Source organism: Passer domesticus, chromosome 1 (genome assembly GCF_036417665.1).
Source record: "Passer domesticus isolate bPasDom1 chromosome 1, bPasDom1.hap1, whole genome shotgun sequence".
Taxonomy (NCBI): domain Eukaryota; kingdom Metazoa; phylum Chordata; class Aves; order Passeriformes; family Passeridae; genus Passer; species Passer domesticus.
Window position 1 is genome coordinate 92,579,755 of NC_087474.1, and position 72,089 is coordinate 92,651,843.

Sequence of the window (72,089 nt, forward strand, 5' to 3'; positions counted from 1 at the left end):
TTGGATTTGTGTTTTCTCTATTGCCTCCTTCTTTATAACTCCAGCCACATGTTTTGTCCTCCTTCAGTCTGTCTTGGTATACCTACCAATTCCCTTGCCATACATTCTGCCATTATTATTATTATTTCTCCTCCTTCTCACCAAATTGCCTTCCCTGTCCAGCTGTAACACTGGCTGAAGGTCTTGTGTCTGAATCAGTGCTGCAGGGAGCGTTGCTATGTGATGCTTCTGCCTGCCCTGCCTGCACTGAGATGGGGAATCACAGAGCTCACATCTTCCATGGCCTTCTCTTTTCCTTAGAGCGTTAATTCAGTTCTCTCCCTTCTCTCCGTTTCTCATCCCCTGAGATTTCTGCCTCAGTCACATTTATTACAATTGGTCAAGGGAGTAAAAACTATTTGGAGAAAGCTGGCATACAGATAAATAGTGGTATTATATAAGGTTCCTCTTTCATTAGAGAATCAACCTAAAAATGCAACGAAAAAAAGGGTCTTAGAGAAATGTATTTCTTCATTTGTATGTAGCAAGAAATCAAATTAACATGTTTTGAAGATATAAGTGAATACAGTGGAGTAGATTATCATATCCCCTTTTAAAAGGGATGCTGCCTGTTTACATGTTCTTCTGCCGGTTCACAGTAAGCCCTTTGACTTCAGACATCTTGATTTTATTATACCATGGCAGATACACAGAATTTTCTAGAAGACACCTTAGTTTCCCATGACACCTGTGGGAAAAAGACATATGATAACCTGGAAAATATGTACACTAACTCAGGACAGAAATTGATCTGTTTTGTCCTAATTCCAAAGAAAATGCTGCTTAGTTTTTGAGGTTAGCTGTCCTCTGCATGATCTTAATCTGAGAAGAGGTTGCTCTCCCTTTCTGGTGAATAACTTTTGTGCATCAGATTCCCTGTCTTCAGCAAGTTTGATCTATTTAACAGGTCTAAGTCTAGATAGCGCAACCAGTGTCTGCCCTAGTGTCCCCAAGGCTTGCTGCTCTTTGGCATGTGACTGTGGCTTCTTGCCATGCAACCAGAGCAAATGTGGTCCAGAACCAGCAGGAGTTATGTGCTGGGATGAGTTTTTGTTGGGACTGAGCAGAGTTGCAGCTACCTCAGCAACCTTGCTGCAGTTTATTTCAGGCAGTGAAATAAACCAGATGCCTAATAATAAGGAATGCTTCTTGTTGGAAGTGTAGCTAATCAAAGATACTTCCATTAACAACCAGCAGTTCTAAGAGAGGTGGAGTAAACTGAATAACATTGGATGGACCACTTCTGTACCAGCTTCTTTTCACTCCTCAGTGACAAATGTTCTGTCATGATTTGACTCTGACACAGTGCCAGTGCCTCCATGAATATACACTTTCTTTGGTGGCTTCTGTGAGATGTGATCAGGAACAGAGCAAAGCAGGCTCCAATTTAGGAATAAAGGAAACAAATTTTATTAATTACAACATCTAAAAAGGAACAAACACAAAACTAAGAATGAAAACCCTCCAAATACCTTCCTTCCTGACCAGGAAACTGTACCAGAGTCAAACCATAGGGTATGTTCATAGGGTAAATGTGAAAGGAAGCACCTTTCCCTCTCTCTGAGGGAAGAACCTCTGAGCTATAAACTTGTTTGTCTTCTTAGGATCAAGAAAAGAACTAACATATTTTTACAAGCTTCTCAGGAATTAAGGATTCTTTCAAAACTACTAGTGAAGCTAACCACTTTTCCAGATGTACTTAAAAATGGCAAAAAATATTAAAAACTGAGATTATGCTAGATTTCCAAATTACTTTATTGATCTTTTTATTTGTAAATATTTTGTCAGGATAGACTGAGTTAGGTTAATGGTCATTATTTTTCCTCTAATATTTTGCCCATGTTTTGATATTGCGATAGTTAATTTTCTGCGGTAAAAATCTGTCTTTGCAATGCTTATGTAAAATTTACTCTTTTACTACTTTGGATATTGCATAATTGAGTATGATATTAAAGAACAAGACTTTCAATCAGCTTTCAATAAGCTATTTTTTCTTTGACAAAAACCAATATGGCCTTATATTTACTTGGCACCTCTGAAAGTACTGAGAGTCATTCACACTGCTCTCGCATGATTTATTAAAAGGCCAGACACAGAATTCTGGCCTGCCGTTCTATACACAAAAGCTATTAAATATTCTCCCACTGAGAAAATCACACCTCAGGTTTTTGTCTGCTGAAAATTATTTATTTTTTCTTGAAATGGAAGCAAATTAGATAAGCATTTGCACAACAAGAAGAATTAACAGAAGACATATAGCAGGGGCTACTAATCATAGAGCAAATGAATTTGTTATGTCACCTATTTCTTCTGGCATGAGGGATGATTGTTATGCTGTGTGTCCTTTAGTTAGGATAAAATTTCTTTAGCAGCTTCATTCTCTCATTTCTAAAAGGTGTATATTTTTTAATCTTACTCTGAACAGATTATTTAACAGGCAGTATTTCTTCATTATTTTATGTGGCATTCAGAATATTGGATGAGTGCTTTATAAATAAAGGATAGAACTTTTGCTTGAAGAGAATAAAAGTAATTATTTCTTTCTTACACTATCATGTGTCTGTTCTGTCAATGAGCATAGTAGTAATAGTACCACTATCCATTAAATTATCACTTTTCCTTTTCCTGTCTAGTTTCATACAGTTTCCTGTTGCCATACTGTCAGAACAAGTTCTGTGTAAAGCCAGCTGTTTAAAGTGGAATACCTTGCAGGTCTTCAGCTGCAAGAGAGAGGTTAAAGTATGGTTGTGGAAGAAATTAATTGGGCACTGCTCTTGATAAGAAGAGGAACCTCATTGTTCTTTGTGAAGGTACAGATGGCAGATCCAGGCCACATTTGACCTTTCTCTATGACCTCTCCAGCCTCTACAGGAGTGCTGAGTCAGTGTTTATAGCAACCTACAGGTATCACAGACCCAAATGTCTTAAAAGCCCTCTAGAAAATGGGAGCCTGGTTTAATTCTCTACATAGGACACCTATGTTTCAGTTCAGGAGCACAACTGCAGGTTCAGTGGCCCCCGGCAGAAAAGAAAGCATCTAGAGAGGATGAACGGTTTCTGTGGATGACTGTTCTGGCTCTGACATGACTGTGCGTCTAAGATGCTGAAAGCTGAGCTGGTTGCCCCAGATCCAGATCAGCAGCAGGTGCTTGCAGACAATGTATTTGACTACTCCAAAGGTAGTTCTATCTAAAGGTCTTTCCACTTATTCTCAAAGGAGAAGAGACTAGCTCAGACTTGGTAAATACTGAGAGATTGAACTGAGGACAAATGAATCTCATCCCTGGCACTGCATGCTCTTGTCCTTCACACTTGGGATTCAGCTACTTGCAAGATTTGAACATGGTGTATTGGTCTTGGGTCATTCTAGTGGCCATTATACTGGCCAATATTCCTCTATAGAAATATATGGAGAATGCCAGTAGTGGGAAGAAAAAGAACAGAGTTATACTTTAATTATTGCAAAGGTGATTCAATAAAAATATTTTCCACTCAGAATCACAGAATCAAAAAATCATTTAGGTTGGAAAACACCTCCAAGATCACTGAATCCAACCTCTAAATTATCACTACCTTGTCAACTAGATCATGGAACTAAGTGTCACATCCAGTCATTTCTTGAACACCTCCAGGAATGGAGTATGCTAATTGCCTGAGAGAAGAGGCCAATACTCACCTGGTTACAGCCTGCTTTCAGGTAGAGATCTGATGAGTTGGCGTCAGCCCATGGATCCAGCCTGTCCAGATCCCTCTGCAGAGCCTTCCTACCCTACAGCACAAAAACAGTGCCACACAACTTGGTGCTGTCTGTGAACTTGTTGCAGGTGCTCACAATCATCTAATCCAGATCATCAGTAAAGACTGGATCCCATACTGAGCCTTGGAGAAACCCAGTAGTGATTGTCTGCCAACTAAACGGGGCACCATTCACCACCAAAGTTGTGCTAACGCTCACAGTTTCATAGGATACACACATACACACACACACAGATGCGTGTGTGTGGGTGTGTGTATACATATATATATATATCATATTCCTCCATGTTAAAACTTATTAACATCATATAATAAATTAGAAGTATGGAATTTATGCAGGGTAGGGAAAGAAAGATAGTAGAATTATTTTTCTTTTTTTCTCTGTTTTTCACTGAGAACGAAGAACAATCCACAAGAAAGAAAGGAAACAAAGTCTGTCACATCACAGGTAGAGTTTTACCCTTGAATTTAGGGCATTATCTCTCCAGTAGTGGTGAGGACTGCCAGTAGCTCAAATCTGCCAGCTGCTCTAGTCAGGGAAATTTAGCATCTGGTTTGGATTTACCAACCATTTCAAACTGACCTTTTTCACTTTAAATTAAGAGGGACAAAAGGGAGGGGGGAAAAAAAGGAAAAATGCTGGCAGTCTAACCTTGTGCCTTCTGTACTATTTCAGATGGCTAGTCCTGATATATCTGTGGAAAATGCCTTTCTTTGCTCCCTTGTGGCAGGCCTCCAAGCCTTAGAACAATCTTTTTTTCGTTGTTGTTATATAATCACCTAGATAACTTCAGATACATTAATAGCAAAAACAGCCTTGAGGGGGAAAAACAGTGTGTGTATCAGTGGCAGCTGCAACCTGTCCTTCAAAAAACCCCCAATCTTTTTATGCAATGGCTTTAATAAGATGGATAGGAAAAGACATCTTTGGTTTCCGTGTAATTCTACAGGTTTTGGGTGCCTAGAGCTTCTGAATGACTTTCTAGAAGAGTCAGGAATGATTTAGATTCCTTACAAAAGTCAAGGCTAGATTTATACCTGTGCAGTAATTTTTATGTGTTTTTTCTAATCCACTAGATTTACGCAAACGTGTCATAACAAAGCGATAATGATGGCAATTTGTCATGCTGTTTGATCCTCAGCAGAAGTTCTGAAACGTTAAAGTCAAAGTTAGCTGTAACTGCAGGCTGCGGTCACAGGGAATATGTTCTCCGGCCAACTCACTCCCCAAGACCGATGGGCAGCCACAGCAGAGGCCACCCCTGGATCTCTAAGGAGACCTTCCCGGGTGTTGGTGTGTACAGGGGCTCACAGCTCCCTGCAGCAGGCGGCTGTGGCATGGGTGACGCAGCAGCAACCCAATACAAGAGACCAAGGTGAAGGAATAGGGAGGGACCCGTTGTTTGAGTTCCAAGGAAGGTTTATTTCCCCGGAGGAGTCAGGGACATGTGACAATAACTGAGGGCAAAAAACTGCTTTCAAGGAGTGGAGGGAATAAGGAATGGACACAACCTTTTACCAACAGGAAGGCATTAGGGAAGGAGTACAGGGTAAGGGCTATCCAATGGAAGCCAACAATGGGAAAGGGCAAACCTTGCAATCTAGTGTTGCTTAGAGGAAGGGATGAAGGACAGGGAACATTCCAGAACAAAAAGGGTGTGCTATCTTGATAGACAGGGGGACAGACGTACACTTGGCAGGAAAATCTTGGGGTAAACAACTCAGGACTGAACCATCAGGGAAACCAAATGGGATACATGGAATGAACCATTACAAACTTATGACAAGCAATATTTAAAACCTACTACAAGATTTTAATGATCAAACTGTAAAATAACAGACTACCACAGTTAGCTGGGCTTTGTAGAAGCCTGCATAAAACTTAGAACCCCCATATGGTCTTAGTGGTTAAAAACCTCTATATGTATAGCAAGTGTCTTGAGAATTCTTATTTCACCTGCATGTGAAGAAATAATTAGGAATGAAGTGTGGATGTGCTGTTTAGTATAAGATCCAGACAGATTATTTTGAAAGACTTGATGGTGCTGAACATTCAAACTGCAGACAGGCCTGGAGATCCCAAGCACTGCTTATAACCTTTTAGAGGATACTTGCAAATGTTTATCACAAAATCATAGAATATCCTGAGTTGGAAGGCACCCAAAATGATCACTGAAGTTCATCTCCTTGCCCTGCACAGCACAATCCGCAGAGTCATGCCATATGCCTGTCAGCATTGTTCAAATTCTTCTTGAACTCTGCCAGGCTGGTGCTATGGCCACTTTCCTGGTGAGCCTGTTCCAGTGCCCAACCACCCTCTGGGTGAAAAAACCTGTCTCTAATATCCAGCATAAAGCTCCCCTGACAGAGATTCAGCCCATTTGCTTGGATCCTGTCACTGATCACGAGACAGAAGAGGCCAGAGCCTAAACCTCCACTTCCCCTCAAAAAGAATTTATAGACCACAATTAGGTCTCCCCTCAGTCTCTTCTCCAGGCTGAACAGGCCAAGTAGCCTCAGCTTTCACTTTATTTTGCAGCTATTTGTGGATATTACAAGTATTTTCTCCATGGTTTCTAAACCCTTGGATTCCAGTTAAGAAATATTAAATATGTGTCTTCTAGAGTTAGCTTAGGTTTTTCATCCCCTTCAATCATTTAATTGGTTTAATACTTTTTATTATCACTTTACTTTCTTCAGCATTCAGCAAAGTCTAATCTCAGACTGAAAGAGAGGAATAACTAAGTTTGGATATTAAATATACGGCCTGTTTTTTATCTTTAAGAAGATAATAATGTTTCCTAAAGAGATTTTATTTATATATTATATTTTATATATATATATATATATTTATATATATAAAAGAGCTTCAGCTTCCTTGAGATTTAACAGGAAATAGTAGTTATTAAGGCTTTATCTTGGAATATCACCCACTGGGAATTATCTGGGAATAATACACCCTGTATTCCTATTTTGTAACATCTTGGTGTTTGTGGGTGTGAAGACTGTGAAGTGTTCTATTGAACTCTTTCAAGGTAAAAGTTTAGAAGATCAAAGATAATGACTTGCGGCTGCATCTCAGCACAGCTCTTTCTTTCACAGAGCCCCTTCGCCAGCTTCACATTTGTTACTGTCAGAGAAGGACAAGTACTGCTGGTAAGGGGAAATATGTGCAAAAAAAAGGGGTGCAAAAATCGAACCTTTTGCCAATGGTGCACTGAATAGGCAGCAGTAGAATCACTCCAGTTTCCAGGCAGGAATCAGGGAGGAGAATAGAAACCATCAAGTGCACAGCAAATAGTCTAGGTCTAGGCAAAGAGGACAGCACAGTGATCTCCACAACAGCAGCATCATGAATGCTCTGAAATTATTGTAAAACCTGTGCCTAATCATGCTAATAATTGCTCATTAGTATGTACCCCATGCTCTCTGTCTAGCACAAGTGATAGGAATGACTTGCGCAGCTTTTTTCCCTGACCAGGGTTACATCCATTTTGGAAGTGGGATATATTTAAACTTAAAGTTATAGCTCAAAAGCAATTTAGACTTATTGAGCACCAAAAAGACATATACAACAATTTGCTAATGAAAAATTGTGCCAGGAAATCGAAGGCTGCTCTAAGACTTGGTTGAATTTGACTTTCCATGACACTGCTGCACAAGAAGGTTATTTATTTCTCAGTTGCGGTAGCTGGTGAGAAGTTGTATGTTGTAACTGCATAGTATTGTACAGGAAAGCACTTGAGAGCAGAGACAGAGTTTGCACATTTGAGAAAATGAGGTCCTAATATTCTATTAACAGCAGATGATTATGAATTAGTGTATTCCCTAAGGCCTCAAGGAAATGAAAATGAGCAGTAATTCTCCGGTTTGTTATATTTGCTTTAAATGGGATTTCAAGAGGAATCCCTCACTATTTCTTCAGCAATGACTAAAGATATGGTTTTGTCATGAATGGAATTTTTTGCAAGAGGCAGAGATCTGTCATAATCTAATGGGCTAAAGTCATGTAAGTAAATATATACTTCTACACAAAACAAAGAGGTAAGAGCATCATCAAATACAAATACTCTGCTACAGTAACTGCTGGATAATGACTTAAAGTACCTTTTTATTTTACATGGTATTCTGGATTTGGCTTGGCAAAATTGTAACTGAGTACTTCAAAATTGACTAAAGGACATTGGGTACAAAACAGCCATAGGTATTTTTGAAAATCCTAGTGAGAAAAATCCTGTCACCAATACTGCAACACTCTTCCTATAAAGAATTAATGAAAAAATTAGAGAGGTTGAAAATAAGAGGGAAAATTACTTTTCTGAAGAAAAATGTTTTCAGTGTTTAAATGAAATAATGCACTATCTTTTTATATCTTATTAATTAGGGTAGCTTTTTATTGTGAAACTCATTAGGCTACCTGCCTCTCAGCAAGGCTGTCATGCAACATTACTAGACCCGATCAAGATACATGCTGTGATTGAGCCACGCCAGTGTGTAGAGGTGGTCTGAATTCCCCTTAGGACCCTTGGCTTAGAGAGCTGGGTCCTCTGTTGTAGGAGGAGCTGAGTATCTTTGGGGTGAGGGTCACAAGGGCCAGGTGAGATGAGAACCTACACAGCACTGTGTGGGTGAAATGATGGGGTTTCCCTGCATAAGGCTTGGTTCTCCTCTCCCACTCTTGAAGTCTAACATTAAATGAAGCAATCCTCCTTTCATTAAATTACATCCCGATTAATGTGATGGACAGTTTTCCTAAATGGAATGTGTTCAATGTGTGTTCATTGGTTTAATTATTGTAGTCTATCATAAAATAACATGTAAAATTGTATATGGGGAGTATCAGTGATAAAATATTGGAATATGAGCTAGTAAGTGGGTAAAATTTCTGCAATTATAGACAATTTCTTTATTAGTGTTTCCCCAAAATAATAATTATCTTTCATTTTACCTATGTACTCTTTCTCTTTCAAATTTGTTTTTATTTTCTTTCTGTATCCATGCAGAGATAAATGAAATATATTTTATGCCTTTGCTATAGCACATGAATTTGCCATAGTGTATGTCTATATTGCTTCATGATTAACTTGTTAAGGCTCTGGAAACGTAGGAAACTTAAACTCTTAACATTTCCTTATTGATGGCAAGAAAGTAAAAACTGCTACAGTTGTCTCATATATGACACCATAACCAGGGAATATCACTCTGGACCCCTGTTTTCTAACAACTTGGCATTTGTTGCTGTGATGACTAAGAATGGTTCTATTGCTCTCCTATAACATACAAGTTCATTGGATAGCAGAAAAACACAAGCCATTGGTTGTTACTCTTCTGTGATTAGAGAATATTCCCTGTTTGTGGTCAGCTACTTGTACTGCAATATGGAGTTTTCTGGAAGAAATCTGTTGGTAGTTGTTAAGAAAGGAGAAGTGCAGGCCATGCAGGAGATACTTGCATCTCAGCAAGTGGGCAATTTGTACATTTGACTATGTCATTTATAATCCCTATCCCAAACCTGGTGGTGGGGCTGTTCTTACTAAGTCTTTCAAAGAGCCTTAACATTATGGTTATGGTGTGGAAAGAATTCTGAAAGCTGATGGAAACAGTTCTCCCTCTGTACTACAAAATGTGTGAGACAAGCTGTGGCTTCATCACCAGATTTCAGCATCTGATCTCCATGGGCAGTATGATTTAATCCATGTGTCAGAAGGATCCCAGCATAACTGTCCCTCTGCTCACAGAGATTTCCCTTGTCTGAAGGGCTCAATCTTGTTTTTTATGTTGTATGTTGTCTGAAATGACCATGACATAGTATCTGCTTTTTCTTCCATCTGACAGTTTCACTAATATGGAACTATGGGAACTCTGGAATAAAAGACAATATTATGATAGTCTTTCTTTCTGAAAGACATATGTTGGGGTTTTTTGTGGGTTTTTTTTTGTTTGTTTGTTTGTTTGGTTTTTTTTGTTTGTTTTTTTTTTAGGGAGGGGTTGAGTTTTTATTGTTTGTGTTTCTTGTTGTTTTTCTTTTATATTTGGCTTATTTTTTGCTATGTTTTGGGGGTTTTTTTGTTTAATTTTTATTTTTAATTTTATTTTTAAGAAGTGTATCTACACTCTCTGGAACATTTCATATGTGTTATCATTTCCAAGGAAGCTGCCATTTCCAAAGTCATTGAAATATATTCCCAGACAACACTTTGTTAGATGCTTCCTCAAAATAGCAGAGCTAGCTTTGCAGTTAGACTCAACGATCTTAAAGGTCTTTGCTAATCTAAAATGTTATACAAGTCTAAAATACAGAAATTTTAAAACAAAACTAAAGGTCCTGGGACATATTTTATAGAACACATTTTATGTTAATTGATTTGATATTGTATGTGCAAAGAAATAGGATAGAGCTGACAAGAACTTGAATGAAGACTTGATCACAATCTCAACTGTAGCAAATTGCTATAGGAAATAAGGACTAAGCTTCCCCAAATGGAAGCCAAAGCATGACACAAGCAAACCCCTTGCTTTATGTTGACACCTGATTTGAATTCAATATCCTGCATGAACATTGCCCATTTTCTTAAATAAATGTAGTCATAATGAATTCGCTGCAATTAGGAGCTGTAGGTAATGCCTACAGAATTTTTCATAGTTTCCATGTAGCTCTGAGAATAATTATTAGCTTTTCTGTGGTGAAAATGTGCCAGATTTTATAAGTCTCAACCTTAGTGATATCTTTGATTACAGTACCTTATGTTTCACAGCACAATTCTATTCAGAATAAAATGAGTACCTTAATGGTATCTTTGACTTCGGTCTGTCTTATGTGTCCCTCCACGTAGTTGTGTGTGAAGCAAGTTTTCCTGTAAGTAGGAAGTATCCTCATAATGCCTTTAGTAATAAAATACTTAGATTGTTAGTTTTGTTGTGTACAGCAAAATGAGTTAAAAGTCAGTGTGACAAACTGACTCCGAAAATTATAGAAGCTTCTGTGATTGGGGTTGGTTTGAATAATGAAGGAAACTTCGGTTTAAGGCCATGGGAATACCCTGTCTTTTTAGGGTGAGCCAAAGCTCCCACCCATGATCCTCTTGATTAAGTATTCAAATTATTACTAGAAAGTTCTGAGTTCTCTGTGTTACCATTGGACAATTTTTGCTGCATTAATTGTAATATTCCAAATCACTCTTTCCTGTTGGATCCTTTCCTCAGACCCCGCCTTAACCCCCCCCCCCCCTTTCAGAAATGTATAAGTATCCTTGAAGACCCTTGACCTCGGCTTTTTCTTGTTCATTCCTCGTACTGTGCACACTGTTTAGTTTGTTGTTTTGCTTTTCCAAACAACTGGATCAAGCAGACTCTCTCACCAAAGTCACCAGGGCCAGTTCTTGGGGAAGCCACTGGCCAGCAGTCTGGGCTAGGACCAGAGGGTTTCACTTCTGTTTGCTCTTCTTCACACATACCTTTGGTAAAGCAATGTGGCCTCTTTAATTTGTTACTGCACTCAGATACAGGATATTCCTTCCTGTACCCAATTCTATGCGTGGAGCAACTTTAGAAAGTTACTTTTCCTTTTCTGAGCAACTTTGTTTATCTGAAAAGCAAAAGTAATTATGCTGACTTTGCACAATGCTTTGGGACTCACTTGTGGAAGGGACCATGCAAGAGTGAGGTATACTAATTATCACTGTTCTTCAAAACTGGGTTTTTTTTTAGTTAATCAAAGCAGTTTTGGTAACTTCTAGTTTTATTATTTTATCTTTTATATTCTACTATACCACTAATATACTACTTTATTTAGCGAATTAAATATTTTGAAATTACTTTCTAGTGTAGAATTCTGGCTAATATATTTAGTGTCTTAATAAAACAGCTTTGGTTCTATTGGAAGATTAAGATGCAGATGAGATGAACTGCCTGAAGAAAGAATACTTGCTTAATAAACTAGATTATTGCTATAATACTTTGGTTTGGAAACAATTTTTCAAAGCCTATTAGAATACATAAAAACATTATTATCTCTGTATTTTTTTTAAATCATTCTGAAACCTGTTTTGCAGATGAATTGGAGTTTGAAAGGTGAGGTGACCTGGGTGAAAATTGCTGGATTTTACGATTATGATTATATATTGCTGCCTTCATGTTTATTTTAATTACACTTCTGGATATATTAATTATTGATATACATAGCTAATACTTTAAGAATTTTTATATAAAGTATCCTAATACTTTAAGGATTTATGTGCTGTGGTAGTTCAAAAAGTTCATAAGCAAAATGTAGAAAATATTTCCTCTGTGTATGTAATTTTTGAGTTTATTGATCATTTATTCATTATTTTTGAAGGGAGAGACTATACATACAGCTCCAAATTTACTTTTTCTGTCACAAAACTAATTTAACGTAAAGCAAAATGCATGCTTTCCCCACGATGGTCCTGACATAGCTCTAAACTAAGGGTGATACAGTTTCACTGAGTTGTATATGCTGCCATTCTCTAGAGAACTCTATGCATCAATGAGGATATGAGGTTATTAAAGAATAAGTTATATATGTATGTTTTTATATATATAATCCATATGCAATGTTTTTGCTGCAGGGGAAGGAAAGGCAGGCACCATCTGAAAGCAGGTGACACATATCTAGTGTAAGTACCACAGCAGCGAGGTGCCACACCTTCCCATGGGCTCAGATGGAATAAAACACAAAGGCAAGCCATAGATACAAGGCCCTCTATATGCTGCTCTGTGTCAACAGCCCACTCTGTTACCTCATTGATAATTTTTCCTGTTGTACCTCTTATGCAAAGTTTTCCAGTTCCAGGTTTTATACAGAACATTCATAACAAAACTTTTTGTGTTCAATAAAATTCTGTAAAGAGGAGAAAAATAGTTGTGGGTGACATCACGAGGCCTTTCTGTTAGTCATTAATTTCTCTTATCGTATTAAAAGGAGAATTCTTCTTTAAGAAGTTGTCTGCAGGACTCTGATCCCTAACCAGGAGGTCAGCCATAGGTCCTGGGTGCCCTGGGCAGGAGAGATCTGAGAGGAGCAGACTGAGGGGAGCTCCCCCTTTCTCCGGTGCTGCTGCGGGCTCAGCGCTCGATCTCAGCCTGCACCACTCACCCGGCTGGGTGTCACAGGGCAGCAGTGCAGGGGTCAGTGCCTGCCCGCTGGCCTTGTGTCCCCTGTGGCCTCTGCTAGCCTGACTAAGGGCCAGCCCCTCTCCTATGCCTCCTGGTGACTTCTAAACAAGTGTTTTCTTGATGACTGCAGATGCAGCTGGCTAGATGTTCTCCCCTGGTAGATACTTAGGTCTTGATTAGATTGCCCAATTCTACAGCATTTGATAAAGCTAGGAGTTTCAAAAGCTGGCCAAAGAAATAGTGACTTCCTTGTGTTCTGGTATCTGTTAGAAAGCAAATTTCCTTTATTCCTCTCTTCTTTTTTCCTTTTTCCTTTCCCTTCTTCCTGTCCCCTTTTTTCTTTTTTTTTTTTTTTAATTTTTTTAAGGGCAATTGGAACAGAAGCTCTCAAATTTCAGAAAAGAATAATTAACACAGTTATTTCAGCCCTTTCCTGTGCATGTTAGGCAATGTTACGGCACTTTGACACATGACAATAAGATAAGATGGATTATCCTTAAATAGATGGAAAGATCATGGGTGATTTCCTTTTGTAACTGAGACTGGTGTGAAGACCAGTCATAATTGAGGTAAAGCCAATCTACAATTATATTAATTAGAATAAACTAATAACTTCATATTTATTATTTGTTTTTATTTCATGCTGTTCACATATATTTAGATCAACTTAGGAGCATAGTTGTGAATTGAGCCTGACAATTACAATTTAATCACTATAAAATATCTCTTTTGATACATACAGGAGTAAAATGGTCAAAAGGCCATTACACTTATTTAAGAAAAGCGCATATAAATGACACAATGAAAAATGCTTTCTGTCAAGGCCTTTAGAAGACTGTCAAAAGATGTCAGGTTATACACTCAGGTGCACATTTATGTGCCATTAGTTGAACATACATTTATAAAAGGCAGTGTATAAACTTCGGGGACCATTTCACTTGCACATTTTTTCCCTTGTATTCACAGAATACAAGTAGACAGCATAAAGTTGGGTGGGGCTGCCAAGGAGATCAATTTTTTATGAACAAAATTTTATTAGAAGTCTAATACCTCTATACTCTAGTCTGCAAGTATATTAAATATTTCAAGATAAAGGGTTTTTTTTGTTCTTTACTGAGTAATCATCTGGGCAATCTCTCTCTTTTCCTTTGTCAAATTTAGTAACAGTTAATGCTGTACATTTTGCAAGTTGTGGTGGTAAAGAAAAACAGTACTTGATAAAGTAACAGAGACATAGCATGGTGTCATGGTTTGACCCTAGCACAATGCCAGGGCCTCCATGAAGAGTATATTTCTAAAAGGGTTGCTGTGAGATGTTACCCGGGAACAGAACAAAACAGGCTCCCATTCGGGGATGGAGGGAAAAACACAACATTTTATTAATAACAATATCCATAAAGGAACACACACACAGAGCAAAGAATAAAAACTTTCCAAATACATTCCTCCTCCCCCCTCCCTTTTCTCCACAGAATGAGATAACACCATAGATTCCCACCTTTCAGGTAATCAGCTTTCAGTCCATCATCATCTTTTCAAATAATCCACCCTCAAATCCATCGGGGAGAGAGAAGTCCTCCCTTGCACCATAGGCTTCCCCCCCATGTCCAGTGCTCTCACCACTGGACACAGGCCAGGACTGCTTTTAGGGTATCTTGTTTAAGGATGCTCTACCCAGTTCCAAAAGCAGCAGTCTCTCAACTTTGGGACACCAGTCCCCCCCCAAATTTACCCCCTGGGGCCGAGGGGCTCGTGAACAGAGATCTTCCCCTCCACGGAGACAGAGGGCATCCCACACCCTCCTCAGCCGTCTCTGTTCACTCCACTGCTTCACTCTTGGCTCCAAAGTATTGTCTCCCCCTAAATACAGTCTCCAGGTATGGGTCTGTCCATGGCCATACAAGAAAGAGTCCCGCTCAAGGCCACTCCATCATCTCTTCTCACCTAGGATTCTTCTCATCTCTTCCAGTTTTCCTCACACGCAGTCCATCATCTCTCTCTCCTCATTCTGATTCAGGAGGAGCAGTATTTGCAAGGTTTCTATTACTCTACCAAGGGGTTAAAAACTTCGCCTCTGCCTGTCCAGGACTCCCACAGCTGCCGGGCACCTTCTCTCGCCACCTCCCCCGCTTCTGGCCGGCTGAGCCGCCAGCACAATCTCTGTCCCTCTCTCCGGGGGGGGGGGGGGGGGGGGGCTGCCCAGACATCTCAAGTCTCATCAACCCCTGCATGTTCTCCTCCACCTCTGCAGCTTTTGGGGCTCCCGGCCTCCTCTCTGTCATGGCCTCCCCCTCCCCCACCCAGACACAGCTGGGCAGGGGAGAGGTCGGACCTTACTCACCCACGCCGGATTCCCAAAGAGGAAGTTCTCTGGGAATCTCCTGCTTTTAACCCCCTTGTGTTCTCAGAGGCGTATCCAGACCCTTAGTGGCCACATCAAATGCCAATTTTGAATTTGGCCACTGATTGGCCGGACTTAGACTTTTCTAGAAACACATTTCCGGCCAAACCACGACACATGGTTAAGGTAAAAATAGCTTTTATACCTTTGGTATTGGGTGTAACAGGTGTGAAACAAGGGTTTGCAAACATGGTCCTTCAGAGAGGTCCAGGCTGTCCATGACTGCAGATGAAACTGGTTCCTTTCCATTATAGTAAGCAGGCAATAAAAATACCATGCAGGGAAGCAGGCAGCATACACAGCAATTTTCATTTCAAATGTCTTAAGCCAAAGAAGTGATTCATTCTCAGGAACTGATTTTAATCACAGTCAAAGAGAGCTATCCTACTGCTCATATATATCCTCCTCTAAGCAACACTGTCTCCACACAGGACAATGCAACATGTATTAAACAGTCCCTTATGTCAAAGGAATATTTGACTGACTGCTAAAAAATTTAAATTCTTTGAATGTGATATGTAGCAGCATGTTGCACCACGCTATGCAATTCAAATTGTCTATACTTGTTGAAAAACTGAGACTAAACAGAATGAAATAAAGTATGAGCAACATAGCACATTATTTTATGTATGCCGGGAGGGGTAACTGGGATTTACCTCACAAAGGCTGAAATATGTCCCAATAGCATTGCCTAAACTCAAGAATAAATAGATTACTATTGAGGACTGACTTAGTCCAAGTAGCTTAAACCATTTATTTTACCCACAGATTAGTGAACATGCACAAGCTATAATTCACACAACACTTCAGTTTTTACTTTTTAGTCCCTTTTCTTCCACCAAGGAAACTTTAGCATTTACTACTAAATTGATGAAGAGCTGCATGTAAAGTTTAAAAAACCTTGTAATTTTTTCCCCAAATATGTACAGAAATACTAAACCAACCTAACCCAGTAACCTTTTTTTAACTGGTTCTTGATTTTGTATTATCAGAGTATTCCAATGTTTCTAATTTTCAGAAGTTGTATTTAGTTCTTACTCTATGTTGAATTAAGATGCAAATGGAAATTAAATCAAATAAAAAATGTCAGTATATTTGAATAAAACTTAATGAAGTATGAATATGCAGCAGTTATTAAAAAGTGTTTATCACTGAAAAGACAGTGATAAGCTGTGCCTACTCTGCAATTCAAGATTTTTAAACTAGTAGAATTAAGCTTGTCATATTTTCATCATTAGTACATTTTTAGTGGAAAAATCCTAAGTTCTCTGTTTTGGGTGTTTTTTTTTCACTTTTTTAAAATCTATTGGGAATACGCTGCCTAATCCACAATTTAAAAAAATTCCTAATTTTCAGAAGTGGCTATGCCTCCCTTTCAACAAATTCTGCCACTTTATAAAATCTATCCCTCATTTTGCCAGTCTTTTATTAAATTATGGGTAATATAGGTAGTAAGTAGGCAGTCCTTAAGTCTTATTTTATGCTATCTTCATGGTTTATACTGATATGAGACTTGGAAAAAGTTATGATGTCAACTAATAATATGATTCTAGTAAGAACCACGGTAATAAAACAGTAAAACATAAAAATATACAAGGTAAAATAATGAGCACTTGGACTTATGTGTGTGTGTGCATTTAGCAAAGACTGGAGATCTGGAGCATGTCTTCATTTTATTCTTGTTTCTTTCCATGTGTGTAATCTGTTATTGTAATGGAAAATATTTCAAATCAGAACTATTGTGTTGCAAAAATAACTAACAGCATTGCAGCTACTAGGTTCTCTTTATGTGCCATGGTGTGTCACTGATCTAAAGAAAGACATGCCAGTAAACCTTCCTTCACAGTCTGTACAACCAGACACAAAATATTTCTGATGTTTGCATGTAGATAACCTCCAAAGTACTGTCAGTTATGCAAAACATGCTTGTTTCTATCACTTACATAAACAATGCAATCCTCAATTTTTGTATAAGGATGTGTTTTTATCCTGTGAATTTCTTTATCAGTCTCTCTATGCTGAAACATAAGAACTTTTTAAAGATGTTTGTGGTTTTTGTAGTACATGATCTTTGACCCTTATGTTTTGGTGAGTGTATAAATTGCAAAATACCCTTAGCCATGGTCATTGTCTTGAAGACCAGTAACAGATTACACACAAATTTAATGGAGACAGTTATGCTCAGAAGAAAAAAATATAGAAAGAGTTTTTACTACAGCCAAAATATACAGTTTTTAAATCTTCAACTGAATAAGACAAAATATTATGAATATTTTTTATTTCAACTGAAAAATGCACAAGCATTGATTTATCTCCATTTCCAAGTCATTGTCTTTGCATATAAAATCCCCTCATTTTTTCAGTGTTTGAAATTTGTTTGAAATTTTGTATATTCAGTATTTGCCCTCCAAACATTTTAAAATCCATTTTTTTATGTATGGTCCTTATTTTGTGATTTGTACAAAGAAATTTTGAGACCATTTTCACAGTTCTTTGATGTAGATATCTGCAAAAAGGTGACAAAATGCTGGCATGACAGTGTCATCTTTTTTTTTTTTTTTTTGGTGTTTGTGTCTGTTTATCTAGTATGTATTAAAAAGACTGTGGTACATCAGCTCAGAATGATTTATCCTAGAGTTGTTGTTTCCAGATTGTCATTTGAACTATGTAATTTGTCAAGGTTAAGCTCTGTTATGTTGAAAGCTTTTTTCTCCTAACCCCAGCAAGAGAATCACTACAATTATGACTTTCACGGGCTTTTCTTTTTTTTCAGTAGAGAGCACTCCTACGTCTCGTGATTGCAAATGAATGCAATTATGAGAACTTATGTTATTTCTTCATATACCACTCTCTTTAGTCTTTGTTTTCTCTCTAATTTATGCTTTCTTATTTTGCCTCCCACTTTTAGGAACAATATTGTTCTCTAGAGTAAGGGCAATCGTAAGTAACTAAAAAGGACCTGCTTTCGTCACTATAGTAGTTTATCATTGCTCTATGGGGACTGCAGAGAAAACATGAGCCTGAAAAATGTTCCATAGGTTCACATTTTATCTATAGTTTATTCCTATACCAAACTTCTAAATGAAAAAATGTGTAAATAATGGAAGGTGTTGAAATGTTCTTAAAGACTCAACAGAGGATTATAACTACTGTGAGAAAATGTTATTTTGGTGCTTAGGTGAGCAAGTCGCCTAGTAACAACTATTCCAAACTCCATTTTCTATTTTTATTACCTATTCTGCCTTAATTTTCTACTCAAGCTTTTGTGTGTTGGACAAATGGTTGGAATTTCCTTATATCGAGCCAGGACAGAAAACACCATCTCTACTCATGCTCAGCAACGCAGATCCAATCACAGGGAAGGTCCTGTACAGGCTTTTTACACATTCATGTTCATCACACAGCTACTGCTTCATCTGAGTTGGGTTGGGGAGCAGTGACTTACCATACTTCTCTCTTACCTTCCTAAATGATGGCAATAAGGGATTTGATGGTCTTTGGACTATAGGCAGACTCACCACCACCACCAGTGGCCCAGGTGATGCCCCAGCAGGGAGGGCATGGCCGGCTCTTGAGCCACTCACAGCTCCCAGCTCAGCCCCCACTGCCAAGGAGCCTGCTCACTCTGCTTCCTGGCACACTTAAACAAAACCTAAGTGTGATAATTCGCTTGTGGGGAATTTTAGAAGGAATTCGAGATGGGACTTCTGAATTGTTTTTTATGATGTGGTTTGGTTTATTTTTCTTATTTTCTATATGGGCAGGAAGGGTGAAATCTGCTCACATCATTACAGTATGTTTCAAAAGGTCACAAGACCCTTAGTTGCAAGACCTTTTAAGGGTTTATGGACCAATAAAACACTGTCAACAAGGACATTTATGTTTTTCACCCAGTCCTTAAATATTTCATCTTATGGACCAATGCTACAGGGTAAGCTTTCTTAGCCTATCATGTTATGATGCACAAACCTATGGTACTGGATTCTAAACTCCTTGTTTATCTCTGTAATTACTTTTATTTTTTCTATATCTTAAACTCTGAAACTCTAAACTTTCAGTTACTTAGTTTAACATGTCTCTGGTTTAAACTATAAATCCACATTCTTGCTTCTAACACCTTGGAAGCCTTTTCCAAGGTCTCAGATAAAATCCTGTGTTTAATTCTAAATTTTGCTTACAGGCCTAAAGTTCTGAGAATTCTTTGCATTTCAGATTCCAACACCTAGAAAAATAAATGTTTAGCCTTACCAAAGGTGGGAACTGCAGCCTTTAATTGACTGCAGAATCTTTAATCTGAGAAACAAAACCCAAGTTTTCCAGTGCTACCAGGTACAATTGTCCAGAGGACAATGCATGTGCTTTTCCTTGAATTAATTTGGAAGCTCATTCCTTTGGGCTTTAAAATCTCAGTTATACTGCAAGAACTTACAGCCTGTAAATATTTCCATAAAGTCAGAAACTATCCCACTATCTAAATAAAAGGGTGTGTCATCTAAAATGTGAGTAGAGGAGAAAATGCCAGATGGTCATTTCTCTCTTTCTCCATTGTCTGATTAAAAATTTGTCTAGCAAGAAAATCAGATCCAAAATCAATTTATTTTGTTGCAGAATCTTACTCCTCATCTGTATTTCATACAGAAATATAGAATACTTTGGAGGTAATTTCAATTTCACCAGTGGAAATTACTATAATTTTCTTTGGTTTCATTTAATCACGTAATTAAATGCAGAGATATGGAGAAAAAACTTCACTGTTCTTGATCATAAGGGCTAGAGAAAGAGATTTGCACCCAGCTGGTAACCAGCTTTTTATCTACATTGGGAAATACTAAAAAAGACGGTGGAAAGTGCCTGCCTTGGTCAGGAAAGGAAAGGGTGCTAGATGGTCTCCAGGGAAGAATCTTTTCCCCCCAGCCTTTCAGAGTATGTGCTAAAAGAAGGGCATGTATCCTTTTGTTTTGAGAAATGGCAGCAAGTTCTCATGTGCTGCATCCAGTATTGAACTGATATTTTACTCTTAGTCTGAAAATCCTTACCAGGGCTTCTATGCATATTAGCATTTTGGTTAAAAGCAAATCCAAAATCCTCACTGTATTATTTTATAACTCAGGCAAGCTTGGATGCAAGAAAGCAACATGGACAATTCTACCCCAAGATGCATAGCTGTAAGTAAAGAAAATTTAGGGGTCCAGGAACAATAAAATTAAAAAGTAAAAAGATTCAAATTCTGCTAGATTGTCTTAATATTTGTTTTTCAATGAAATTGCCTTATTTTAGGTTTGAAGAGGGAATGAAATATTCTGTTTCATAGGGTGGATTTGAGAATAAATACAGTTAGTCCAGGATTTGATTGACAACAAAAATTCCCAATTGAAATGTAGTGGATCACTGATAAATGCCAGCTTCAGCCTTCCCCAGAACCTTGGGGAAATGAAACTGGTCTCTCTGGAGCTCAGTAAGGTTGTTGCTTTTTTTTAACTTGAGATGTGAATCGATTGATTTGATGAAAAGTACTTTGCCAAGGGGTAAAAGCAACAGGATAATTTACAGTGCAATGAGATGATCTGCCATCCCTAAAATTGCTTTTCTGAAATCTAAAACTGTGTACAGCCCTTTCCTTGGCAAGGCTGTTAGTGGGGCTGCTCTTTGCTTCCCACTGCTTTGGCCACAATCTTCTTTCAATTTGTGATTTTCAGGTCCCTGGCTGCTCATCCCAAGACAGATGCTGGCAGCCACTGTCTGCATTTCAGGTCTCCTGGCTACTGCTAGCACAGGCAGTCTGACTCTGCTTCATCCTGCACTTGGCATGCTTGTGCTGCTTCACCTCACTGTCCCAGCTCTTGGCTGCCCTGGAGAAACCTTGCTCTTGCCTCTTCAATGTCTATTTCTGCTGAGTGGAAATCTCTGGGTAGTTCCTTGCTAACAAGGCACTCCCAAAGTAGTCTTTCCTAGTCCTTTTTCCTTCGTTCCTATTCTTTTACTTTGAGCAGTTGCCAGAGCCACACCTCTTCACTTCTAATCAGCTCAGGCTTATAAAAAATCTTCAAAATTGTGAAATATCCTCTGTTTCATATCAGCACATATTTATTAACAAAAATGCTTTTGTTGACACAGCATTTTGAAATGGTTTAGATCTGCCAATGTGTACCATTTTAAAATCTATTTCTGCATCACATGTCAGGTGGACACCATTTCTTTGTCTGGAAGAGCTTGTTTTTGTGAAGTTCGAGCACTGAACTTGCATTGGAGGAGGAAATGATGTTATTATAAATTAATGCCTAGGTTTGACATTTGAACTGTTCACAGAAAGCATCTTTCTTTTTCGAAAATACACAAGGTTTCCAGCCTTTTGTTGTGGTTGAATTATCTTAAATCTGTTGCTTTTGTAGTTTCTTTTTATTATATTAATCAAAAATTAATGTTCTTGAACCCATTAATTAAACATTTCTGTAAGGGTTTGCTTATTTTGAGCCTAAGAATTAAAGAAGATTCTGCAACTATTTCTGAACCAGATCTTCCATACAGAGTGGGAAAAAACACCTCAAACATTTCTGTTGCAAAACCCCCGATGTATACCTTAGGCAAACAGTTCAGCTCTTGGAATTGTACTGGTAACAGAAAATATGCCACTGAGCTGCCAAGGGCATTAAACAATTTTAGTGCTTTATTGTGTTGCATACAAAAAGTAGTGTTCCCTTTCCAGTCTAGGTGAAAATATAACTGTTTTCAGAGCTTTTCTGTGGTCAGAGATAATGTTTTTTTTCTCTCATATCTTCTCTTATTTCTCTTCCCATGTTTCTTCTCCCTCACCACTACTCTCAAGAGATACCTTAAATTAATTATAGCCTTTGTAAGACAAATAAGTTGGGAAAAAAAAAAACAGCACAGTTTGCCTTAATGCAGATGAGCTGAGAATTTCCTTGGAAATTGTAATCTGAGTGTTGAGTAAAGCAAAAATTAAAGTTTTTAAATATGAGTGAACAAACAGCATATTCCATAATTGAAACATTGTAGAGCAATACACATTTTTTTTTAAACAGGAATGGTTGCATTCCTTTTCTTTTTCGTAGCAAGTAAGCTACACTGCATTGTAACAAAAAATTACATCTAGATTTCTTTTCCAGTGACAGAGAATAGTCAGACTCTCAGATCTGGTCCTTACTCTATAATATTTACTTACACCATCAAGAACAGGAAGAGAAGAGGTAAATAAGGTTACTTTTTTTTCCTTTCTTTGTATCAGTAATTTTCTTGCAAGGACTGCTTCTTTAAAGTAGTAAAATTAACTGCTTAGGTTTGAGTATCATTCTTCCACTCTTTTTGTCTACAGTAGTCCCACAATATCAGACTCTGAAAATCCTGGCTGTTTTAGAGAAGAAAGTTAACACATTGCCCATGTGTATTTTTAAACCACACACACACACAAAAAAAAAAAAAAGAAATAAAAAAGTATCTTCTATTCATAATTTAGTATGCAGAATCTAACATGAAAGACCCAGAAGACCTCACTTAGAGTGAGGCCTCCTTGGGACACTGGTAGGTACATGGAAAATCTGTTCTCAGAGGAGCTTCCAGAACGGTAAATCAAGAGAGCAAACAAAAGAAAAGAGAGATTTGATATGACTTGCCCTAGTTTGCAGGGAAAATGACTGAAAGAACTGAGAATAAAACACAACTGTTCTGACTCGTGGGTTGCTTCTCTTATAACTGGAATTCAGTTTTTGTAGGCACCTCAAAATGTCATTTTCTTTGTTAGTGGAACAGTCAAGAATAAACATCCGTAAGTAAGAAAAGGCAGATTATCATACAAAAGGCAGATTATCATACAAATGCCAAAAAAGGTTTAACTAGATTTACAAAGGATTTGCTGTGCAATGTAGCTGCATTCTTTGAAGGAAATTGTGTGAATAAGAATAAACTTTAAGATATTTGTATAAGTATGATGTGCTTTGATTCATACATGAGGATAATTGCAATCTATCAATGGAAATATATCTTGAAATATCTGGCAAATAAAAACAGCTTTCAGGTTTTAATAATGTTAATTAATACCTCTTGTTTGTGAAAAACCAGGACTTCACATTGCTGAAATTAATATCTGATCTGCTTCAGAACCCTGGAGATTCTGGTTCAAAAGAAGTTCAAAAATATTGTGTACATTGAAGAAAAGATTACTATGAAGGGGAAGGATTGGAAAGAACCCATATTTTTTGTTTTTGTTTACTTCTGAACATGAAAAAGATTAATTTTACCTTGAGAATTACAATCATTCCTGGTTAGTTGCCGTGCAAGGTCTTGTAGTCCCTTCATCTCGCTAATTTTTATTTATAATTTTTAATATAAACTTACGGAAAGGTACTAGGATATAATAAACTGAAATCTCCAGGTTACTTAAATGCTGCTTCTATATATCTTGCCTTCACACTTCTAGTCATGCTGTCAACTCTGTGAACTGGTACTGAAGTGAACAGGATTTCAGATAGTCTTCAGGAAACCACACTTTTAGAGTGCAATAGACATAAGTGATAAAATATTACTCTAGGAGAGGAAATCTAGAGAGAATTGTGGAGCAATTCCACTATCTGGGTAAAGTACTTCTTAATATTTAGCACAAAAGTTCTCTTAGGTGCTGATATTAATTGGCATATTGATAGATATACTGTAATTTGTGTTTTACAGAAACATGCTCATATTAATGGGTTAATTCAGTGAAGATTGGAAAGAATGCTTCCCCCAACTCCCAATAGATTTCAGTTAAGGCTAAGACCAGACCTTCAAAAATTATCAGCACCTTAACAGTTTGGTTGTTAAAAATTGTTGAGTTTTCTGATGTTGGCTGTGGGATTACTCCCACAGACAACACACATAAGGAGCACTCATTGAAACTGCTGACTCACTTCAGAGTGGATAATAATTTAAGTGAATTACCTTGAATTAACTGAAACAGATGTGTTCCTGGTCTTGGCAAAATTAACCTGTAAAAAATTAAAATGAGTAAATTACTAGTCAGCTAACTTGATCTATAAATTTCTCTCTGGAGTGATCTAATGGAAGTTCTGGGTGCAGGTTTGGGCTGTATGTTTAGCAGCTAATTTGCATTTTAGCTTGTATTTGCCTTGCTACAATAGAAGAATAATTAGAATAACGTGCACTGTATTAAATATGTTGACTGAACCTGAAATTGGAAGAGATTGTATTTGGTATATAAATCTGGAGAGCATGGCCAGGTTTGGTCATAAATATGTAACTTTCTGAATTCTATCACAGATAGTAAGAAACGTCAATGACTGACAAAGTGTAGATTTCCAATTATTAAAAAAAATATAAACTGAGTTTTTGGCATGTATTCCTTGCAAATGTTTCATAATTTCTACTTGAAAAAATAGAATGCAGGGTGCATAACCAGAGGTGATTCCTGGGTGAATAACAAACTAATGTTTTCAAAATTCCAGTGGGAAAAGTAAGACTTATGTTTGTATTTTGCAGTAGGAATTAGTTCACTCTGTTGTTTTGAAAGGAAGAAATATGTTTCTCAATACTCTGGTGGAAGGAATTTATTAACTTGGTCTGTGATACCAAATAAAACTTTTGGAATTATCATTATAGTATGTTTTAAAACTCTATCAAATGACTGATGATATGTAGAGATTTTTTGTTTTTCAAGGAGGATGAAAGAGGGATAGCAATTTTTTATCAAAGCCAGATAATGACAGCTTTGTCATCAGCCCACCTACTTCAACTTCCAGGTGGTCTCAGGGAAATTGTAAAGTTTTGATGTTGCAGAAAACACAGCCATATCTTAGAGGGAAAACGAGATTTATATTAATGAAGGCAAGCTGTGTGAACACAAGATTATGTTTAGCTGCATTGCCGTGTCTCATAAAAAAGCAATCTGACTTATTACTGAGAATTAAGGCTGGTGCAGTAAAGGTGCAAGAGCTGCCGGCTGGGAGATGTGCTGTGTGCTTGGGATGCTCTTCTCAAGGTCAGGCCATTCCCTTCATACTGCAGCTCTGAAGTTCTGGACTAATTAAGTGTCCCAAATAAGCTTGCCTGATTCATAGGTTCAATGCAGGCTGGAAGCATGAGGTTTTGTTGAGTTTGCTTTTACAAAGGGAAGAACACAAGAGCTCTCTGTACTGTTTTCATTCAGGTACTTCCAGAAGGTGGGGATAACCCAGGCTGGCACAGTTTGCATACGCAGTACAAAATCTTTCCCAAAGAATTTCTTTGGTGTTATAACACACTAATGAATAAAAAGAGAGCTCTTCTATCTTGTGAGACTGGGGGAGGCATTTTTCCATTATTACTGCAGTGGAAGCATTGCTGTAGAGGAAGAGAAAGCTGGCAGGCATAGAAGAGAGAATTCATCAACATTTTAAAAACAGATTTAGAGCCCTTTTTAAGTCAGAAGAAACAACAGCCAGGCCTATGAGACTTTGACACCCTCAGTGCTTATGACCACGGCCACCTGTACTTTTATAGGGAGCAATTTCAAGTATGAATGCCTGATTTTATACAGACTAATAAAATAACATTTGCTTTTTTCTTTTTTTTTTAATTATTTTTATTTTTTCTTTAATCAACTTCATATCTGTGGCTTTCCTTTCCGTTTTAACATATAGTTTTCTCTTTACCTCTCTGTCTCTGCATGAAAAACCTCATGTTGAAAAACATAAACAGTGATGTTTTACTGAGTAATAACTTTTTAATGACATTTCATAGAAGGGTCCCATATCAAACACAGACATGAGATGGGAAAGCAGTTGTGTAGGTGAAGGCTAATGCAAAGCATGAAAATTATGCAGATTGCATGGAAATACCCTTACTTTACATATTGTGCACAGCAATACCGAGCTTCTATGCTGTTAACCTTTATTAAGTCAGCTATTGTGGTGACCTACATAGCACTATGAATAATTTTGCCAAATCATAAATAGGTCTTGAAGCACAGTTTTATGGCACGCGGTATTTTTTTCTGTTAAAATATTTGCCAAAATTACTTTTGTTCTGAAATCCGTGTAAAAACTTTTGTACCTAATTATTTATTTTGGCTGTACTTACATTCACCTCAGAAGTAACATTAAGTATTTCAATGTTAAATTTATTTGATTTCTTGTATATTTTTAGCATTCCCCATTTTTGAGAACACCCATTTTTCAAGTGCTCATTCTTTAAAAATGGAGAATTAATTTGTGTCAGAATGTGATGTGTCTACAGTTCATCCTTTATAGAAACAGCACTTGTTAGCATCTGCAGTTCATGTAAAAAGAGTAAGTAAGTAATTCTGAATTACTCTTGGGGAAAGAAAAAACAAAAGCACCACATAAGATAAAAAAACATGACACAGCCATGAATTCAAAGGTGAAAAAATTAAAGATGTAGAAACCATAGAGAACCTAGGAGATTTACAACAGCACACCATCCTCATGCAGTATTTTCCACACATTGTATACATTTATATACACCCATTTATAGTTTTAGTGTGAAAGTTCACCTCTTATCTGCTGCTTGTTCTTTTGCTCTTTCTTTGAAAATATACATAATTAAAATGTACTATATAAGCTGTAAAAGCATGTTACTCTTATAGTAAAATAGGTAGAATTAATTTCTCTCATCGAGAGAAACATTACATTGCAAACAACATCCCGTTTTGATTCCAGCTATGTAATAAAAAAAGAAAGCATTTTAAATTGGATGTTGCATCAGTTGAAGATTTTATTACAACAAGAAAAGGGAAATGCAAACATTTTCAGAGCTGAAGTGACCTTTTACTAACAGTTGTTGTGAAGATGAGCAAGGCTATTATTCATAAATGAGTCATTATTCACCAGCGAAACAGCACTAAGGCAGACTGAGCAGGAACCAACAGAAGAGAAACTCAGTAATGGTTCTCAAGCTAAACAAAAGGCTCATCAACCTTTGATTCCCTGGTGTCTGTTTCTTTCATTTCGTTTGGAAATGCCTGCTGAGGGACAAGCAGGCAGTGGCTTGGGCATGCATGGAGAAGCAACTGATTCATCTGGAAGGTGAAAAAAAGTCCAATCTCTCCCTGAGCCATCTATTTTCAGTAGAAGCATCTCATTTGGAAAAAAAAAAATAAGGTGAATAGATATCCTGATGACCTGGGCTAAAGCAAAAAATGCAATTAAAACAGTGAAAAATGCTTCCAATGATCAGAGCTGCTTTTTGTAACAGCAGAAATTTATTACACCATGTCATTACATTATAACTGCTGTGGTGAATTTAATTTTTGCATTAGTAACAACATTTTTCTGGAAAGCAATAAGGTTTATACCATTCTATGGATTATAATGATGTAGTATGCTGAGGTATGTTGTATTTTTGGGGTTTTTTTTACTTTAGCAGAAACTCCATTTTCCCTTGACCAAAGACAGGAAGTTATTAATGAAACAAAAATAATTCTCTGAGAAGGAAACACAAAAGTATGTTTGTTAAAACTTTCTGGTGGAAAACCCCCCCTACTTGATTGATAGGTACACACCCGAAGATGAGTGCCTTGAGAGCACTAATGAGCATTAGTAGTCCTGAACAGGCTCACCAAGGATCCCCATTTGACCTATGGGAGCCCATTTCAGCTCCTGTGGATGTACTTGCCTGGGCATGATATATACTGTAGGTTCTATGCCATCATACTTGTGCACTTGCAAAGATGAACAGCTTTGTATCCACTTTAGGTATTAATTCACTGAACTGTGAGACAATGCAGTAAAGGAAGAAGTAGGTTTTAAAGTAGAGCTTATTCAGGCTGAACACAGGTTTAACTTACTGCCTAGGTTGTGGGTAGCTACAAAATTCACCTAAAATGATATATTTTAATATCTACCTATAAGTTTTGAGGAATTCTTATTTTAGTATCTGGCCAAAATACCAATACTTCAATATCTACAGTCAGCTATTAGACTGCTAAAGGAAAGACTTACTGCTCTTAGTAAATGATTCTATAAGTCTAAGTAAAGGAAATGAAATTTTGTTGATGCCAATAGACGTGTTGGAAGTATTTATCTCCACTGGTAATGCTGGGGAGGGAAACAAACTTTCTCCCTGAATACTGAGCAATTTCCTTATCTCTAGGTAGTTAACTTTGGCTTTTATATGAAACACCTCCAGCAGTGGAGGACAGATTGTCCTACTTGAAACATTAATTATCCTACATATAAAACTGCTATACATTTAGGAAAAAAATAGCTGTTCTATATTTTCTAGGGCCTTAGATGTTATGTATTTTTATCTTCTAATCCAGTAGAAGATATCCTTTAGATTAAGTTTCAGTTTGGGAGTTTAGTGTTATTAGCAAAAAGAGAAAAGTAATTTCACTTGAAAGCTGAGGACACCTGATGTGGAAATTGTCTGTAGACAGACTATATAAAATGTGACAACTGTTTTCAAGTGAAATCAGCTCTAAATGTCATCATTAAACATGTTGTTGATCATTTTGTGGAACCATCTTAGTGAGTTATTTGTCATGAGAGATTTAATTTAAAAGACATTCTAAAGGATTAACATTGTGGGTCTTACAGCTGAAACCAATAAATGGATTAACTCTTCAAGAAACCTTGTATCTTTAGTCACAAACACCAGTTAAATGTGACTTGGAGGTTTTCAAGGTGTAATACAGAAAAATTAATGCCTAGCATTGTTGTAACACAACCACTGTGGCCTAAGGTCTAAATTTTGAACAAATGAGGCAGAGGTCTTTGATGTCTTCAAATAGTTTTAGTCCTTTTAGAAATGTTTGCAAACTGAGAATGTTCTATTTTTAAGAGTGTGAGCATTAGTTTCTAGATTTATTGCAAACTGCCTTTTCATGCATGCTATTGGTGAATCTATGTTACTATTTTGCACCTAATTTTTGCATCATATGAAAATACTTTGGCTCTTAACTGTGATTGTGCTTCAGAGAATATATATTGATTGTGTTTTGTAATAAATTTCCTGTAAGGTAGTAAACCAGTTAAGCTTTACAATTGAATAATACCAATTTTTTTTCTCTTTATTTTAATGCTACCAAAACAAGTGTTCTAGCTTATTCTGTATTCTATCCTTCGGAATATACATCCTTTAAAATCTCTGCTTAGTTTTATTAGCTTTAACTGTGTATGAGACAGTTTCTTTCTTAATGTTCAATCAATGCTCCATGGTTTAGGAGACCATGACAATTACTTCCAAAGCCCGACATTAATTTGTATTTAGGTGTTGTAGATGGCTGACTTCCTAAACTATTGAGTATTCAGAGGCTTTTGCAGATACATTTGGGTAGTCAGATATTCAGAAAGATCTAACCACATGTTCTGCAGCCTGTGAGTGTAGATTTTAGAGCTGGATTTTTGAAAGCTTTCATTGTTCCTGCAAAGGTACATATACACATGCATGAACATACATTGAAAACTTTGTTTTGGGATAGAAGGAACTTTTCTAAAAGCTACTGTAATGTGCACTAGAATAACCAGTATTAGGCATTTAAGGTATAAAAATGTTTTTTGTCTAGCATGTGCTCAAGAGGAAGGATTCCCCCTGCTCTTCCCACTATGTTCATATATGTGTTTAAGCTCCAGTTACCGAAAGTACTGTGCTAAACTTTGGGAGTACATGCATTGCAGTGTGTAAAAACAGAAGCAAAACCGAACAAATTTACTGTTAAATTCCATAAAAAATTGTCAACTATGTAAGAGGAGAAAAGAAGATTTACACTAAGAAAAGACCATCTTTGTGATGGGTGTTGGATGTGTGTGAACTCTGTAAAATGTGTTCTATTTCAGTACGACTTCACTGAATTCCCATGCTAGTGCTGCTCCTGCAAGGACATCCGTTCTGGCTGGAGCATTTCAACTACAAATGCAGCTGCTCAAGTTACTTCAAGGTCAGTCATGCTTTCATAAACCAAAATAATTTTTGACAAGAAGAAACTTAATTGGGCCAATAGTTGGATATTAAAATTTTAAATTATGCAAATGGATTGGCATGCAACAGCTATATTTGGAGTCTGCTCTTTTTCATTTCTCTTAGTTGAGGAATTCTGGCAGCAAAAGGCCTCTTGTATATCTGATGGATGCTCATATCTGGTGATCTTGTACTCAAGAAAATCATTACTTGTGTTCACCAGAAATCCTCATTAAACAAACTTAAGTTTGTTCCTCTGTTTGAAACTCAACTATCCCTGATGGACTGCGATGAATGCTGTTATTATTTATATTAACCTTTCAGCTTTTTAAGGAGTACAACATAGTAAAGTGTTTCATGTTATTAGGCTAAAAGGAAATAATCATATAAACAAAATGCAGAGTTTTGGGGAAGTATGTTCTACATACTGTAAGACTTATAATAGTTTAAAAGTGATGTTGGGCATCGGGTGTTTTCATACCCAAGTGGGGAGAAAAAGAACATGGGTATGCTCCCTGTTAACTAAACAAACAGCCTGAAATTGAATTATGTACTTCTGATTACTTTGGGGACCTCTTTCTTTTCAAAAAGAAAGCAGCCAGCCTTGCCCATGCAGTTGCCCAAATGGCCTTTCAGGTGCTGAACACCATATGAAATAATCTGCTCTCCACTGTAGATCAGTTAACACTAAGCCAGCCACTGAGCTCTTATCTAGGCAATTAATATGAGAAATGGAGATGATAACTTTAAATTTTATGATATAGAACAATGCAGCATACAAGTTCCCTGCTATGTTCCGTAAATAAAAGAATAAATAATACAAAAGCCTGCTTATAATTTCACACACACTAGTAATACTGAATAAATGCTCTTTAATAACATCTTTCTTTGAACAGTTTTCATTTATTATGCTTTAATTGTTAGGAATGCTTTGTGAGCTGACTTCAGCATTTGTAACTTTTAGGAAGGAAGAAAATCAGTGCTTTAGTTAAAACACTTGCACCATACCATTTCAGTTACAATTTAAATGAAAAAAAGAAAACAGTAAAATTAAGTTGCAAGACTACTATACCCAGCAGAGAGAAGAGGAATGGCAGAATAGCTTGTGTGGAGGCACCCTGAACAGAAAAAAAAAGTGTGCAGAAATCTGATTATTTCATGCTTAGGAAATCTGTTTTGGTCCAACAAAACTCAGCAGACTAGAATAAGATTGATACAGTTGCATGTATCTTTACTCCAAAATCAGGAAGATAGCAAATGACTAAGAGGAGGAAAACAAAATCACTGTAGTGGAAGAGGGAATGCTTTTGGTTAGCAATAGATATTTAAGTTTGGGGTTGTTTTGTTTGGAGGTGGTTTTTTTTTGTTTTTTTTTTTTTACATGGGGGATAATTTTGACACTAATGCCATTATTCTAGGGGGTAGCTATGTATTCTTATGGAAATATATTGAGATATAGTTGCATTATTTTACATGCACTCCTCAATGAGAAGAGTTTTCTACAAGCGTGGTCATTGGTATTGCTGATTTCTAGCTTTATTAGTTAACATTCTGAACAGAAGCCTTGGCTCATTTTGGGTTTTTTAGCTCTCATTTTCTGATAATCAGTCATAATTTGGCTCCAAATAACTGGCATAAAGGGATGGCATCATCTGTGTTGTAGCAGAAATTTGTGAAGTAAGCTAAGGGCAAACTTGGTCAAGAACAGTATGGTTTATTTAAAAATAAAGTATTCCTATATTATTTGTGAACCAGAATGCCAGAATAAGCTGTGGTGTTCTTCATTGCAGCAAGATAAATGTTGTGTTGTTCAAAAGTTTCAGGTATCACACAGAGAATCAGTAGGCTGGAAGAGACTTTCAAGATAGAGTCCAAACCAGCCCTAACACCTCAACTAAACCATGGCACTGAGTGCCACATCCAGTCTTTTTTAAACACATCCAGGGATGGTGACTCCACCTCCCCGGGCAGACAATTCTAGTACTTTATCACTCTTTCCATAAAAATGATTTTCCTAATACCCAGCCTACTGTGTCCTCTCATTCTCTCAGTTGCTGCCTGGAGAAAGAGACCAACCCCCACCTGACTACAGACATCTTTCAGGAAGACAGAGTGATAAGGTCACCTCTGAGCCCCCTTTTTTCCAGCTCCCTCAACCATTCCTCAGAGAGTTTGTGTTCCCAGCCCCTCACCACCTTCATTGCCATCCTCTGGACACACACAAGCATCTCAATGTCCTGCCCAAATTGAGGGGCCCAGAACTGGACACAGCACCCAAAGTGCAGCCTCACCAGGGCTGAGTACAGTGGGAGAATGACCTCCCTGCTCCTGCTGGCCACACTATTCCTGATCCAGGCCAGGATGCTGTTGGCCTTCTTGGCCACCAGGGCACACTGCTGGCTCATGTTCAGCTGGTTGTTGTCCGGTACCTGCAGGTCCCTTTGTACCTGGGCACTGTCCAGCCACACCGACCCCAGGCTATAGCATTGCAGGGAGTTATTGTGGCCAAAATGCAGGACTTGGCACTTGCACTTCTTAAACTTCATCCTGTTAGACTTTGCCCATCCATTCAACCATTCCAGGTCTCTCTGCAGAGCCCTCCTACCTTCCAATAGATCAACACACACTCTCAGCTTAGTGCTGTCTGCAAATGTACTAATGAAAGACTCAATACCCTCATCCATGTCCTCAATGAAAATATTGAGCAGAACTGGCCCCAGCACAGACCCCTGGGGGACACCACTGGTGACTGGCCCCAGCTGGATGCAGCACCGTTCACCAGCACTCTCTGGGCCCAGCCATCCAGCCAGTTCCTAATCCAGCAGAGTGCTCCTGTCCAAGATGTGGGCAGTCAGCTTTTGCAGGAGTAAGTAATCTGGAACTACACCAGTGAGCCAGGAGTGCTGGTAAATGATGGAGAGTGGCTTCACAAGCTCATCTGCCAGCTCCCCCATCACCCTGGGTTGGATCCCATCTGGTCCCATAGATTTATGGGCAAAGAAGGCATTAAGAACTTCCACCTTCTCCCCATCTGCCGTTACTAAGTTCCCTCCCACATCCACTAGAGAACAAGGTTGGTCTTACCCTTCCTTTAACCATTAATATATTTGTAAAAACATCTTTAATTATCCTTTACAAAAGTTGCCAAACTAAGTTCAAACAGAGCTCTGGCCTTCCTAACTGTTTTTCTACATGCCCTAGCAACCTCCTTAAATACTTTCTGAGACACCTGACCCTCCCTCCAAAGAGGATGCAGCCTCTTTTTATTCCTAATTTCCTCCAAAACCTCATTGCTCATCCAGCCTGGACATTTACCTCGTCGACTCATTTTTTAGCACACAAGGACAGTCTGTTCCTGTGTCTTCAAGGTCTCCGTTTTGAAGCACATGTACCTTTCCTGGACTCCTTTGTTTTTAAGTGCTGCTTCCCAAGGAACTCTGAATAAGTCTCCTAAATAGACCAAAGTATATAAGTTCAAAGAATAGATCTGAGAAAATAATTGTTTGAAAGAAACAACTGTTTCCAGGCACAAGAGCTTAATACTAGAGGAGCCACCTTTCTTTGTTATATTTTAAAATACATATTAAAAGATGTTAAAGATGATTTTGCACAGCGTATTATGCTTGTGTGCTCACTTTAAATATAAGAATGTGTAAAATAAAATTGTAATTTCTTACAGGTACCACTTATTTTTTAAAATTGAGTAGACATCCATGTCTTTGAGATAAAGCTAATTATTTTATGGTCTCAGAATGTGTTGAAGATTCATCATAACCTTAGTACATCATTCCAGAGTCACATCCTTATGTTCAGTTAAATTTGATGTAGTTTTTATTTGCTGTATAAACAAGATCCTCAAATTCAAAGTGTTAATAAATCTTCTGTAATCTACATATAAATCTACTAACCATGGATTAGAAGCTTCCTCAAAAAAGGGGGGTCATCTGTGGTTGAACATTATACATGTTTATTCAGGTTTCTTCAACTTACAAACTAGCCATATTTCATCCTAGAGTGTATATGATTATATGACCTGTCAGGTGTCATGAATGAACTACACAGCTTTGTGAATTACTGTGCCTCATCTGAGCTGGAGTACCTGCTCATAAATGCATCCTTAACTGCCCTTACATCTGCATATATGCTATAAAGCACAATAAAATAAACTTTTCACTGGCATAATTGAGTTGTAATGGCTTAACAAGTTTTCTCCCTTCACCTAACTTTTGTTATCCATTAGTTGGGTAGGTGATTTCCCTGTCAAATTGAGAGATAATGCAGTTTTGTTTCAAATTTGGGCTAAATCACATGTATTGCAGACCTAGGATCTGAAGACTTGTAGGTTTTGACACTTCTAAAGACCAGTTGAAGAGTACTACTGCCTCTTTTGTTGCTTCTCAAAAAATTGATTAATTACTTGGGAAAAAAGTTGTCAAGATGGCCACTGTTTATCTCCCTTAAAGTTTCTTTATCCATATTTTAGATGCATGTATTGAAGCATAGCCTTTAACACTACATTCTACAAGATGGTAAAGCAGCAATAGAGAAATACTAAACATTTAAAAATAGAGTAGGCAGGTTCAGTTTTAGGATGAATTTTGTACAGCCTAGCTAGGAGAGAGAAGGAGTCTTCAGATACGAACATATAGAAACCAAGTAGGAGTTTAGAGAGACAAAATTCATATTCATATCCTAGGATTTTGTTTTGATTTATATATACTCTACTCTGTAAGAAGACCTTCAATGAGTGAAAATTTTAAACTGTTGTTTACACTTTCTACAGAAAATTAGGTGTTGTGTTAAACTAGCTTTGATTTTGCATTTAAATTTGCCTTAATTGAGAAACAGTTAAGACCTCTACTCACTGCAGAAGTATATTTACCTACTATGAGGAACACATTTTTCTACATCTCAAATTTTTGTGGAAAACTGGTAAATCTTTTCTGTCTATGTTACCTAAATGCTTATGACCTTTCCCTAGTTTTGTTGTAAAAAATATTAAGAGTTAAGAGAAAGATAATCCCATTTCCAAGAGAGAGAAAAGGGAGAGGAAAAAGTTTCTTACTTTCCATTCCCTAATGGCTCTTGGCACTTGAGAAGATGAGAGAAGAGAAAGATTATTACCTTCTATGTCCAAATGGATATCCATACTCAGAGAGGGGAAAATTTCTTACCTTCCATCTCCAAATAGCTCAATACATCAGGAGAGAAAAACATTTCTTACCTTTCAGCTACAAATGGCTCTTGTTACTCAAGGAGAGGAGAAAGTTTCTTACATTCCATCTCCAAATGCCTCTTCATACTGGAAGAAGAGAGGAGAGGAAAAAATTTCCTATATTTAATCTCCAAACTGCTCTTAGGACCCAAGGAGAGGAAAAGATTTGTTACCTTCAATCTCCAAAAGGCTCTTGGTACTTAAGTAGAGGAAAAAGCTTCCTACCTTACATCTCTAATGGCTCTTGGTACATCAGGAGAGGAGATGAGAACATTTCTTACTTTTCACCTGCAAATGGCTCTTAGTACTTGAGGAGAGGAAAATTTTCTTACCTTCCATCTCCAAATGGCTCTTAGTACCCTAGAAGAAGATAGGAAACAGCTTCTTATGTATTGCCTCCTAATAGCTCTTCAAACTCAAAGAGGTAAAAAGAGGGGAAGAAATAAATTTTTTACTTTCCATCTCCAAATAGCTCTTGGTACTCAAGGAGAGGAAAAAGTTCCTTACCTTCCACTTCCAAATGGCTCTTTATACTCAAGGAGAAGACAGGAGCAGAGGAGGTTTCTCACCTTTGATTTCCAAATGGTTCTTCATACTCATGGAGAGGGGCAGGGTTCTTACCTCCCATTTCCAAACCACTCTTCGTACTCAAGGAGAGCAGAGGAGAGAGGCAAAGTGGCTTTTCATACTCAAGGAGAGGGGAAAGGTTCTTATCTTCCCTTTCCAAAGGGCACTTCATACTCAAAGAGAGGGACATGGTTCTTACCTTCCATTTCCTAATGGCTCTTTGTACTCAAGGAGAAGAGAATAAAAGTGGCTCTCCTACCTCTACAAGCTACTTTTCCTCCAGGTTTTCCCTAGCCTGCCAACCCACCCCTTTTATCCCCTTCACCTTAATTACTCACAGCTGCAACCCATTAAGGGCAAGGCTGTTCCTCTACTTTGGTAATTAGTACAGCTGTGACTTATCAGGGGCCTGGTCACCTGTTAAGATAATTAGAGCACATGCAGTAATTTTTTTGTTTCTTATTTTAAAGAGTTGCTTAGCCAGTTTCCATTGATAAGGGGCAACTTTGTGAAATATTTTTTCTTTATTTAGGAAAGATTTTCTTAAATATATCTTGCCCTTTTGCCAAAGAAAAAGGGGAAGCATCAGAGTAATTTTATACTTGCATAGTAAACATAAACTTGGCATATGCGCTATACAGTAGATTTGCTGGCTGTGAGACCATCTGATTTATTAGGGTTGAAGTCAGATAGCCAGGTAGGTTTGACATATTTTGTCACAAAAAATCCAAGATTGTCTAGACAGATATACTATTTTTAGCTCAAAACCAGTGTTTGCCTGCAGATCCTTGAGGTGCAGCAGAACAGTCTGATACTACCTCAATGTACATTTTTGTCTAAGCATGTGTCAGCAGTGTCCTGGCACACCAGGCTTTGTTAACAAAATTGCCTCTAATTGACAAAGGAAAATGATTACTCACATTTATCTGATATTCATTAGATCACATTTTGAATACTCCCAGTTTTGCTTCCCAGTGCAAGACACTGGTAAACTGGAGTGAGTCGAGTGAAGGCCAACAGAATGGTCAGGGCTGGCACACCTGCCCTGTGAACAGAAGCTGCAAGAGAGAGGTTGTTCAACCTACAGACAAGATGGATTTGGTAACACTTGACAGCAGTCTGTCCATATCCCCAGGGAAGTTAGCAAGAATGCAAATTCCTCTTATGTTGGGGCATGGTAGATGAATGAGAAACAGCAGCCCCAGACAAAAAGAAGGGATGTTCCCACTGGAACAAATTGTCCAATGATCTCTGTGAGGACAGCAAAGCACTTGGACAGGCTGCCCAGGAAGTTGAGGAGTTTTTGCTATGGAGGCTTAAAACACCTGACACAAGAAAGCCCTGAGCAACCTGGTCTAAATGCTGAATTCACTATTAACTCTGAGCAGGATGTTAGAGCAGATCACTGATCTGCTGAGATCACTTCCAAACTGAGAGAGCCCATGGAAATTCCACCTTCCAAATTCTCTCATGATTATCTTTGGGTTATGCAAACCACTGAATATATTCCCATTTTCTTAAGGAAGGTCTGAGTGCCGAACAAATCCATGAAAAGTATTAATGTAAAAAGTATTATTTATCAGTTAATTAATAAATGGTTCCTAACTAATGGTTCCTTTCTACGGTACCCTGTCAAAGAAGCATATTAAAATGCTGGGAGGAGAGCAAACAGCTTAAAAGCATTGAAGGAATGAACTAGAGTGTAATAATAAAAAAAACCAAAACTGAAGGAGAGTGATAGTGTTTATTCAGCTGGATTTCAGAGCTGCCAATTTCTATAACAGCAGCAAGCTTGACATATATACATATGCTTGCCTGAGCCTCAGGGTACGTTTTATCAGTAACAACCTCAGTTCCTGACCCAAGGTACTCTGCCAACATATGCTAGGATTGAAAGTCCAAGTCAAGGTGTTTTTTCTCCAATAAAGGAACAACAAGAATATCCTTAACCAGCTGACCTGTCTGAAGAGATTATTACAGAATTTATCCTTTTGCAGACTTTTATCTATTCTTGAGTCTGTACTGCAAAACAATAAAACCAATAATATCACAAAACTATAAAACAAGCAATATTGCAAACCAAAGCTTTTAACTTCTGAAAATGATACATATTGTCTTGAAAGTTAATTCAGTTGGTTCTTACCTGTTTGGCTCTTGGCCATGCTGTGTCTCCAATGAGATGTTGATTTCCTCTGAAGTTGCAGTCAGTTATTTCAGGTGGGAAGCCTAGCAAGTTAATGAAAGTGGGATGACAGTCACCTTTGTCTTTAGTGATATAATTTTATATACCCTTGTATTTTTTGACAGTCAGGTCTTCTGTGCCAGAAATTTACTGTGAAAGAAAACTGAAGAAGAGTGACACCTTTCAGAAGTTCCAGCTGAGATTTAGTAACTTGTTGCTATGTAACAAAGGCATCACCTAACATCTAAACCAAGGGTTCGGCATTATGGATCTTTGTAATTCTGACCAATGCTAGCTTGGTCATGTTGAGTAAGTTGGTGTCTTTCTGACATTTAAGAAACTGACAAATCAAAGCCCCATGGAGCTGTTTTTTATTTATTTTTAAAAAGGCATTATGAACTGAAGCAATTTGGAACACTGGGATGAAAAATGGTAGAATGACAAGTATATCCTAAAAGAAACATAATAAATTTTGGAATGTTATGCTTGCTGTGGATGAAACTAAAGAACTTTGAGATTACCTTTCATGCTATGAAATATTTCTAGTGCAAATGAGAACAAGTTTCTGATTTCTATAAAAGCTGTTATGCAGTTATCATGCATAGAAAATATGTCCCATGATTACTTCACAATGAATAGGATTAAAACATACAATGTAAAAGGGAGACATGAGATAATATACATTAGTAAATTTATAAATTCGGGTAATCTCTATGCTCCTGGGAAAACCAAGGGTGGATTGGAAATCAATTCCTCTGCACAAAACTGTCTTCCCCATAAATTATACATGTGTGCTACAGTGGTATCAATGTATTGTAGTCCTTTCTCCATCCCCTCTCCTTTTGTAACAGCCAAACTTTTGGGTGTGGGATAGAGGGCTTGCAAGCATTTATAAACCTAATGTCAGTGGTGTGAGCAATGCTTTTAATGGACTTGCAAGGAAATTCCATAGTCATGTTTCTTTTGGAAATAATTAATTTCTTCATGTAAAGATAACGTGAAGGATGGTTGAAAAGGTGTAATTTATTTCTGTGTGCTTGCCACTGTGGCTTATTCTAGTGTTTGAAGTCTTTGCCAACCACAGTTCAGGGCTGTTAAGAGCATTTATTTCTGTTAAGTGATTTCCAAAAGCCATTCTGATGTTGCTGGTAGAAATTTCATGGATATTTCAGATTTTTTGTTTGTTTGTTTGTTTTGACACTGCAGCATCTAAATATACCAATTTTATACTGAAGAAATACAGCACTTTCAAAGGATTCTGCACTGATCAATATTAACCACAAGTGTTCAGTAAGTGAGATCGATAATCCATTCAGCAATGCTGAGAAAAAGTTCAAGTGACTTCTGAAAACAAAAAGCAAGTTCTATAAGAAATACTAATCACTGTACAGATGCAAGACCTTACATAAAAAAAAAGAATTATGAATAAAGTATTAGCTCTAAATATCCTAAATAGTGGTCAAATGGTTCCACGCTCATTGAAGGGGTAATTTGGATAAGTAATTTCTTTGAACTCTTACCTTTTCCAGCAAGCACACACACATGTAGTCACTGACTCTCACTCTCTTACTTCACGTAATCAAAGTAATAAAATCTTACTCTGTGTACTTTTTTCTCAGTCAACATATATAAATAAAAAGAATATCACTTTCCTGTTGAAAAGCTTTAAAAATATAGAATAATTTACTAAAAAATACTTATGATAGAGCAAATTACTAAGGTAGGGATCAGAGATACAGCCCTGGCATGATATCAGAGATATAGATCTGGAAGAGATATAGACTGGGCCCAAATTTTTATCATTTTCCCTAAGTAATCTTCAATCTTTATAAAATGTAAGCTGAAAATTCTCATAGATTGTTGTTGCCAGATTTTCTTCATGTGACCTGCTAATCTCCAGTCATTTGAAGAGCCCAACACTTATGCTAAATAGCTATTGTCTGGTGTGTGTGTGTATCACATGAAAAAGAAAATTATATCCACTCTAACACCACAATAATGCTGCAGTCTCATTTCTTCCAGACATGAATAAAACATGATCAATATATAACTAACTTATGCTATATTGTCTATGTATAGATAACTTCATCTGAATACCTTTTGTTGAACTATTTTAATGGAGACCCTGTAATTGCGAAATAAACACTGAAATTCAGATGAGATCTTGGTTATCAGTTTGAATTCTCCACTGATTACTTAAAATTGAAATTATTTAAATGAGAACAGGTATCCAAGAAATGAAGATTGTTCTGAACAATTTATTGGTATTGAAGCCATGAATAATTCAGGACCTGCATATCTTTAAATGACACGTCATGAACTAGATTGTTGCAAATTACAAGAGTATGACAATGATATAATATCACATAAATCTGATATTCATCTACAAAGGTTGGTTGTTTGTCAAGCTGTTTGTGGGTTTGCAGCTGACCTTTAAAAACTTGAGGATGAATCAAACTACAGCATGAACAATGAAAGTCTTTCAACAAGCAAGTATAATAAATCTACCCACTTAGAGACTGAAGCAAGTATAATATATAAAACTAAATACAAGCTTTAATAGACATGCAGAGCATAGGGAATTAATTCTGAATATAGCGAGATTAATTATAGCTATGGTCACATTGAGGGTTGAAGATGTATGAATGCATTTGCGTATTTAAGATTCCATACCCTACTTTTAACTGTATCTTGAAAGAAACCATCCTAAAAGTTATCTTTGTGAAACAGAAAACCTGGAACTTCAATTCCTCTACCTTTTGAAATTGTGGTTTAGTCATGATAATTGTGCTTCAGTGTAGAGAAACTCTACTTCTTTTTTTATGTGATTCTGGTTGAATTCTAAGGTGGGGAGGGAGGAAATGAAGAACTTAAAAAAATAAATGCTAATTGTGAATTTCTGGCAACTGCATTTTTAACACAGTACGAATGAGTATAAAATGCAGATTGTGAGATCCTTAGGATAAGTATGCTGCTTGTTTGGTTCAGTGCAAGGTCAACATAAGGCTTACAACACTGGCTCATTACTGGGGGTCTTCAATGCAAAGTCTAGGAAACATAAATCTTAAAGCTAGTGCTTGGACTTCTCCTGATGCTGAATAATTTCTGTGCTTATAGTATTTGGTTAAGGTAGTAGAATGCTTATTGTAGTTTGCAGCCTCAGTGAACAAACTTATAACTCTTGGCATTTCCCTTTTGCTGGGCAAGGTAGTATAATTTATGCGCTCTTTATGAAAATATGACAAAAGGAATGTTGTTCTTCTAAGGACTCATTAAGCATTAAAAAAACCAAATGAACGAACAAGCCAAACCAAAACATTAAGTAAGATCATTAAAAAAATGGTCGACAATTGGCAACTTAGAAGATAGTCTTCCACTTTTTAGTACAAATTACAGAATTTATACTTTTCTTTCTAGCTGACAGTTAAGAACATATACTGTATGTGCTGATTACAGATGGTAATCTTTCCTCAGCAAGTTGCTTGCTTTTCTGCTGAAGATCAGGATTGATTTTGATGGCAAGAAAAATTGAAAAGTAGCTGTGTATATGATTTTCTGAGCAAGGAGAAATGAATGTATTTAAAGTATCAGCTTTGAATGTTAAATTTAGCCTTAACATTGCATTACTAGCTGATGAGGTATCATGCTTATTCTATCTGTGCCTGAACCACAGGTTGTGTTTAGTTAAAATGATTGTGCTAAATCAAAACTCAATTTTCAGTGTGGTACATTCAGCCAAACACCAAATATAATCATGTTTAAATTTGGGCTATGAAATAGAGTTCTCATGAAATGTGAAGCTGGGCAGAAATAATTTGGCTACGTCCTTCAGAAACTCCAGCTATGAGATCTGAGCTATTTCAGCATTTTGAGCAAACACCAGTGAGTTAAGTTCTCCCTTTGCATTACAGGAGGGTTTTATCCTGATCAAAATTGAGTTTGGTTATATTTATGAACATAGTGTTTTTCATGCTTACTGGGACACCAAATAGAAAATAAAGCCAACTGAGCATCCACCAAAATGAGAGGATTTGTAGTGCACAGGTGAAGCTCTGTAGCATGTGTGACTCTGCCTTCCTCCCCCATATGTAATAGGTACACATATTTGTATGGTTTATTGTGGCTTAGATAACTATCAAATTATAAGAAGTGCTAAATTTACTGTCTAGTTCTAATATTTAAAGGAGATTTTCCTGTCACCATGGAAATTTTCTTATCACACATAACAGTGTAGGAACTGTAATGCTTTAATTTTAGACTATCTCTCTTGTAGTGTGCAAATGTATTAATTTTTTGGTAAAATGAATACGGTAAAGGGTTTGTTTGTTTAGGATGGAAACTCACATAGAAAAAAGTGCATGGTGGTCTTATGGTTTGTGTACAGTGAACTTAGGAAGGCAGAATTGTACAGTAAATTATTAGCCTGTATGTATCACTTTGGAACGGTAAAGAGGCATGAGATACTGAATGCACTGGGCATCAGTGAGACAGCCTGTACTTTGTCTGAAAAGAAAAAATCAAAAAGACTAGTCATAACATTGAAATATTTGTGTAAGCAGATTGAAATTTCCACCTAAATGTGCAGCCTGTCCTCTGAAATCTGTTGGTTTTGTTGCTGTAGTAAGATTTGTGCTGCATGGTGATGTTTAGGTCTAGGACTCTGTGTCTGCAGTTGTGCCTCTACCTTGGTCCAGGTTCCCTTTCCATCTGGCAGAGTTGTTCTGTCAAAAGTATTGAAGAGGTTAGATTAAGCATGGCAGTGGATGCTCATGTTAGCCAAGCAGGCTGTCATGGCATGCGCAAAGTATGCATGATACAAAGTTTGGTAACATTGGCCATAGCATCTGAGTGACATGGACCCCATTCCAGAAGGTTTTTCTAGAATTACTCAAAAAATAGTGATTATTTTGAGAAGGAAGAACTGCATGCATTAGAGACAAGAGTGGTATTTACTACACCAGCATTTGAATATATAGAAAAAAAAGTACTTCAGCTTTTCTGCTGGAGAATAAGAATACTGTTGTAAATGCTGCGTTTATGGACACAGTGTATCTTGAGCTCAAGAAATCCATACTTCTAAGTGTCTCCAGTGGAAACAATGTGGAGTTTAAAAAGAAGACTTGCATAATGTAAAATGAACTGAGTTTTTAGTAATTTCTCTTTGTTAAACTAGCACTGCCAATCTTTTTTTGCTCAACTTTTGCTTAATCTTAATTTTAAAACATTGCTATAAAACCTTGTACTTTCATTTCTTGTGGGCTACAATTTGTGAGAAGATGGAAGCATATTGAAAATTTGTATTTAATAACTCAGAAGAAGGTCACTATATTTTTTTCTGTCTCCTGTTAAATTAGGCTTTAACAACAGCTATTTGTGAATATTTGGATGTAGAGGTTAAATGTTTCAGAAAACATAATATGTCTGTGTCACCAAGTATTGGGCTGTTGTCCAATAACACATATAAGTCCATATAACACATATAAGTGTTACATGGCACTTATATATCAAACTTCCCCAAAGTTCTAATTAAATAGTGTTACAAGTTTTGGGGAGCTTTTAATAGCAAGGAAATAGTGGTTCTAAAGCACTTTAATAACATTTGGTCTGTTTTTCACATTAATGTCAAAGTGTTTGTTTTGTTGAGTATCCTAAAACAACTTTCCAGGGAAATACTTATCTAGCCAATCACTGTTTTGCCATCTTTCTCATACAACTTGATATCTTGCAACTGTGATGTTCCACTTTAACTATGGAAGAGTGAGCTATGCTGAAACACTGGGTTCCAAACCTGGGTTCCAAACTGGGACTTTGTCTTAAAATAATTTCATTTTCTTGCTATTGATATATCTTCTTTTTTTTTTTTTTTTATCTCCAGCCTAACAGCATAATAATGCTTTCTCAATACTTTGATTATTTTTTGAATTTTACTATTAAGACAAAAACTAGGAATGTATGAAGGAAGAGTTTTCTACTGGACGAAAACACAGCTTTGTCATGGTCATCTATGAAATAGTTAGAAAAACTCCCCGCTTTGCCATGGGAGAAAAAATTGTGAATTCAGAGTCTTAAATCTGAAGTTTCTAAGTAACAGCACTGAATGATGGAAGAGTACTAGAAGATGCTGATGAAACTGGAAGCAGTTGTATAGTAAATAGAGCTAGGCTGGAGATCCATGGTTATCCCAGTGCCATGTTCTGGCTTGGAAATGGAGAGCAGTTGGGTAGAAGCAGCCTATCAAAGATCAGCTGGACCTTACTGCACCAAAGAAATATGCCTTCCCTCTAATTTTGCATTTATTGCAAGATTTTGCCGGTCTGGGAAAAAAGCCTCTAAATAATTGGAGAGACTTTAAGAGCTTGTTTGAAACAAGTGGGAAATATTTTTAGCTCATTTCTAAGTATGGTAATTATGTAATAACAACAGATAACTTGTCAGATAATTTTTTTATTGCTATTTTTATATTTTCTCTAGACTCAGTTGTATCTGGACTTCCTCTCTGCCACCTCCTACCTTTTCCTCCACTCCCCCACCCCCATAATTTCTACCCTATATGCATCCTCAAGAGAATAAATATGCTTTGTCCTATCAACCCCCAAATTCATGTTATCATTTGTGTCAGACAGTGTTTACACTGAGGCATGTGGGTTGTAGATGAATGTGTGTATGTAGATGTGGGCTTATTTTGTGAACAGATCAATAGTTCTCTTTATTTCCATTATTCTACCTTATGAACATTGGTATGATCACTATATTCCATCTGGGAAAACCTTACAGAAGATTTTCAAGACTTTTGTTTTAAGATGCTGTTTCTTCATCAATAATCCCATTCCCACCATAATATGTTGTATAATAGGTACAGAAATAATTTATTTTAAGACTGTAGAGTGCATAGAGGCATTTTCAAGGCCATGTTTCTTGTGACTAAAGTGATGAAAGAAAGGAGCAAATAATGTTGATTTTGGTGTTTTTTTAAGTCTAAACACATTCATTTCTTTTGTTGTAGTCCACTGATACAAAGAATTTAGGATAGCAGAAAAAAAAAAACAGGTAAATAAGCGTGTGCTTAAAGACAGGAAGCAATATATTGGCTCAGTTTTGGCTTCCAAGAGGAATAAACCATGTTTTGAAATATTGAGCATCATGTAGTAGCAAGAATTAACAGTGCATGACTTGGACATAGTGAAAGATGCCTTGATTAACATGCTTATACATGGTTTCTATGAGTACTATGTAACAGCATAGCAAAAATTTGAATTCAAAGATCCTGGTTTGACTCACAAAATGTATAAGACTTAAATAAGATTAAAAAAGAAGTAATAGAGCCTTCTTGCAGCAGGCCTGTGTTCCTGAAGTGTCATTTAATGTCATTCCAATGTTGTAGAGTACTGTCATCTCCTAGCAATGAACTTTCAGTATATGTTATAATATAATTCTGACAAAACAAGTGCTTTTTAAAAAACTTCATTCCGAGATTATAAGGGCCTCATTTCAAGTATATCCTGTAGCAATACAGCCCTTTAACAGCATTGGAACTAGCAATGAATATGAATTATTCCTGAAAGCAAACCACTGAGCTCCAGAAGCATGCCACGTCTGGTTCAGGGTACATGGCTGTTCTGCTATTTTACTCTGACTGTTAACTTCCAAAGTAAATAATGTCTTTATCTCATGTATTCATCAAGGCATTGTGCTGTGTCTAGCTTATAGAATTTGGCTTTGCTGCTTCCATTCATCTTCCACTTGTCAGGCAATGTCTAGTAGAAGGGTAATTGATAAAGAAGTGTGAACTCAACTGAATAAGATATATAGAGTGGCCATGCTTTGAAAAATGTGTAAAATGTTATTTATTAATAATAAATATGTTTTGAGAATGTTTTGTCACTCTGGATGACAGATGACATTTCTCAGTTGGTGCTGTGAGAAAGGTTGTTACAGCTATGAGATGCAGACTCATAGAATCCCTTAGGTTGGAAAAGACCTCTAGGATCATTGAGGCCAAACATTTTTCCAACACTGTCAAGTCCATCACAAAACCATGTTCCTAAGTGCCACATCTAAACATCTTTTAAATACCTCCAGGGATGGTGACTTCACCTCTTCCCTAGGCAGCTTGTTCCAGTGTTTCACAGTCCTTTAGGTGAAAAAATTTCACCAGAATTTCACATTTCCTTTCGGTGATAAACTTTTTCCTGTAATCCAGTCCAAATCTTTCCTGGTGCAACTTGAGGATAACACCCAACTTCATCATCACAAACACATTGAGGATGCCCTCAATCCCCTCACCCAGACTATGGAGTGGCCCCAATACTTAGCCATGTGTAATAACAGTTTTGACTGGTAGTCAACTAGATTTAATTTCATCCACCAGTCTTTCAGCATATTCATCCAGACCAGCTGCTTTATGTTAATTAATGGGCAGCAGTTATTATTTTAATATAAATGTAGTATAGGATTGTGTGTGTCAGATTGCTTGTGACCTTCATAAAACAAACTGCTTTGAAAATTGAAAAAAGTCAAAAATATGTGTAAATTAGTTTACACAGTTATAAATATTACATTGATATGCATTAAAATGTTTTGCTGTAACTTAAGTTGCTGTAAAATTTGAAAAAGATATGCAGTTTGAAATCCAAAGTATGCATTCAATCTTCTACTTCCAGAGTATATATTCCTCTTTGAGCAGTTGTCTGCTTGCTTTTCTTTCTTTTTTATTTCTTTATTTAAAATCCATGTTTTTGTAATCATGCACTTGTTAAACAGCACACACACTGATTGGGAATTGAAATCTTTACTTAGTATTTTATCTCATTCCTAAAAGATTTGATTTAAATTGCTCTGTTTTAGAAATTACAGTGCTCTATTAGTGGAGGGCACAATGGGCTTTTGGCTGGTGGATATTTCTGTTCTTACAAAATTCTTCATGGTATGAATGAAACATAAGGCTTTTATGCTAAATCTCGTCTTCTTTCTTAGCATACAGAGCACTTAGGCACTTTAAGCACTTTGGTAAAGAGTGGCAAAAATATGTATTTGCTAACACTCTTCTTAAATTGGTCATGAGTTTCCTCTTCCTTCTGCAATGCTCAAGATAACTTTACTGCCATTAATTTATCACTAGAATTGCTGGGGACAAAATTTTTCTGCCAATGTTAAAATTCCAAAGTTTAACACAACATAAAGTTGAGAGAAGTGAAGCCCTTGCTTAAAATAAAGCCAAACCTAGTCTTTCTTATATACATACTGGTAGGAAAGTACTGTCAGAAAGCTTTCATTTGTCTCTCAAAAACAGACAAAGCTGCAAGTTTGTATGTTTGTCCTATTTGTTTCTAATGGATTGTTGGAATATGCAGAATGGATGTTGGGTGTAGGAGTATGTTGGGAAGAAGTGCAAAAGGAGGTAAACATCCAAAGTATAAAGTCTGAACAAGCCAGAAAGAACACAGGCTTCTTTTTTTGCTTAAATTATCTTATTTAATTTTATAAAATAGTATTCAAGTTTTACAGTTGTTCAACCCTTTACATTTTGTAACTATTTTGAAATATGTCCCCATGGTATACCTTTTGCATGCCACTTCTGTAGCAGATACTTTTACAGTTCTGAGCATGTTCTAGACTTCTTGGTTTGAATGTTAATGCTTGTAGTTCTTTTTTACCAAATTATTTTAGTCTTTAATGTGTTTTTAAAATTCATTGATTTGAGCATGCTGACTATGAACAGGCAGATCTGTGAGTAAAACCAAGAAGAAATCTATTTCCACAGGAAAATTAATGACTGATTATTTAACTCCGGGTTGTACAGGAAATGGAACTCATCTAAAAAAAAAAGCACTTGGGATTTAGATCTGAGAGAGTTTAATGCTGTGCTCAATGGCCTTGTGGTTACAAAGCAGTAATGAAATGTTTTGCCAAGGTTGTAGTCTTCAGTAAAATGAGCTCTTAATATGTGTATTGCTGTCTCCATTGAAAGTCTGCATGCAGTTTTTACCAAAATAGAAAGCAAACTTGTTCTGAGCTAATGTTTATCTAATTACTTTAGTTAGCCCCAAATATGATATTACAACAACACTCTGGGAAAGCTGATTATTCAGCTTGTGGGTTTTCTTAGCTCACCTTAATGTCCTTTGTTCCAGTTTAAACTCAGGTTTCTCTTCATTTATATTCCAGATTGGAAGAATATATAATTTGCATTCTCTAGCAGAGATGTATTGAAGACTTCCTTTTTTTTTCAGGCTGAGATGTATATTCTCTTTTCTCACAGATTGTGTCCTTGAAATTCTTTCTACCTTCTTGCTCCAGTGTGTTAAGGTCTCTCTAACTACTTCTTTGATTTGAGATGTGACACCTCAAACTGGATGTTACTGTTCTGATAGCTTTGTTAATGGCTGGTAAAAAGGAAAGTCTAACTTAGGTGTCCTCTAGGTTGTATTTCACCTTTTATGCATTGTCAGGCTGATTGACTTTTCAGTCATGATACTTTATTTAGGTTTATCTTGGGATCCATTGCAATTTATGACTCTTAAGGGCTTTCACCTAACCAATTGTGCTGAATTATTGTTTCAAGACTAAAAGTTCCTCACATTTACAACTTAAAAGAGATATAGTAGTTTGTGGTTTTTTACTTTTCTGAAGACACTTCAGCTTTGGGTCCTTTCCCAGTTTTGTCTTGTGAAAACCACTGAGGCTGGTTGTAGAACAGACCTTTTCAGATATGTCTGTCATGAGTCATTACATTTAAGTGCGTTAAAGGAAGATAGTATGCATGTTCTTATAATGGCCTATTCAAGGACATGAATGACTTTTAACTAGGTCTGAGACATGACCACATCAAGAGCTTGTTAAGATGAGATGAGATTTCTGTTGTTTGTCCACATTTTAAAGATATGTTACTTGTTTCATAGAAGTATACTAGACTTCTCTGTCATGATAAAATTAGTTTAATCTGATTTTATTTTTCTTCTCCAAAGGCTTTATCTTGTTTAAATATTTACTTCTGTATTTTTTATAAATTTAAATTCATACAGCTGTTCTACACTATCTTCATTGCTCCTAAACTTTTTTTTTTTTAAAGGGAAGAAATATTTATTCTTTTTCATTCATCTGGATGCTTACAATCTCCCACCATGTTGACTAATTTTTATTGTGAATAACTTGGATAATTCTTGGAAAAAAATATTGGAAAAATAAATCCAAGCAGCTTTGAAAACATTTGAAAGAATTCTCCAAGATGTCCTTCTATTACAAGGATTTTATCCTGCTGCCTCTGGTATTTACTTAGTCATCTCATTGCAAGTTATCTTTCTAATTAAAGCAGGCAGAAGACTGCAAACCTCTGCCCTTCTCAGGGGCTTCTTTTCCTGCAGTAGTTTATACTCAGCTAAAATGTGCCTCAAATTGATGTAGAGGCACATAAAATGACTTTGGGTTCAAAATAGAAGTTCAATACTAATGCAGTTGTAGTTTTTTTAGAATCTTTGGTTAAAATTGCAAATATTTCCTGTGGTTGTATTTGAGTTTTTGTTTCCTCCTTTTCTCACCAACAAGTTAATGGGGCAGTACCTGGTGGAGCTACAAACACTGAATGCCTGACAAACAGAACAACATTAGCTGCCACCAACAGTACAATCCTGCCACTAAAAGTGCAGCCCTGTTTGCTACCAAGGCTGGCTTTCCTGCAGGAGGCGAATGGTTTGTTGCAGAAGGTCACCACAGTGGGAGATTTAATTTCATTTCTGCCCTGCCATGTAGATCAGATATTTGTGTACTGTTAATGTGTAACACCTCTGTTAGTCTTGGCCTTTAGATGTAGTAGGAAAGTAAAGGAATATGGAGATATGAGAAGTGTATATAGACCTTTACATTTTGAGAAAAATCGATTTTCAGATTAAAGAAAGTTAATACTGATCCCCTTCTTTAAGAAGAGAAGAACAGAAAATGTGTCCTCTGCTAATATGCAACCAATAACTTCTTAATTTTCAGCCAATTTATTTGTTTTCCCCCTCCTTGATAATGGAGGTTAAACTAGAATTCTGATTGATTCTTTCCTTCCTCAAAGTACTTTCATGGTAATTTTAATAGTTAGAGAAATGTTCAAGTGGGATTTCAAATACTCTTGATGGTGCTACTTAGAAACCACACAATTTGAGAGGGAAACCTCATAATCTGGATTTGAAATTAAAAAAAAAAAAACAAAACCAGCTACCTGTTAGCCAAAGCAAAAACACAATGCAAATGGGAATCCACATAACGCTAATCCTTACTGCAGAAAGTGAATGCAATTTAGGACCTTAATACTTTTTCACTGGTGGTTGTTTTTGTTGAGAAAAGCAGTATCTCGCTTCAGAGAATTTTGAATTCAGCAGAGACAAAATCTGAATTAATTACTGAGTTTTGTCATTAATTCTGTTGTCTGTCAATGCTTAAGTGTTTTCCCAGGTCTGTCCTTTCAAACTTGAATGCAATTGTCATGGAAAGTCTTGTTAATGCCATAACCTAGAAATATGCATATAATTAAGGGAGTAATTTATTACTAAAAGCATGTCTTCTTTAGTTCACTTTCACTGTCAATATGGAAATGAACAGAGCAATATATATTTATGAAGCATTGTGCACTCATAGTCTAACATTTATTTTTCACAGGTTCTTTCTGAAAGTTACAGTCCCTTATAACAACTAGTAAATGCATTTGTGTTTTGGTTTTAAAGTGTCAACACAGACCCACACAAATTTCCTGCTGGTGGTTGAAAATGTGCCAAGGACTGCATTTCAGTTTGTAAGCATTTTTCCCAGATATAACGTATTCAGTGTACACAGAGGAAAATGGGGTAACACTTAATTTGTCCATCATTCATTCCAGACATCTTCTAGCTCTTTCTTTTTCAGTAATGCTTTTGAATATCTCATAGTATGGACTGTCCAAATGAAAAATCTTTTTCTGTTATTTGTAGTCTGGATTTTTATCTCAAATGATAATCTGACTCTTTGGTTGGGCCCATCTTGATTTTCGGTTTCTAGAGGAAATCTGGGTTCTGCAGTGAAATTTTCCTTTAAGAAACACAGTTCTTGACACCTGCATTTCTGTTTCCAGAATAACATAGTGAGCTGCCTAATGTGGTTTCATGTACTTTTTTGTTTCTGAACCCCTGCCCACTCCCTACCTCCCCTAAATTGTAGGCTGTTTTGCATTATATTTGATATGCTTTGAAGCAAGCATTCTTCACTTGTTGAAGGCATGTCAATCCTATAAAACTCTTTGATGCTAAACAATGATAGTAGTCTTTTCTTTATTTCCAAATGAGAGCTTTAAAACCTGTAATTTTAAACCACCTGCAGTTAGAGTAAGTAGTAGTTTCACAGTCTGGTCTCTTGATAGATTTTTCTTTCATGTACATGTTTTGATACATTTTTCTTTCTTTTTCCATAGTAGTGGCCCAGGTTTCTGTAACAACTTCCTACCTAGTTGGCTTCACTATAATTATATATCAAACACAAAATCATGGCTTGCTGCTGTGTCCTTTCCTCTAGTATCTGCGTTTGCTGAGGTGCCAGACACTCCTGAGCCAGGCTGACCAAAGAAAGAAGTGAATTTTGAAATGTAAATTGAATGTGGGAGCTGAGAAGTTTTAACTGGGATTTAAAAAAAAATTTAAAAATTAAGAACTCATCTCTTGTTATTTACACATTAAACAGCACCTAAAATTTTTGAATGAATTTGTTTGTATTTGAGTAGACCAGATTTAAACATGTCCTTCCCGGAAACTTCATTTTCACGTGAAGTAGATATTATAAATTCAGCCCATATATGTGTTAGTATGCAAATGGGGACTGCTACTACAAATCTAACATCCTGTGTCCAGATTAAAAATTATTTTATTTCTTTTGTGTTAAAACTCCAGTATAAATGTTTATTTTGTCCTTCAAGTCAGGGCAAAGAGATGATGCTTTTGCATCCTGAGATGATCTCTTGGGGCTGGTAGTGGTAACATTTCAGGCACCACTGATAAGAAGATGCAGAACACTTTTGGAAGAAGCTGTCAAACCATGATGGGGGAGAATGAGCAGCTGCTGTAAGGCAATGGGTCTTTACAGGAGGAGGAAAATTCTGATTTTCTGAAAATTTTATGACTTTTCATGATAACATAAACTTGATTTTTTAAAATAAAGCTCCATCTAATTCTCCGTGTTTTTCCCCCATATGTTCATTAATATAACACTTGAACAATGTAATGTGCAGCCCTTGGCTCTAATAATAAAATCAAACCCACAAACCTGAGAGTTAAATATCTTGTTCATGATGAAGTCTTATATGTCCTTGTCCTAATGAAAAAAGAAATTTTGTTTGTATGCTGCTTGTAGAAGTAGATGAAAGCAAAATTTAAATGCCTGTCCAATCTAATCAGGCACAGTTTGGATCTGACAGCTTGTAATTGATCTTTCTAACTCCAACATCATGACTACATCATATTCAGAGAAATCTGGATTTGCTTCTAAAAAAATCTATCCCAAAACAAGAAATCAAAACACAAAATCCAACCGCTAAAACCTAAAAAACTGACTTATTTAAAATAGTCTTTCTACTACTCAAAAAAACACAGAGGGAAACAACAGTATGTTTTGCGCTGTAAAATAAATAATTTTTGATTATAACAAGAATATTTTTCTGAATTTTTTTAAAAATTTCACATTTATGAAATGCAGAACTATTTTTCTTCAGAAAAAGACATTCTGCTGTGATATTCAATTATATTTAAAGCTATAAAGTCTTGTGTACACTTACTTGTAGACACATCTGGGTGTATTTATGATCATTCACAACTAAAGGAAATGCTAATTGTGTTTTCAAAAGCTAATAAAAATAATTTTTAAATTATCAAATAACTGCAGTTTTGCTGATGCTCCTGCTGGAAGTAGACATTTTGTTATTTTTATGTCTGTGCTTAGAGAAAATGCCTGCTTTCAGCTTATAGCTGCAGAGGGCATTGGGGAAAGCTTTTTTTTTATTATTAACAAAGTAGCAGGACCGACATCTAAGTGAAAGGATGAGAGCAAAATAAGGGATGTTAGCCCTTATTGCTGTCTGTGGGAACACTCCCCAGCCTGGTTCCCTGCAGCCCCCTGGGGAAGTGCCCCTCAGCTGCTCCCCAATCACTGCCAGCAGGAAAACACCAAAGCAATCCCTACAGTGATGGAGAAATCCACCCTGCTCACTGCAAAAAGGTGTAAGGGATTGAATAGAGTTACATATTCCTTTCTGAGTCTCCCACTGCAATGTCATTGTCAAAGCCAGCAGGGTACACTTCATAGGTTTAGCACTGAGTTGAAAACAAAAAAAGTCTGATGAAAGTAAGTCATAACCTGGAAAGGCTGATTGCTTGCCATCCATCAAGGTCCTTGAAATATTTTTTGGATGTTGTTAGAACCATCTTTCTTGTGTTTTTTTTTCTCCTGTCCTCACCACTTGCTTTTAGTACTTTTCTAATCACTGTGTGCAATCAGTTCTTTGCCTTGTTAGACACTTCAACCAGTCTAGCATGCTACCAGTCCTGTTTGTATCTTCTTCTGCATTTTGACTGATACAGGAGGACAAACAAATGGGTGATTTTCTGTGGTCAAATTGACCTGGTCTGGTCTATGTTACTATTGTGTTAGCTCGCATACAGGTTGTAATTTCTTCTGTTACCGAGTTCCTTGTTAACAGTTGTGTGCTTTAGTTAATTTGGAGCCCGCTTTATGGTTTGGATCTGTACCTGTATATGATTTTAGGTGTCATAACATAAAATTTATTTGGATAAAATATAAGGCCCAGTAGACACCTAAGTGTGCAACAAAATTTCTCCCATTGTAATGTTTCAGTATTCATCAGTATCCTGTGACTCATTTCCTTCTGAGACAGGGACTGCACTTTGACCTGCAGGTAACTAATTTTCAGTGTGCTGCACAATCAAGGATGAGTGAATTGGGCAGATGTTTTTTTTTAAAGTTCCTCTCATGTGCTTTAAGTTTTCAGCTTTGGTGGTTTGAAACTTCAAATTAAATTTCAGTCTTTAGATTTAAAATGGAATATTGAATGTTTTTTTTCATCCCTTTCCACCTAAAAATAGGGAAAACTGGTGAGAATGTCACCTTGGGGGGTGAGACCAAAGGTGTTCTTGATGTCATGGTAAGAATCTAAAAATTACAGGGGACTAGTTTTTGAGTGTCTACTTTTTGAAATTATTTGGAAGAAGACAAGCCAAAAGAATGTAACTTAGATCTGTACTTTATGTTATAAATTTGGTGAACTTACTGTATAACTAGGGTAACTATAAGACTTGAGAAAATAATATATTAAAAGTAAATAATTGGTGAGGCCAATATTGTGGTGAGAGCTTTCAGAGTCACTGGGAATCAACCAAATATCTCAAGCAACCTCAGGCAGTGAATGCTGCTGTGGAATTAGAGGATCTTGTAGCAGAGGGGCTATTTGGATAGGATAAGGAAAGGCTGACCTTGCAACTACTGCTAACAGAATAAAGATAAATAAATAAACAAATAAATGATGTGTGTAGAGGGGTAGTTACCTGAATATGCTACCTCAGCATTCTTGAATAAGGAAAAATTTTTTAAAGTAATAAAAAAATATTTTTTTCTCTCTGAAATGGGAAATGTTTGAGAGCTGCTGAAGACTAATGAGACCAGTTCTGAAATAAAATGTCAAAATGAAACATTATTTTTGAGATTTATTTTTCCCCCTCATGTTTTCCTAGAAATGTAATTTTGGTGAGTGCAAAATTGCTCAGGTCTTCTTTCTCTCATGCCTTCATAACTTCTCTGTTTACAAGTTTGACACTCCCAGTGGGCCTGCAGACAGCTGTTACTTTAAAGTGCAAGCAGCATCAGTGGAAACTGGCAATTGGATCACTGTATTTATTTGCAAATACCTTACTGAGTGTTCAATCTGGATCTCATTAACCTAAAATGATTCCTTGGGGTAGCATAGGGGCTCTCAGGTGTCAGAACCATTGCATGAATAAAAGATGAAGCAGAATAGGTCTGAGATAAGGGAGACCCCACAAAACAACAGAGAACTCTGGTGCTGGCCCTGTGGCTGAGAGAACAAAATTACCAATTACCCCTGCAAGATTAAAATGTCTGAGCAGTCTGACTGTTTTGACAGTCATGCCCCATCCCCACCTTGTGCACCCAGTTCTAGGTGGTGTGGCATTGGGCTGCAAGTTCTTGGAAAAGGGTCTTAGTTCTTCCCTGATGTCTTCTGAAAGATGTGGTAAAGCACTTTTAAACTCATTGCAGAAAATTGTAGGTGATGGCTGAAAACAAGTTTCAACACATCAAATGCCCAGAAAGAAAGTGAATACTGTTGAACTGTAGTGTTTATAGGGGTTGCAGCAATGGTTTTGTTTCTAAAAGGAAAGACTGAATGTTGGCCCATCTGTCTGCTTTCTTAGTCACTGGTTTGTCTGTTTATTAGCAAGACACAGTTTTGCAGTTGTATCATGATTAGGTTGGAGGGGAAAGGAATTCTCACTCAAATTAGTTGGATGGGGTTTTCTTTGTGTAGTCAGTTTTGGGGGGGCTTTTGTTCATTTTTTTCCCTTGGGTTTCCAGAGAGATGTGTTTTGTGTTGGTTGTTGGCCGTTATTGTTGATTTTTTGTTGTTATTTTTGGCCTTACAATGATAAAGTGAAGAATTTTAAATGACCTTAAGCTGATTTTGGGTGCATTAATCCCAAAATTATCCAAAAAGGCATTAAGAGGTGATTATTTCAGAAGTTAATTTCTGGTCCCTAAATTCCTAAACTGAACTTATTCAGAATGTTTGGGATGAGGACCGTGTGCACATGTATGTGTGTAAATTGGAAACTGATTCCAGGCACCACAGGAAGCAACTTTTTCCACAGCAGAAAGTGATGATTAATTCAACAGTGGAAAACTATACAGGCAGACTATCACCATTCTCCAGTCCAGCGTGACAAGTTGCAAAGTGTTCACAGAAATGTAGGCCAAAAAAATGGTTACTAGTTTGGTGTTTTCTTAATGTGCTGATTTTTCAGGGCTTGGTTATTGACCAACATGATTTATTATCCTGAATTTTAGCCTTCTCCAGTCTCAACACATACTTTTCTTGGTGGAGTTAGAAAAAATTGGGAAGACTGTGTTCTATTTGAGTGGAAAGAAAAGGAAAAAAAAGTGGTCCCTCAAGATGACTGATTAACTCATAGAACAATACAAGTGTAAATACCAATTTTTAGAGTCCTGATATGACTTCTAAAATGTAGACAGCTCCTTCTTATTTATTTTTTTCTTTTTTATATTATTATCTAAAATGTCATTTCTTTTTAAATCTGCATGGATACAAGGATTACAAAGGGAGAAAGGTTATATACATTGCAAAGAGATGTTGGGAAATATTTTTCCATAAAGACATGTTTTGGCATCAAGTTTTATGATGAACTACTGTATTTTCTGACAAAGGGAGGAGAGTTTAATTGATCAAAACATGTCATTAATATTTTCTAAAAATATAGAACCTTGTTAAAGTAAGAGCCATCACTCTGCATAAATCTCTGTAAATTTGAGTCTGCCATAGACGAACATGTTCTACATGTCCCAAGGAATCCATCCTTTCTCATCCCAACCTTTCTACTGCAGAAAAAATGCGAGGATGCCAGGATGATCTAACTCTTAATGCTTCAAATCAGCTTATGAAAAATGTGTTATTTTTCTTTTTTTTTTAGATCTGTTTGCTATATGACCATTCCTACCTGAGCAGATTAGGAGCAAAATGGGAGGGAAAGCAATAGAACTATTGAGGCAACTATGGTTTTAAAGGAAGGAAAAGCTAGCATCTTTTATATCCCAGTTGTACCAACCTGCCAATTAAGTTTTAATAATCCTTTCCTTCTCCTGCTTCCAACCCATTTTCTGTAAGTACTGTGCAGCTGTGACTATAAGGTAGATATAAACTTTTGGATGGTTTCTGAGGTTTAGCTTTAGGTTTATCTGCCATTACATTATCTGTATGGCTCACTGGACCTCTATCAGCCTGGTCTGCACGAAAGATGTGTGACTGATGCAGCTGGGCACACAGGTAGGTGACAGGATCAGAAGTGGTAACACAGCAGCAATGATGTTTCCTCCTGCCCTGGAGCTGGGCAAAGCTGTTCTCACACCTGCAGAGGAGTCATGTGCACAGATTTGTGCAGTGGGAGCATTGGCAGTAGCTTCTTTCTAGAGCTCTTTAACTGCTGGAGAGAGAATTAGCCATAAACTAAATGATCCAGTTAACCATGAAGAAAGCACTACTTGATTTCCTTTTCCTTCTGTTCTTTCCTCTTTTCATTTGTCCTGCCTTCCCCTGACCCCCATTTTAATATGGATCCCTATGTGCATGAATTTCTGTTTTCCCTCTGCCTTTGAGCTATATCACCAAGTTGCTGCTTCCACACTTCCTGAGCTCCTGCAGCAGGAAGCATTGATAGTTCAGGGCAGGATATATCTTTACTTTCCTCTTTTGTACTTGGGGTGTAGGATAGAGAGAAGGTGTTAAAAGTAAAATCTGATCAACAGTAGCGAGATCAATTCTTTCATTTGTTGCAAATGTGGTCTCTTCTCCCAAGTAACAAATGCTAGAACAAGAGAAAACCACCTCAAGTTGTGCCAGGGGAAGTTTAGTTTGGATATTAGGAAGAATTTAGTCAATTAAGGAGTAGTCAAGTATTGGAACAGACTACTCAGGGAAGTGGTTAGATCACCATCTCTGAAGGTATTTAAAAGCCATGTATATACGGCACCTATGGATGTAGTTTTGTGCTGGATTGATGGTTGGAATAGAGGGTCTTACGTATCTTTTTCAACATAAATGGCTTTATGTTTCTGTGCTTCTAAAGCTTTTTGTTCAATATCACTGCAAATATGGTTTGAATACAGTGGACATGGGATGCTGCAGCTCTCAAAGACATAGTAAAACACAGAGAAGTTTTTGAATAATACAGCTGTAAATACTTGCCAAAATCTTTGAAGATTGAAGTCTGAGATATGCAACTTACCCAAAGGAGAAATGTTTTCCACAGGATGGAAAAACATGGAGATTTCTACTATGGAGTCAAACCCCTGTTATATTGCATCCCTGTTCACAACAGTTGGACAATTTTTCCCTTGCAATGCGGTATACAAATCACATATTTAGGAGTTTGACTGAAATGTCTAAGTGACTGCATTTGTCTGAGCCATAGGTAACTGAAAATGAGCCCTTGAAAATGGAACTGTTGAATAAATCTTACTTGGGTAGCAACACACAACTGAGTAAGTTTTCTGCAAGTCCTGCTATTGCAATTAAAGTAGTTATTTGACTTGAAACAAACACAAGTGAATCTAGTTAAAATATCCTTCTATAAGCTTTAGCAATGCTTTTTTATAACTTTCTTTAATCAAGATGTATTTATAGACATCTCTATACACCATAAAATAATAAAGGTTTTTACATTTATTTGTCTCTGAAAATTGTATTCATTAGTAATTTTTTTTCTTATAAGTGTCATACATCAGAAGTTGTAACAAGTAGCTTTGTTTTACAAATAGTAGCATAAATATGACCTTATTTATCATATTACCTAATTAGCATTATGAAAGGCAAAAATGATGCAGCTGTCCACATATCTTCAGAGAATTTAGCTAATTTGTATATTTAATCAGACTTAAGACATCAATTATTTTTTCTGTAAACAATGTTTATCCAGTCAGCACAGTTTTGATATGCTAAAAAAGATATCCCCATTCTCATTACAGTTATTCATTTATTCAGAATAAAAGTAAGCCATTATACATAAAAAATAATTTTCTTCCATCCATTTTCCATAGAAATAAGAACTTCACTTATACACTTACTGAGAAGTTTTACTAGTCTCTTCAGTCTTGCTTCAGACTTAGACTGCTATAATTTGTTCTATCTTCATACTATCATAGTCAGTGAAAACTAATAAAATGTATGGGCCTCATGAGGGTTACCTGGGCTTGACACATGTGTGATAGTTGATTATGGTCAGTTTAATAAGTGAAGATAAGAAGATACGTGGAGAGAGGAAAAAAGAAGTGATGCAAGGGACATCATTCATCACCTCCCAGCCAAGTCTACTACAAGAGTAATGGCTATTCTGGAAGACAAACTTTTTTTTTATTGGTACTTGGTGTTACATGGTATGGAATATTCCTTTGGACATTTGAGTTCAGGTGTCCACTGGCTGGGCATGGGAAGGGTAGCAGAGTGGGAAAAAGAAAAAGCTGTGACACTGTGAAAACACTTCAGCACTTGCCAAAACATTGGTGTGTCACTGACACCATCCTGGTCATAAATCTGAAATACGGCATTCTACGAGCAACCACGAAGAAGCTTAATTCCGTCCCAGCCAGGCCCAATATTAGAGTGTGACTAAAGAACAGGTTCTTTTTTAAATTTAAATACATCTTTGCTCATCTTGTTCCTTCTGCTTTGATTAGCTACTTGGAGTGCCTTGTTAAGGTTTTCACCATTGCTTCGTCTCCAGTGAGGGGAGAAGGATTGCAGTATAAGCTTCTTTTTACACAGCAGTGGAGGATAGGTAGTTTCACATTTTCTGATTATATTTCTTGTAGCTACATGACCATCTCTTAGTCCCTGTCCAAATGCTGTATAACTGCTCATCATGCTTCTTTGACAGAATCAAGAGGTTCATGATAATCATCTAATTTTCCCGCTGGGCATCTGTCAGTGCTAAGACAACCCTATGGTTTAAAGGGAAGGAATCTTAAAGTTACGAAGCTTTTCTGTGAATGTGCAGTACTTGATTGTCAGTAATGAAGAGGAAATAAGGGGGAAATATAGGAGAACTTTGTCTTAATCCTGTGCAATACTGTAATTCTACCTGGGCTTGCTTTACCTTCCTCTGTGTCTGTTTTTTATTTATTTTTAATTTTCAATCCTATAAAGAAAATGAAGTTACATTAAAAAATGTAGCTCTTTATAGCACCGGACTTCAAATAATATCTGTGAATTAAACTCTACCTAAGATAATAAAATCTTCTGCACACATGTAAGAGCACAATACTCCATTGTGCAGTGAACGAAACATCCAGCCTTGCAAAAGTTTTTCCTTTTATCTCTTAGTATTGCTGGACATGCAAAGACCTGAGTGTTCAGTTTCTCTCTTCTCACTTTGAGAATGTTTGTGAATTCTGTAAATTATGGATGAATAACCTGCAGATTGAACAATAGTTCAGGCTTTTCAGAATGGATTTAAAGCACCTGGTGCTAAGCAAAGTATGAATACATTGTAGGACAAAGTGGTGCTTCTACCAATTGCATAAGTTATCATAGTAATATAGTACCAATGACATGCTCTTTTTTCCCCCTTTCAATTTTCAGAATACTTTAGACTGTGGAAGAAAATGACTAAACTGCTGCTTGTACTTTGCATGTGTTCCAGAGGGGTAGATTTGACAGTTTTTTACCACCAAGAAAAAAGCTCCTATGGCACTATGCTGCCACCCGTGTGTGTCGTGATCCAGTTATCAAGGGTTATTAGAAATGCCTCTGCCCAAATTAAGGTGCAAATGATATCATATGCCAGTGATAATAGTATGGGTTTTATTTGATTGTAAATATGAGAGAGAGAGAAAGAGAAAGAAATAAGAAATAGGTGGAGGGGACAGAAAGAGAGTAACAGGGACAATAAGGAAAGTATCACCACTCCATGGATTCCAGTAATGCTCCACTGATCCTCTGCAGCTGCTCTTCTTGCTGGTGAAGGCCTCCCTAAAAAGCATAAAATCTGATGGGTTAATATATGCTCAGGCCAGGTAGGAAAACCCAGGCACCTCCCTGGGGTGGGGGGGAGTTTGCTGTTATCTCTTGCAACAGGCTCTGGATTTGTCATGTCACATGCCGTCCTGTGGTGCAAGGCTTCAGGAATGACTCTGGGGAACGTTTTGGGAGGTCTTGGATGGATTATACACCCCCTCAGCTGCCTCCCATGTGAATGTCCCATGGATAGGGCCTGTGGGGCTGGGGTTTTCACAGCTGAGTCACTTTTTGTAAGGAAGGAAGGAAGGGTTTTCTGCCTCTGATCAGAGGCTGCACCCAAAACCTCCCCCACGCCCCTGCCTCGTTTCAGGGACAGTAAACCTGGTTTCTGTGTGGGCTGTGGTCTCCAGGGAAGAATCCAGGTCTCAGCCAGGGAAGAATCTCTGCTGTGTTTTGCTTCCTTGTGGATGCATTACTCTCCTTCAGCCTTGTTTGTTTGTCCCTAGACCTGAGGTTGAGGTTATTAAACAATGGGTTTGCTCTTTATCTTATCTAGGCGGCTTAACTTGCAGTCCAAAGTTCTTCAGGGAGGTTTCTGTCATTGTAGCTTCTTTATACAGTTTTCCCTATAACGGGCAAAACTTCATAACCATGTTTAAGGCGTGACCCATTTAGTCCCTGACAATGTGTCAGGCTGCAGGGTGTGCCCTGCTCTTATGACAGCATGGGCCAGTAGCAGTGAGCACACGTGTGGGGTTGGATCACAAATGCTGTTCCCCGGGGGGGCTCAGTATTAGGGCTATTCCTGTTTAACATCTCTACTGATGACCTAGGTGAGAGGATCAAAGCAGATGAGTGAGTTTGCAGATTGCAGCAAACTGGGTGCGAGTGTTCATCTGCTGAAGGGTAGAGGGATCTGGACAGGCTGGATCAATGGGTTGAGGCCAATTGTGTGATGTGAAGTGCCAGGTCTACAAGGTGAAGTTCCAGGTCCTGCACTTGGGTCACATCAACCCTGTGCAGCCCTACAGGCTGGGGGCAGAGTAGCTGGAAAGCAGCTGAGAGAAAATGAGCTGGGAGTGCTGGCTGACAGCAGCTGAACATGAGCCATCGTGTGCCCAGGTGGCAAAGAAGGCCACTGACATCCTAGCTTGAGTCAGAAACAGAGTGGCCAGCAGGACCAGGGCAGGGATTGGCCCCCTGTGCTCCGTATTGGTGAGGCTGCATCTCACATTCTGTGTCCAGTTCTGGGCCCCTTAATACAGGAAAGACACTGAGGTGCTGGAGTGTGTCCAGAGAAGAGCAATGGAGCTGGGGAAGGGTCTGAAGCACAAGATTGATGAGGAGAGGCTGAAGGAGCTGGGGTAGCTTAGCCTAGAGAAAAGAAGGTGACCTTATTGCTGTCTGTAAGTCCCTAAAAAGACATTGTAGCCAGATGGGGTTTGGTCTCCTCTCCCAAGTAAGAAGTGATAGGACCAGAGGAAGTCGTCTCAAGTTGCACCAGGGGAAAGATTAGTTGGATATTAGGAAAAATTTCTTCACCAAGATATTTGTCAGACATTAGAATGGGCTGCCTTTGCTAGTGCTTGAGTCAGCACAGTTGTGGCACTTAAGGACATGGTTTAATGGTGGATTTGGGAGTGCTGAGTTGATAGTTTGACTCAATGATCTTAAAAGTCTAACCCAATCTGAGATCCTCTGATTCATTTCTATGATCCTGTGGATTCCAAAAGCAGGTATACTTTTAGCAGTTGAGCTTTTGGTGATAAGAGTCCACAAGCTTTTTGGATTTTTTTTGTTTTCTTTTCTCTACAGCAGCTACTTTTGTGATCACCTAGTGCGTATCTGTAAGTTTTGTGTTCTTGTACAGAATGTGAGGAAGTTTACAGGTTGTTGTTGGTATTCTTTTTTAATAGTAAGAAAAATAAGTCTCTTAGGAAAGGTGGAGTGTTAGTATGTGGCCACAGCTAGCTGCTCAGAATCTTAGTTATGTGTAAGTGTACGACTGTGATAGAAATTTGTAGGCCTGTTTATAGAGAACTAAATTCTCATCCAAATATTTATGATCTCTTGGGTCTGTTAATGCAGAGTTTGAAATAATGACTGTAAAACATCTGAGCTTCTGCATGGATGTGTTTAAAAGTGTTCAGTGATAAAGACTTCTGGATAGTTTATAGAGGACAGTTTGAGTGTCAATAAAGTTTTTATTCATTTGCATCTATAAGCATTAGATTAGACTATATAATTTCTTTTATAATGCTTGTAAAGCCTTTAGACTTAGAGAAGCCTTTGGCCTCATTAAGATGGTATGACGAGATGAAGGTGACAGCTTTGCAGCAGGAGCAGCAGGATTGTCTGAGTACCTGAGGAGTGTGAGGTGACAGGTAAAGGGACAGAAGGGATGGGATGGTGTCTGGGTCAAAGCCCTGTCTTAAACCTAATAACAGATCTCTGACAAAAGAAGATCCCTCAGGGAAGAATGTGAAGGCAGGACAGGTAGAGATGAATCCTTTTCCTAATAAATATATCCTAATAAATATTCTGCCAACCTCTGTCTTTTGATATGTATCTATGTACATTTTGTCTGTATATAAGCATATGGGTGCAGTGAATGGTATTTATAGAAGTAAGCAAAACTCAATTTCACATTCTAGTTTGCACTCAGATAGTGAAACTGTGTCAGGGGACTAAAAGCATAATAAGTAAAGTGCTTGGGATGCAGACCATCCCACTTCCGAAATTGCTGTTCTAGGGGTTCTGAGTGTACTTCAGATGAGATTTTCTCTGTATGGCTGCAGCTGTGCATCATCCCTGTTATATTGGCTGAGAAAAAGCTACTGTGTATATCTTGAATATATTAATTCAAAATGCAAATAAGACAGGTCATTGATCTGAAATTTTGCATATGAAAAAATCTATGGAAGGAAATTCTATCTTTCTCAGCAGGTTGAAGGAGGTAATCCTGCCCTTCTACTCCAGTCTGGTGAGACCCCACCTGGAATTCTGCATGCAGATCAGGGCCCTCAGCACAAAAAAGATATGGACACATTCTAGTGGGTCCAGAGGAGGGCCCTGAAGGTGATTAGAGAACTAGAAAAACTCTTTTTGAAGACAGGCTGAGGTTTGGGACTCTTCAGTCTGAAAAAGGGAAGGTTTCAGAAAAAATTGTTTGCAGTCTCCCAGTACCTTGACAGGGCTTATTAAAAGGAGTACCTTGTCCTGGTACTTTTTATAGGAACAAATACCAACAGAACAAGAGGAAATTATTTTAAATTGAAAGAGGATAGGTCTAGATTAGATATTAGGAAGAAATTCTTTACTGTGAGGCCCTGGAATAGGTAGTCCAGACAAGTTGTGTCTGTCCCATCCCAGGAAATATTCAAGGCCAGATTGGATGGAGTCTTGTGCAGTCTGATTTAGTGAGTGGCATCCCTGTCATTGGAAGGAAAGTTGGAACTAAAGGATCTTTAATGTCCCTTCCGACCCCTAAGATTCTATGGTTCCCTGGTGAATTTTACATATTCCTGATGTAGAATGGGAGACATTGTTTAAGTATTTTCTAGATATGCTGCACTATGGTTTCATTTTGCCCTTAGTTTCCAGGAAGAAACACTAAATGCAAATAATTTTTCTTTATTTGCAATAGGTCAAACTAATTTAGCTAAAGTTCACACCTATCTGCATAGAAGATTATTGTAAACACAATAAAATTCAAAGGTCATTTCTGTGACTGAAAGAGGATCAGAGGTGCTTTCTATGCTATTTTAATCCACTTCAGAGCATTGTAATGAGTTTAGTAAAGGGTGAAAGTCCAAGACTTTCCCTTGTCATTGTCCTTTATATAACTCCATTAACTATTCACTGGTCTGGCATTATAACATGTTCAATGGTGAATGAAGGAGAATATGTCAAGGGGAACTTAGTTAGAGTATAACAGCTCCTGATGTATGCTGATTTTGTTGATATGTTTCATCAGTTGAACAGTAGCAGCTTAGAAAGCAGAAGTCAATCTCACCCTGGTAATGAAGTCTTAATACTTACAGCCCATTACAAAGGTGAATGCTGATCTTCAGAATCAGGTTGTAAAAGCACTGTGCTTTACATAGTTTCCAAAGTAATCCTGAATAACAGACCCCTGTTTTTGCTCTTAATCTGTTTCCTGGTGCTTAAGCAGGAGCATGTCTTACTTGTTTCTGCAATATGCTGATATTGCTAAATTCTCCTTTTACCTAACAATCAGAATATTTGCTGTGGAGCTGGTCTAGTCCAACTGGGCCCCTTTGGAGCAATGTAAGTGGATGCTATTATGACATGATACTGCTCTTGGGCTTAAGACAAAAACACATTTGTTAATTGTGAATACATTTAATTTAAATATCTGCAAGTAATCATCTCTTTAGAAAACTGTTTTCGGTACAGATGTTCAGAAAAGCCTATCCAAGATTCACTGTTCAATAGTTTGAAAAAAATAGAAATGAAGATGACTTGTTGATGTCATGTAAAATGCAAATTGTTTATCCTCTCTTGAACAGATCAGTTGCTCTCTATTATTGAAAATGGTGTTTAACACTAGTTTTTATAATATGATTTTGCAGTATTTTTTATATTGTGCAATCAAATAAATTAAAATAATTAAAATATTCTGAAGAGAGAAGACTTACAAAGAATACTCAGGTTCATGATTTTTCTTTTTTATTCAGCTTTTAGTTGGTACAATGACCTCAGGTTTTGACTTAATTGTGATGATGTGTGCAAAGCTCCTGTGCTGATTCTTCACCACAGAATCAGAGAATGGTGGACTATTTCAGAGACTGATTAGATTTGCACTAATTTTCAGACTTATAATATTCTGTTTAAAAAAAAAAGTTTGTATAGTTTGGTTTGATTGTGCTACAAATACTGTATAGAAGAGCAGAATCAGAGAACATCTTGGGTTGAAAGGGACCTTAAAGACCATCTAGTTCCAACCCCCCTGAAATGCTTTCCTCTAGACCAGGTTGCTTGGAGCTCCATCCTACCTGGCCTTCAACATTTCCAGGGTTTAGGCATCCACAACTTCTCTGGGCATCCTGTTGCAGTGCTCCACGGCTGTCATAGTAAAGAATTTGTTTCTAATATCTAATTTAAACCTACTTGATTTCTGTTTGAAGCCATAGCCCATTGTCCTGTCACTATGCTTGTATAAAAAGTCCTTCTCCATCTTCCCTTCAGCTATTAGAAGGGCACAATTTGGTCATCCCAAAGTCTACTCTTTTCTAAACTGCACAAACCCAATTCACTCTTCCTTTCCTCATAGGAGAAATGCTTCATCCCTCTGATCAGCTTGGGGCCCTCCTCTGGACTTGCTTAAACAGGTTGACAGCTTGTGTTTGAGATCCCAGAGCTGGATGCACTACCAATATACCATTTTCTCTTTTCAAAGTCAGCATAGTCATAGCTATGGACTTATAAGTCCATAAGTCCTTATAAGCTATGGACTTATCCTAGATACCCTCCTAGATCCATTGCACCTGTTATCCCCCCAAAAATGCCAAACCCCAAACAACAGACTCAAACACCCAATCAAACAATAACAAGAACACAAAATCTCAAACTCTGTCTGGAGTGAAAGGAGAACCATCCTTTTATAAAAGCCTTGAAAATTCCAAGTTCATCTAACTTTCTCCTGAAAGACTTTCACTGTGCAGTCATATGCAGATTAATAAGGAAAATGCAGTTGTGATACAGAAAGATTTTTACAGCATGTGATTCTTCCAACTAATAAAAAGCCAGTCTGAAATTACCCAGTTGAACTGACGAACTCTCTTGCAAAGAGGCTAACAGTGTTTCCATGGAAAAACACAGCTCCATCAATAAGGTTTCTAAGCTTTATGGTACTCCCCAAAAGGGAATTACATCCCGAGCGGATGAGGCAATTAATCTCTGTTTCCATCTCTTCACTTGGAGACTTCTGACTGCAGTGAACAAAGCCCTTTAAAAGCAATAAAAAAGGGTTGCTCCCTGACTGCTCCTTCAGAAATTTATAGGATATTGTTCGCACAAAGACATTTCCCAGTGGAATGTCTCTTTTCACTGGTGGACTTTGGAAATTGTATGAACCACAAAGCAAGCACCTACATATGTGAACCGAGTGTGTTAGTATTCTATAAGAATGGGATGTGAGATGTTACATTATATTTGGATTATTAGACAAGCCATATCCTGAAAACATTTAATGAGGATGCTGGTAAATGTGACAGCTCAACAACAGCAGTATTTGATTTCACATTAATTTATCGCTTGTGGAGAACAGATATATTGTTTTTCAGACACATCTGTATTCCTCAAAGAAAATCAATTCAAGTTGAAAGAAAGTTGAATGCCAGGAAGAAGATCATTAGGTGTGATAAATGCATCTGTGAATGATCTGAGTGTGCTCGCTGAAAGAGAAGAATTTCAGGAGACTGAAAAAAGGGAAAAGTTTTCAGGTCTGAAAAGTTTCTTGTTCACAATATTAGTGCCAACTGACATGTCTCAGAGCTTTCACTTGAAAACCTGAAAATTATTTCCTCTCATGCTATGTGCCTGTCTCTTGGCAAATGGATTCTGGTGTGATTAAAAGTAAGTGCTTACTTTAATTAGCATTTGCTTTGCAGAACAGAATCCTATGCAGAGTGGGTAGATCAAATTTTATTGGAATAGTTTGCATGTAGAATGTACTTGTCCTGTAGCTCTGTTTAAATCAGCAGGTTAACATTTCTTTTGAACATTAAAAGAAGAAGTCAAGACACTCAGCATATTACATTTATTTTTGTTTTGTTATCCTGATGGCATGAGCTCCAGATAGTTTTGTGGAGCCTGAGTTATCATAGGACTCTTCTCCACTGTATTTCAGTGTGCTGGGAGAGAATCTGTCATGCACGTCAGCTGGATCTTAGTTGGGTCACAGATGAAGAAGAACAATGTTCTCATTTAATGGGTGGTGTCTCCAATCCCATCAATGCAATTTAACTAATGTGAGTTACACCAGTGATACCAAATGCAAAAATAAATAAATGGAATTACTTTAACTGAAGCTCAAAGTGCACAAGGTGAATTGATTTGCAGTCTTTTCATTTGCAGCTTATGAAAAACTTCCAAGTTTTACTAGTATTCAGTAATCTGTAGTATTTTAAAGTTCTCTGAGTCTATTGTTGCTTATGTTCTTACCTTGCTTTTCCTTTAACCTAAAAAAGATATAAAACCATCATGTGTTTTAATTATAATTTTGAGGATAGACTGGTTAATGACACGTTTATCTGGGTGGTTGATGCGTATCTGTAGAATTTACTCCAATTCAACATAGGAGTCTAGTTAATAAACTAATTGTAGGGGATTTAATAAGGAAAACTGTTTATATTTTGTGGTTATGGAATTTAAGTTAGATTGGAGAAGCAGTAGGATATTTTTTTTCTTTTGAATGTACATACTGAAAGCCTTATGGCCATTCATGTATATTAGAAAATTATTGATAGAGGAATTATGTGAACTGAAAGACTGAATACAAATATTTTTAGTTGCAGTACTCAGTGTATATTATGGCTTTTTGAAATGTTCCCACAAACAACTGGGACTCATAATTATCTATTGGTTCTAATGTAGATACATGGCTGGTGCCTTTGAAGAATGCAGATTCACCTCCTCCGAATGTGTCAGACATGGATATATCTTACCTGCATGTATAAGCATTTTACAGTTTGGCTGCTCTATTCTGTAGAAAAAGACCCTCATTGATTGCAAAGTAACAGCCTGTTCTGACAGTCACAACTTTCTCAAACTTGTGTAGCAGAGATTTCTCCAGCTTTGTCCTTTAACAATTATTTTATTGCCTGTTTTTAGCCTCAGTCAAACAGCAAGACAAAATTGAAGCTTGAGAGGAATCATATATAGTATTATGTCCTTGGGAAGTACAGTGAAGACAATTTCCTAGGGGGTTTTTACTGTGTCTAAATCACAGCAATCTAAAATGGTCTCCTGCATAATGAGTTTTTACAGGAAGTCTCTCCTGGATACTTCATATACCACTAATGTCAGAAATCTGAATGCATATTCATAATTATTCAGTTACTCTGCTTTGAACAGAAATAACTTTAGTAACTGTATTTCTGTCAAAAACCTGCCCAAATACAATTTTTTTTTTGCAATTCCTCAAAAAAAAAACCCCACAAAAAAATCAAACACACAAAAAAACCCCACAAAAAACAAAAAGCCCAACCACTTAAAAAAACTCAATTAAGTATTAAAAAAGTCTGACCTCCTTAAAAAAAACAAGTAGCTGACTCAGCCCACTTGAAAATATTTTTAAACATATTAGTGTTGAAAATGGAGGTAACTTTTTTGATTCAATCATTACTCACGTTACAATTTTTCTTCTGATACGATTATTGTTCTCAGTTTAATTTTGTTCTCTGTGTTTAAGACCCTTAACTTATTAAAACAAACACTTCTATAACTGCATTAATAAGAAAAAGTAAATGCCAGATAAGTTTAAATATGTTCGTCCTGGTGGAAAAGGATTTCCTATAAATTCAGATCATAGCTGATGAATGAAGGTGTTCTGAGCTGACTTACACCCCCTTTGAAGAACAGAGGTCAAGTGAATACCTTGAGCCCTACAGGGGACCTAGTGGATGCCAAAGGTTCCCTCTCTGTCTCAGACAAATCTCACAAAAAATTCCACACAGCTCCTATCATGACAGCTGGTTGTGCATCAGAACCCAGTTATTATTCCAAACAAAGCCTGGCAATCCTAATGTGTGTGATTATTGCTATTTTTTTTAAATCAGATGTACGGATATATAGGAATATTGTACCAGAGGCTGTGTTTCACAGTATATGCCAGACTGTATGTCATGGGTGTGAGAAATCATCCAGTCTGCACACATTTTATTTATAGACAGGCACATTTCCTCCAGGCAACAGGAAACCTGAGAAATTTTGATCCCAAATGAATTACTTCGGATTGGCTGCTATTCAAAATTATCAACCTTCCTGTTAGAAATAATAGCAAAATTCTGAAATATTTAGCAGACATTTGAATATTTGGGAAAGGCCGTTAAAGTAATTCAAGACAGAAATTAGCCTTCAAATGTTAGGAATTACTGTCGGCTTTGCTGAATAGTTTCTTTCACACTTAAAACAGATGCATGTAGGCACACAGTTTGTGGTAATTGGGATTGGGGCAGTGGGAGCCTCATCCCCAGTGGGTACAGCTGTGCAGGACAGGTGAGCAGCATTGAAGGCAATGAGACATGGAGTGCCCAGGTGCGCTGACCTGTCACCAAGGGTGCAGAGGGCACACAGGTGCAATGCATGAACAAGAGGGGTATAAAATATTGGGCTAAAGAATGAGAAGGGCAGATGCTCAAAGCCTTCTGAAGTAGTATGGTGTTTCTCTCTATCGGCTGAAGCTTTCTGGAGCTGCTTGCTGGTACTCTGTGTGTTGTGGCTGTCTCTGCTGTGACACGTGCTGTGTTATATGCTGTAACAGGTGCACTGCAGTAGGGTGTTCTCATTCTGCAATATACCCTCATAATGCTTCCTGTCTGGAGTTGGGATATTTCATGGAAGAGAAATGTGTGGTTGTCTCCTTATGGAGACAACTTGCAGAAGGGAATGAACACAAGGGATTTGTCTAACGTTTATGGAATGCAATGCAACTGAGCAGATTATTCAGTTTTTAATCCTGCAAGGTTTGCAGGATTTAAAAATTATGATTAATGCATAGAATGACTTTTGGATGTTGGGTCCTATGTCATATTTTAAGAGACTAAATCACATGCAGCCTTGTGACTGACTCATTTTAAATGGGAATTAGCATTGCTTTCCTCAAAAAGCAAGATATGAATTATTTGTTTAACCTCATAAGGGTTGTACAGGTTGCAAAGTTACACAAAAGTCTTTGTCAGTGAAAGCAGAAAGGAAAAAGTACCTAATTTTCAAGAAGATTTATCACAAATATATAATTACCTGGTGCTGGAAGCTGAAATGTGGCTTTTTGGCTACACAGTGCAGATTTTATATTGGGCTGGGAACATTGTTTTGGGACTTTTGATACACTTTCTAAGCTATTATATGTACTTTTGGGATTTTTTTTTTCTGTGCTTCTCCTAAAACCATGAGCAATTTGAAAGAGTCTAATTATTTTGGCATGTTGGTGGGAAGGGTAGAAACAATTGGTATAACAGTAGGGTTTTTTCAGTTTGCACATTTTATACCTATATTAACTGAGCAATATTTAGCCGAGATAGAAGCAGTTTGTTCCAGGAAACACAAACTGAGGTATGTTCACGTGTGGACACTGCTTCTGCACAGCAGAGGTGGCTGGTGCTCAGCATGGGTGTGCAGCGCATCCCAAAAGCACTGGGAATGCCTGTCCCTGCATGGGCAGTGTAGCTCATCTACAACACACCAAATCTGCTATAGGATCAGCCTGGCATGGGTCATGGTTCCTAGTGAGGTATGCAGCCAATGAAAAGGATCTGTTGCACCTGAAAACACTGGTAATCAATGTTTTCAGACTTGACAGTGTAGATAAAGCTTGTAAATGAAATAAAACTCCTGGGGAAAGCCTTGAACTGCAGGAGCTACTTTTGGAATAATCCTAGAGCAAGTGGGATGTGCCCCAACAGAGAAACTATGCGAGAGAAAGCAATTAAAACTGGAACTAATCAAATATAATGCCAGTTGGTCCAACAAGTAATAATTTGATATTTACAATCTGTTCTGGTGTTGTAAAACTCACTGGGGGCTGATATGGAGCACAGGATGTTTTTCCTAGCAGAGTCCAAGTAAAATGATGGTACTGATTTTAATTTGTAGGGCTGAGCCTGCTTTCCTGGGGGTATTGACCCTCTGCTATTGCCTTCTCTTCCATGCTCTAACTTTACAATGTATATAGTGAAGAACAACAGAGAGTAATTTGCTCCCTTTCAGCTTTTTCCTTGGTGGCAAGACCACTATCATCTGTCAGTGCAGTGGAGAGAAGATGATGAAATTTAAACAGACAGCTTAAAATTGACAATTTTATTTGTATCTGTCTCCCATTGTGTTTTCCAAGCAGGTACCAGTCTTAGCCTGGACAAAGTCAGAGCAATATATATTT

At 37.2% G+C, this 72,089-nt stretch overlaps 4 long non-coding RNA genes across 6 annotated transcripts; 2 read left to right on the forward strand and 2 right to left on the reverse strand.

Annotated features, from left to right (window-relative positions):
• Positions 1–11,244: 11,244 nt before the first annotated feature.
• LOC135288762 (uncharacterized) lies at positions 11,245–24,454 on the forward strand. The gene is made up of 5 exons (XR_010351710.1): positions 11,245–11,458; positions 12,384–12,431; positions 20,442–20,496; positions 22,456–22,536; positions 23,405–24,454. It is a non-coding gene; the product is annotated as an uncharacterized LOC135288762 (long non-coding RNA).
• Positions 24,455–34,680: 10,226 nt separating this feature from the next.
• LOC135288768 (uncharacterized) lies at positions 34,681–36,292 on the reverse strand. The gene is made up of 3 exons (XR_010351714.1): positions 36,214–36,292; positions 36,017–36,094; positions 34,681–35,807 (listed from the first exon to the last, which is right to left on the reverse strand). It is a non-coding gene; the product is annotated as an uncharacterized LOC135288768 (long non-coding RNA).
• A 24,496-nt stretch (positions 36,293–60,788) lies between these two features.
• Positions 60,789–61,669, reverse strand: LOC135288771 (uncharacterized). The gene is made up of 2 exons (XR_010351717.1): positions 61,349–61,669; positions 60,789–60,979 (listed from the first exon to the last, which is right to left on the reverse strand). It is a non-coding gene; the product is annotated as an uncharacterized LOC135288771 (long non-coding RNA).
• Positions 61,670–61,705: 36 nt separating this feature from the next.
• On the forward strand, positions 61,706–67,966 carry LOC135288778 (uncharacterized). 3 transcript variants are annotated; one of them, XR_010351719.1, is made up of 6 exons: positions 61,711–61,800; positions 63,236–63,351; positions 63,911–64,045; positions 65,208–65,257; positions 67,276–67,434; positions 67,842–67,966. It is a non-coding gene; the product is annotated as an uncharacterized LOC135288778 (long non-coding RNA). The 3 variants fall into 3 exon arrangements; XR_010351718.1 differs by lacking the exon at positions 63,236–63,351 and having other exon boundaries at positions 61,706–61,800; XR_010351720.1 differs by lacking the exons at positions 63,236–63,351; positions 65,208–65,257 and having other exon boundaries at positions 61,706–61,800.
• The last annotated feature ends 4,123 nt before the right edge of the window (positions 67,967–72,089 follow it).